Here is a 72,089-nt window from a genome sequence, read left to right on the forward strand (position 1 = left end):
GTGTGTTGATGAGTGTGCATGCTGGTCTGATGGTGTGCTTGGGATAGGCTGAGGTAGAGGGGATTGGGTCTGGGTAGTGGAAGATGGAGGGGGGAGGCTGGACACAGGGACAATGGCTGCCATCAGTGCTGAGGCCAGAGCCTGAAATGCTCTCTGTTGGGCTGCCACGCCAGAATGATTGCCCTCCAGGTATGCATTTGTTTGCTTCAAATGCCTCTCGACACCCTGGATGGCATTTAGAATGGTTGATTGCCCAACAGTGATGGATCTTAGGAGGTCAATAGCCTCCTCACTGAGGGCAGCAGGGCTGACTGGGGCAGAGCCTGAGGTGCCTGGGGCGAAGGAGATGCCCACCATCCTGGGTGAGCAGGCACGGGAAACACGCTGAGGGGCTGCTGGGAGGGCAGTGCTGGTAGGGGGGGTAGTGGCTGTACCCGTTGATGCGGTGGGCACAGAGGTTCCCGCCACCACAAGGGGACTCCCATCAGAGGAGGAGTCACTGTCGCTGGTGTCTCCTCCTGTCCCCATCGTGGAGCTGCCCTCACCCTCCGTCCCACTGGTGCCTTCAGACTCCATACATTTACCCTCCTGGGCCATGTGGGTTGCAGCTCCCTCCTGCTCCGGGGCCAATGTTCCTCCACCAGATGATGCTAAAGCACACAAGGACAGGGTGACAAAACAAGAAGGGAAGGAAAGACGGAAGAGACACATGGTCAATGAATGCCTGCAACAACACCACAGTTGGTGGACACAACACACAGGGAGCAGCCCTATGCACTAGCCCATGAACTAACAGTTCAGGGGAAAATCACATGCCCATGGGGGACTGTGCCTAGACCCATTTGATGCACACATGGAACCCACAGGAGCCTGACTAGGAGTAGAGGGCCACTAGCACTTTTGGGGTTGGAGTGCCACTGAGCCTGCCTCACAATGGATCTACCTTGGCACGTTTGCCCTGGCCTAGGGGAACCCACAGCCCACTTCCCCCACCCAGAAACCTCATAAAGCATGCAGAGTCAGCTGAATGAGACTGCACTCACCCCCTTGTGGCTGCTGTGATGCCCTCAAGCGCCCATCCAACTCAGGATATGCCACCACCAGCATCTGGTACATCAGGGGTGTCATGGTGCGACGGGCACCCCTTCCACGTTGGGAGGCCATCCCCAGCTGGGCCTCCGCCATCTTCTTGCTCCAGCGGCGTATGTCCTCCCATCTTTTGCAGCAGTGGGTGCTCTGTCTATGATAGACCCCCAGGGTCCACACTTCCTTGACGATGGCACGCCAGATACCCTTCTTCTGTTGGGCGCTGACCTAGAGGAAAACTGAAGTAAGAATGGATTTCACTCCACTATCTGGTTCTTCTTACTCATTGGCCACAACCTCCCACCCTAGCCCAGAAACACATACACTGACCATACTCACATGCTGGCCTCTGCCCCCTACCCTGTATCTTCCATCCACACCACTACATACATTCATGTCCCATCCATCAAGCTCACAGTGTACTCACCTGTTTGTCTGGAGGATCATAGAGTAGCATTTACTGGGGGAGGACCCCAGCCACCAGGTTGTCCAACTCCTCTGCTCTGAAGGCAGGGGCCCTTTCCCCAGACACTGTAGCCATTGTCACTTCCAGACTGAGGTCACAGCAGCACTTGCACTGTAGGTCCTCTCCTTTTGAAGGTCAGGTATCAAGTGAGTGAATGGTAGTCACGTCCACTGCGGTGCGTATCGTCACCGCCGGTGTACGTTGTCATTGGCCAATGCTGATTGGCTCTGCAGTCTTCGTCCACCTACCGCGACGCTGCACAACGCCAGTGCAGTTACCTCATTTCCCCTTGTCCCTCCTTACAGGTCAGGCAGCCGCCATTTCAGGGGGCCACATGGCAGGGCAACTAACTGTGTCACATCACTTTTGGGCAGGAATACAGACAGACAGCACAACACACCGATTACATCACGATTGTTCTAAACACCCTTGTGCAACCCATGTGGGGTTGTGGGTAATGTGGGTGTGTGTTTTATAGTGGTGTGAGTGTGTGGGTGTGGTGCGTGTATGTGTATCAGGTGTGTGTATTTTGAATTGTCCAATGTGATTGTGTTTTGTAAATTTGTGTGTATTTTGAGCACAGCGGTGTGTACCGCCAATGGATTACTGCGGTTGAATGACCGCCACGTTGATTCGTGGGTCGTGATAGTGTGGGCCTAGTTCTGTTGGTGTAACGGTGTAGGTTTTGCTATCGACAGTTTATCACTGACCTTTGGTGTGGCGGACTTGTGTGGGCGTCTGTATTGTGGTGGATTACGATATGTGGGTCGTAATACCTGTAGCGGATTTCTGCCGCGGCCACGGTATCTTGACAGACGTCAGCACGACGGTAAGCGGGATTTACCACCAGGGTTGTAATGAGGGCCATAGTGTCATGCTTCATCATTTGACCACCAGCCCTCACCCAGGTAGGATACTACCACCTGGGCGGCCTCAACCTCATCGTTAAATGAACTCTGAGGGATTGCTGAAATGATATCTTTCTGGATAATGTGGAGATCCAGTTGTGTGAGAAATAAAATAAAATTACCTAAGAGATCACCTGTGTGTCTTACACCTTTAATGATGGTGACTTTTGGTAAAATTAAAAACACAGTTGGGACACTATTGGGCATAATAACTCATAGTGTCACCTTAATCATACTGGCTAACATGTTTCTGCCTGCCCGTCTAGCCAAAACTGGTCTGGGGCATTTGTCAGGGCTTGGGATCCCTCCTAAATTTATTGAGAAGTGAGTGCCTCTCCTAAATGAAAGGTGAAATGTTCTTACATAATACATGCTGGGCCTACGTGAGAATTAGCTCAGATAAGGGTAGGCCCTGTAAGATAAGGGGAAGTAGCCCCTGGTCTGCGGGTGGGGGAGATGCCCCTTATAGTCACACATTCATCAAAGGGAGCACTCTGCGTATCACCTAATGGGGTCCCTACCCCAGCCGCTTATGATCATAAGTGCTACCTTTGATGAATGTGTGACTATAAAGTTGGGTTGTGCCATAATCAGTCTGCTAAATACTCTCATTGAGCGTCTCGGTACTGTTTGCCTAGCATTGGTGGTTTGTCTATTTTTCAGTGTCATCTTCCTGTTTCTTTCTGTCTTCCACCGATGTCCCACAATGGCCACTGGCCAATTGATTTGTCAGCCACAGTCGAGCACTACTTGTAACAGTAAGTTATAATAGCAACACTCAGCTCTTGGCCACAGGGGGTGAAGGGCTGAAACGGACCACACCTCCCATGCATACCGGCGAGAGGAGGCCGCCTATGACACTCTGCAGTGCACAAAGGCCCATAATTTTGACTCACGCTTTCTGCTGTATGCAGCACTCTGCTCCTGGTCACAGGGGACGAAGGGGTCAAACGGACCACACCTCCAAGGCATACTGGTGGGAGGAGGCCACCTGCGATACTCTGCAGCACCCGAAGGCACATAAACTTGACTCGCACTTTCCACTGCACGCAACACTCTGCTCTTGGCCACAGGGGGCGAAGGGCTCAAACAGACCACATCTCCCAGGCATACCGGCGGGAGGAAGCCGCCTACGATGCTCTGCAGCACCCGAAGGCGCATAAACTTGACTTGCGCTTTCCGCTGTGCGGCACGCACACAGGACACGCCTGGATGCATGCCTGGGCAAAGACCAAGCCAAGAGGGGGCCCGTCTGTGGCCAAACGAGGCTGGGCTGGGCCTACTTTCTTGGCTTTAGCATCCATTAATGTTTGATTAGGCTGTTTATAAAACAGTGTATGACCATAAGGTTTGCCAGGCAAGTATGTGAGACATTTAAGTGTGCTATTATTGTTTCCTTATATTGGATGCCCTCCCCTTTTCAGCTGCAAACTGATTTATTGAAGTGGGTGTTACTATGCATTTCAAAACTATCGGTAAACGGGACACTATAGCTCAGAAGGCAGATACTGAACCACGCTGTTCAACAATCGATTCCTTTTTGGTACGGATGTTGGGAGTCATTTTCAAGGAAATTGATCTTGCCGAAAGGTGTCTATCTCTGGACTGAGTGAAGGTACTGAGAGACCCCCCAGACCAATATAACTGGTAACTGATACTGATTACACGTTAGAATCGGAGGACATGCGGAATGGTGATTGTGAGAAAACAGGGCTGATTGCAGAGGCCCCATAACTTTTTGCCCCCATTTTCCTCTTTTTGCTGGTGTTTTCCTGACTTTGATGGTGCCCTGGGAACTGCTAACCAGTCCCAGGGCCTGTGCTCTGAGTAAAATGGATATGCAAATTAGGCTAATTATAATTGGCTAAGTTAACCTACCTATAAGTCCCTAGTATATGGTAGGGCATGTAGGTTTAGGGACCACAGCATAGGTGGTGCACACCTAGGTGCACTGCTGAGGTGCTCAGTGTCATTTTAAAGGCAGGCCTGCTTTGCTGGCTGCTTTTAAATTAAAGTTATATGCAAATTCGACTTTGGAATTAAAGGTACTTCCAAAGTCTTAAACTACCTTATTTTTACATATAAGTCACCCCTAAGGTATGCCCTATGTGCCCCTAGGGCTGGGTGCCATGTAACTATAAGCAGGGACTTTATAAAAATAGATTTATAAGCCCTGGTGAGGTAAAAACAGCCAAATTCGTTTTTCCCTCATTGAAGTAAATGGCCTTCATAGGCTAGAATGGGCAGACTTTATTTTAAATTTTAAAGTCTCCTTAAATGTTGCATACCAAGAATTTGGTATCAAATTAATTGTTGTAATAAATCCTACAACTTCCAGTTGTTGGATTTAATATAACTAGTTCAGGTAAAAAGTTTAGACTTTACCTAAAAAGTTGCCAATTTCAGCTCTGCATTGTTTTTGCTGCTGTGCTCTGATTGGCCAGCCTGCAGCAGCTTCTGCCAGGCTGCCTTGATGAGGTGTGAAGTGGCCAGGCTTCACACAAAGGAATGTGCTTGGGGGAGAGAATCTCCCCTCAGCAGATGGTGAGGCAGAAAGGGGGAGGGCTGCCAAACTGGTCTTCAAAGGCAGAGAAGGACATTTGCAGCACCCAGCAACACCCCCACATCCTGCAACCCCAGACAGCTAGGTGCCCCCTTGATTAGATTAGGAGAGGGCAGGAGAGGGGTGTGTTTATGATTTTTAGCCACACCAGTGGGTGGGCTCAGCCAGATGTAACCTCCAAAAATCAGATTCATCCATGTTGGATTTTTAGAGACTGTTGCCTTCTGGGATGGATTTTTGCCACACTTCCCAGGAAGTGGTCATCACAGGGGGACGACCCTGTCCCTGATTGGAGAACCAGGGCCCCCCTGCTTTTCACCCAGGAGCAAGGATAAAACTGGCAAACCTGCACCCACACCTCAGATCCCCTCCAGAATTCAACAAGAAAGGAACTAAAGAAGAAGAAGGACTGCCCTGCTGGACCCCTGGCCTGCACCTGGAACCTGCACTCAGAAGGACTGCACCAGCTGCACACTTGGGCTTCACCATAAGAAGGACTTTGCCTGGCTTCAACTGGTTCAAGGAGGGACTCCCTGTTTGCTACAGGTGAAAAATTGCTAACCAGAGTCCCCTGCACCAACTCCTGAAGAAAGCGACCAGCTGACCACTGTCCAGTGGCCAAAAAGGAGTTTGCGCCAGGTGCATTCTGGGAGTTGAAGTCCGCACCCCCCAAGGACCATCACAGAACTTCTGGACCCTTGGGGTGAGCTGTGGACCCCAAAAGAACCTTAAAAGAACATCTGGGTGAAGCCCCAGAAGTTTGGAAAAGATTTGAGAATTTTTGGAAAAAAGCTCCAGAGAGGGACCGACCCGCCGCGGAAATTCTAGCCGGCTTGCCTCAACCGCGACCCGGCCTGACTTCGTGGTTCGTCCCGGTAAAGAAAAACATCAGAAAAAGAGACTAAGTCCGAACGTAAAAAGTTGACCGGGACCTCCCAGCCATCGTATCCGAGAAGGGCTCCATGGACGTCGGATCAAGATCCAGGTTTACCCCGGTCGAAGGATTTTCATCTTGAAAAAACGACTAAGTCCGAAGGTAAAAGTCTCCACCGAGGAAACCCACATCGCGTATCCGGACAAGGGCTCCAGGAGGTCGGATTCAACTGGCAGGTTCGTCCCGGTGAAGAAAAAGTTCAAAATAAAGACTAAGGGGGTCATTCCAACCCTGGCGGTCAATGACCGCCGGGTTGGAGGATCGCGGGAGCACCGCCGACAGGCCGGCGGTGCTCCCAAGGGCATTCCGACCGCGGCAGTAAAGCCGCGGTCGGACCGGCAAAAGGCCGCCCGCCAGCCCAGGGGAAAACGACCTTCCCACCATGAAGCCGGCTCGTAATCGAGCCGGCGGTGTGGGAAGGTGCGACGGGTGCTACTGCACCCGTCGCGTATTTCACTGTCTGCTACGCAGACAGTGAAATACTAGCGGGGCCCTCTTACGGGGGCCCCTGCAGTGCCCATGCCATTGGCATGGGCACTGCAGGGGCCCCCGGGGGCCCCACGACAATCCTTACCGCCATCCTGTTCCTGGCGGGCGAGCCGCCAGGAACAAGATGGCGGTAAGGATTGTCAGAATCCACTCGGCGGCGCAGCGAGCTGCGCCGCCTTGGAGGATTCTTAGGGGCAGTGGAAAACCGGCGGGAGACCGCCGGTTTTCCCTTTCTGACCGCGGCCAAAGCACCGCGGTCAGAATGCCCAAGGGAGCACCGCCGGCCTGTCGGCGGTGCTCCCGCCCCCGTTGGCCCTGGCGGTTCTCTACCGCCAGGGTCATAATGAGGCCCTTTGTCTCCTAAGTTAAGCCTTAACGCTCGTTGCCAAGCTACCAAGGGTTGAGCTGGGATTAATTTACTGAGACCTAACTGTACCTATGTGGAGGTTAGTGGCTTGTTGCTAGGTGTAGGTACCTACCTGCCCTACCAATAACCCATTTTCCAACAGTGATGACCACACAGGGTGTATGGATACAGTTAGTGCTACCCCTATATCAGTTAATCACTCACCCGCCATTAAAAGGAGGAAATGATGCAGAAAGGGGGCTGATAGTGAACTGAGCCCTATATTGCCAGCTAATCCTGAACCCATTTACTGGAATAACCCTATATCTGCCTTTAATGAATTGCTTAAACCACTTAGAGACAAATTGGATAAAATCGAAGGGGAGGTGGGGAAAATAATGGCTATAGAAACTTTCTATGCCCTTAACGGCTCCCATTCCCCAAACAACTGTTGTACAGAATGTTGCACAAAACAAGCCAGGTCCAATAGTTATATTGCAGGGCATAGAGGGTATAGATGAAGTTGGTTTAGTCCCAAGCCCTAGGTGGAGGCATAATACTATCGAAGAGCGAAGGGTGGCCTATGGTGAAGGCCAACCTAGTGGACAGTGTACAATTATTGGTAAGAAGCCGTATGGCTTGCCACCGGACGGCTCAAGACCCACTACAAATTCGAAAGCATCTACTATGCTACAGCCAGGCAACATTTTGAACTCAACGTGTACTGTGCCAGCCCCGTTGCAAGTGAGGGAGGATCCTCCAACTATTAATCTATCACCAGAGTGCTCCCCCTATGTAATTATCATGGCCAATATTCCTCCTTCACGGTCAGGTCAGAGTGAACCCTAAGGGATTCTGAAGAACAAAGTATTGTATTGGTTGGTCCAAAATAGATAATGCCCACCAGATTATCCTAACTCAAAGAGTAACTTGGGTGGGTCCTTTAGAAAAAGAATGTGGTTAAGATTGTATAATTATTAACTTTAGGAGCCCTAAACTTGTGAGGGACATTCTATTTAGGGCTACCTTCCACCCATACCATGCTAATACTCCATCATTGCTCCTGTTGGGTGTATTCTATCAACATTTACAACCTTCACAATCAGGGCACCCCCTGGTACAGCACTATTCTGAGCTAATTAAATTTTTTAACCAGAACCACCTTGAGTACACTTTCAGATAACGATTGACAAGTATAGGGGACATGCAGATAGTTTAAAGAGGGAGCCCAATATGGGGGGGTTCATTGAATAGATAAGGTTTACCATAGCAGTGTCCCCAGAGAGACCCAGGGGACAGAAGGGTCGGACTCCGAGGTCTGTACTAATAACTCCCATAGGGAATTAATTGGAAATTTTGTAAGTATCAATAGCCAGATAGAAGCAAGGAATAGCCATAATGAGTTTATTAGAAATATTAAAGAGCGCCATAACATTGCTACATGGAATGTCCAAGATCTATAGTGTAAGACTGAAACAGAGGAGTGGGGTAATATCATCAGCAAACTTGACCTGGTATGTATTCAAGAAACATGGTGTGTTTCCCCGGTCCATATGTAAGGGTATGCTTCACACTTCTTGCCAGCTACTCGTTCCCAATCGGTGAGGGCTAAGGGTGGGCTTCAAGTGCTTATTTTAAATAAACTCCCTTTAGTGGTTAAAAAGACCGACTGGGAGACCTCAAATTTTCAACTTTTGTGGCTGAAGTATGCAAGAATGACTGATGTGGTAATAATCAACTATTATAATAATGTTTTTGATTCTACCCGCTGCAGAGTGGCTCATGCACTAGATCAGAACCTACACAAAGTTCTACGCTCTATTCAGTCTATTTTTTTTATTTTGAGGGTTGGTGATTCTAACATCCAACCATGTCCCCTACCAATATCCCGAACATGTGGGCTAACCAGTCATGAGGAGGTAGAGTATGACCATTTTTATCGTAATAATTATGGAGAGGCGCTCAATATGATTTTGTCAAAATATGATTTGATGTTAATGGAATGCAAATGAGGTGTTAATGGGGAGGTAATACCATCATTTAGAGGCACTAACTCTTCATCTTTAACTGATCATACTGTAGTGTTATCATTTGCCAATAATATATGCGATACCCCCTACATTGCCCAGTCATTACTGAGCGATCATGGGCCGATTATACTCCCAACAGTATTTTGGGGCCCCAAGTTCCATATTACTGCAAACCAGGTAGAGGTGCATAGAACAAATGGGGTGGGACCGAAATGGAAAGACGTAGATCCAGCAGATCTTATACACAATACTGTACAAGGATGTTCGTCTGAAATTAATTACTGCTTACAAAAGGAAATAGAACCCTCATAGTTGCTCAGTAGTTTTAGTGAAGTTATATTGCATACTGAGGGCCTTCTGATATATTACCCTCAATTTAGGCAGACTAAGAAGAATAAAGGGTGGTTTGACTATGCTTGTGCCAAAGCTAGGGGGGATCTTAAACTAGCCCTTCATATATCTCCCAGAGACCCAGTAGCAATCATGTAATTACGGGTAAAGTACAGGGAAGCCCTGGAGTGAAGAAAGAAAGAGCTGAAGGAAGAGGCATGGACAAATCTGGCATTGGCGATGGATACAAATAATACTAAATTATTCTGGGAAATAGTAAATGCCCCTGACCAAATGGGCACCTCCTGAACTGGGTTCTAGTGTATCCTGTGCATCATGGGTGGACCACTTCTCAGAGGTCTTTAAGAAAAGGAGTGGGACCACAGACATACCTAGGCAATTGAAGCTGGGGTATCCCAACTATTTACATATCACTGTAAATGAGGTTTTAGCAGCTATCTCAGTTAGTGATAAGGCTCCAGGCCCAGATGGGGTACTGGTGGATGTTTTTAAATAGCAAAGTGATTTTTGGGTAGCTATTCTGACAAGGCTGTTTAATATAGCCGTGACCGGGGAAATCCTGATGTCCTGGACTACGTCCATTATTATACCAATATACAAGAAAGGTGACAAATCTGATCCCAAAAACTATCGCCCATATCATTGCTGTATTTATCCGTGAAAACGTTTAGTAGGGTAATCCTGGCAAGACTTAATGACTGGGCATTGGATAATAATATTCTTTCACCTGCCCAGTTTGGAATTAGGACATGACTGGGCACTATAGAGCAATGTCTTAACTTAGATCTGATCATAGGGAAGTATACAAAGGCCAAAAAAGGGGCTCTTTACCTCTGCTTTGAAGATCTTAGTAGTGCCTTCAATTTAGTTGGGCATTCCCCTCTTTGGACCACACTACTGGATATGGGTGCCCCAAGGTACATCATTGACTTCATTGCCCACCTTTATGCAGATTTAACATGTAAAGCCTGCTTTGGCCAATTAGGAGAGTACACTACCCCTTTTAATATTGGAAGAGGTATTTGCCAAGGCTATGTTCTTGCCCAGTTACTGTTTTCTTTATATATTAATGGGGTGGATAAGTTCCTGCAGGAAATTCAGATAGCCCTCCCCTATGTGGCAGGGTATCCCGTACCCGCATTACTCTATGCTGATGATGTTGTCCTGATTTCTAGGACCCCAGTGGGGCTTCAAAAACTAATGGATGGTCTAGAACAGTTCATGGCCTCAAAGGGTATGGTGATTAACAAATCTAAAACTTTTGCTATGACCTGTGGCCAAAGGGTAAAGAAACTCAGGAGTTTTTATATCCATAATGCAGAGATTACTAATGTAAAGTCTTTTAGTTACTTGGGTGTATTGATCTCGAACAATGGGCAATTGGAACAACATATTCATTTGGGAAAGGATAAGTTAAGAAGGAATTTCGGTGCCATTTCTAGATTTGCCAACAATTTAGGGAGTCATACCCTTTCTACTATGATAAACATTTAGAGGGCTAGAGCATTATCTATGGTAGTGTATGGAGCCGGCGTATGGGGGTACACAAAAAGCACCCCTTTGCAATTAGAGGAAAAACATTTTTCAAAACGTTTGCTATGTTTACCTATTTCAGCATCTAATTGGATTGTACATCAAGAGGTGGGCCTCCAATTTTTGGAGGACACGCTGTGGGTAAGCCCTTTGCTCCTATGGCATAGTATTTGGTCCAAGGAGGAAACTATTTTCACTAAGAAAATAATTCTACATTGCTTAAAACTGGATAATGGTATGCGTATTCCATGACTCGCCTTTATTGATTCCTCTTTCAAATCTGTATTCAATATAAAAATAAAACCAGACCTAGAGAAAGTGTTGGTATTATCAAAGAAACATATAAAAGACACTTTTTTGCAACACAGGGCTGATGGAAGGAAAACAAACAAATCCATAAAATCCACTACTGGCAATATATATGTCCCTTTCGGTGGAGGCAAGTAGAGAAGGATACCAACTTGGTGTTATTAATATGCAGTATTGGTTCGTTCTGACAAGATTAAGACTGGGTATAGAGCATCATGTAGTAGTATTTCCTAGTATGAGGTGTTGTCCTCTTGAGACATTCAGTTGCCCTTTTTATGGGATCAGTAAACAAAGCACTTTGCATTCTATGTTATTTTATGAACATCTTAGAATGTTTTATCTTAAACCCCTTTTAAAACAAAATTGCATAATAACCAATCTGGCACTGGAATTTTTGTTAACACTTAACAATACACATGTATGTTATGGACTGGTATTATATATTTTAAACACCATACAAGTCAGGAAAAGTAGTTTTTATTTCTGGTGAAACTGGATAAGTGCAATACACTAGCTTTTTATTATTCCTTTTATGATAATTGTTACCGTGAATTTGGAGGGAATCAGTAATAATGTTAATATATATTATATATTTATATTTTATTTATTATGGTTAGTATCTGTGTTATGAATTAGGATATGAGTATGTTGAATATGTATTTACATTTATGTGCTTTTATGGCTATTTTGTATTGTCCGCATAAAGTTGCTAATGAATAGCGTGACTCAACAGTTTGCACCACTTAGTCCAGGTGCAGGTGGTGGAGGAGAACACATGGAGTGGAGTAAGCCACACCAGAACCTAGTCTGACTGCTTCCACACCTCACCCTCTCAACCCTAGGGCTTTGGCTCTAACGCCTCAGCCACACACACCGCACCACGCTGCAGCAGCCCTGACCTGCTGTTCTGTCCGTCTTCTATTTCAATGTCTTAGAGTCACAATGTCACAGTGTCTCTGTACATCCTTATTGTAAGGTCCTGATAAGGAAATCAACGTGGGGTTGTCCATTTGGCAAAGTAGGCAAGATACTCCCTTGTTGGTAACAAGGCTAAAGGCAGAATGGTCGTACAGGTCATGCAGGGGTTCAGTAGCCCCTTTTACAGTTGTCCTTATATCCTTGTGTTCCTTTTTCTCCTATCTTTATGTACCCCTTTATTTAGAACAAAAGGGTGCAGGGGAGCACAGGCAGATAAGTACAGGAGAGGAGACTAAGAAATGTGTTCAGAGTTATTAATAATACTATGCAAGTACTGTCAATGGCAAGAGATGGCAGATACTGTCAGGCTCAGGGTTTTAAGTAGTTCAAGCAAACAGTCCCCCCCCTTCTCCTGAACTTCTTCCACCTGGTAGCTGTTGGTGGGGGGGTGCTGAAATCCCTTAGCAGGTAGCCATAGATCACATACTTCCACTGGGTACTCTGAGCATTTCAAAACAGCTCTGGGCCTCCTCTGGCTTCCTTACACCTCGCAAATTAATCAAGACTGGGAGGCAAGTTTCTTAGCAAGGTTCTTAGCGTCACCCTGCTCCCCTGTTCCTGCCTGCCTGCCAGCCGTTTGCTCTCACTTGGCTCTTGCCGGTTCTTGCCTGGCTGACCTGCGGCCGATCCACGAGCCCTGCTGAGGTCCCTGTCACAGTCTCTCCTGTGGTCTGTGCCGCAGCTTTTACACGCCATGTCCGTGCGCTGCTGCGCTCTAAGCTCTTGCTCAAATGCACATCAGTGCACCCTCTCCTCCTCCTCTCACAGCTGCTTGCAGTCAGTCCTCACTCCCAACAATCCGTCCTCCCACAGCAGTCCTTACCTTATAAAACTTTTCTACAAACCAACACATACACACATACCCTTCTAATTTATTTTTATGCTCCGTTGGCGCACTTTTCCAGCCCATAATTACGAGGCCACCCAAAGTCACATGGTGTGGATTTTCATGGAATGTGAATATGGACCCCTCTCATGCATAAGACTGCATGAAAGAGGCATTCCATAAGTGTTGCTTGGGGTGTTCCCATGCAGCACCCATGGAACTGGAAGGAATCTGATACATTCCCTGATTTACAATTCGGGCAATGCATCACAATCCTATGCCAGCTCAAAGGTGGCATAAGAATGACACAATGGGGAGAAATATCTTTATTTCTCCCAGGTTTTTCCTTTTTCTATTTGTGATGCAGAATGCAGCACACATAGAAAGAGGAAAACACCGCTTGTAATTATTTTGTGCAGGAAGGTGTCTCTTTCTGTACAAAAACAATCATCCCTGCAAAGCATGCATCCTTGCACCCTTTTGCAGTGGAGCCTACTTGGCACTAGACAGCAATTTGTGGGTCAGCCCAGGTGGAGAAGACAGAAATGCCCTGTATCTTGTTGATACGGCACATTTCTACCCTTAACCAGTGGTGCAGGGTGGCACAGACAGGCGCTTGCTGCACCGCTCTGTACCACAGGCCTCATAAATGAGACCCATAGAGTAGCAGAAACTGGGTAGGGACTTAGGGCCAGATGTATCATGAAGACCTTTTGCGATTCGGAAATAAAAATTTTTAAGAAATCCCTATTTCCGACTCGCAAAATGCCATGTATCACATATGCGAATCAGGAATAGCGATTTCTTAAAAATCGCAAATGCTATTACCGAATCGCAGATTGCGATACCAGCCCCATTCGCACATATGGGCCTGTTGGCCCGTATCTGCAAAATTTTTGTATTTCCAAAATTGCGAGTTCTTAAACAGAAATCACAATTTTGGAAATGCAAAACCCCAGTGTGCTGGGGGACTATGGCCCCCCTCTGCTGCACCCCAAAATTATTTTTTTCACCATGTAAGGTGCATACATGCCAAAAGGGCATGTGTGCTTTACATGTAAATTCAAAAAATGCATTTTAAAAGCATTTTTAAAATTTGCACATGGTTACCACCAAGTTGAACTTGGTGGTAAATAGCGATTCCTGAATGCCCAAATCGCATTTAGGAATTGCTTCATACATGTGCTAAGGAATCGCAAATAAGGATTCCTTATTTGCAATTTCTTATTTAGAGAGTCACACCGTTTGCGAATGCAAAATGCTTTCATACATCTGGCCCCATATGTCCCTATTGTATGTCCAGTATCACATGAACCATATCGTACAATGTAGGGTAAAGCAGAAGCAAAATAACATTCACTGTAAAGTGACTGAGATCTAAAATCGCTGTTAATTTACATTATATTTTGGAGGATGGAATCAGAACATAAAAAGTGGTGCATTTCCAAAATACATCAGTGTTGGAAATTGTGTTACTGGTTGAATGGGAAACTCTACTCAACCATGCCTCACAATTTCTGTCAGGGTGAAGTCACCAGCAAACCCCAAGTTAATCTGTGCCTAATCCTCTGGTAACTTAGCACAAAGTAGTCAGGCCTAACTTAAAGGCTATTTGTAAAGTACTTATGCAGTGCTTCAAAAAGTAATAAAGCTAAGACCTAACACAAGAAGAATCATACACCAATTAAAAAAAAATAGTGAAATTCAATAAATTATTTGAGATCAAAACAACAAAAAGTCTATCATTAGACACACAGATATCTTTCAAATGTTTCAAATAAGCTTTGTTTCGGCACACAGCCATAAGAACACAGTAAAAGCATAAATAGACCATGAACCAATAAAAGAAAAACATACAAGGGGGATACTACTAGGGGGATACTTGTAAAATGTATTTTCCCAGTCAGCGAGGGCAGAGACAGCACTAGCACTGGACGCAGTCGGTACCAATCTAAGCTTCTGTGTCCAGCTGCTGCAGAGGAGGAAGGATCCTTTTCAGTCGGTCCTTTTATTTTATGATGTTTGGCAATGTCACCTCGGGCCCCAGCTCTTTATCTGCCCCATTAATGCCCGATGAGGAGAGAGAGTCTGGACATGTCTGCAGATTTCTGTTCAAGCTTTCCACGATCGCTTCTAGAGTGGTGCTATGTCTTTCTGGTTGTCCCGAATAATATTGCCTCTCGACAAAACACATAGAAGGGAACAATAACGAGGGGACTCTGATAGCGAGTGTGGGCCAGTGAAGGGACTACTGACGCCTGAACCTCTTGCAGTTGGCAGGGGAAGAGCTAATCACTGCACTACAAAGCACATGAAGGACCACCGCAGCGTGGGACGATTATATAGAGTGTGGGCTAGCGAAGGGACTACTAACCACTGGCAGTCGGTGGGGGAGGAGTTTATCACGATGTGCTACCAAGCGCACGAAGGACCACCACAGCGTGGGACGCTGATATCGAGCGTGGGCAAGCAAAGGGACTACTGACCCCAGAATCACTTGCAGTTGGCGGGGAAGGAGTTACAAAGCGCACGAAGGACCACCGCAGCACAGGCCCACCCCGGAAAAGCCCGGGCCAAGGGCAGACCCATCCATGCCCGTCAAAGCCCGGAGGAGGCTCGGCTGGGCCACCCCCTAAGATCGGCTGACATAATGAAAAGGTAACGTGGGGCTTATGAGCCTCTCCTAATACAAGGTTGCCCCAGCTCTCAGTTTTTTATATGTAGAAACATCTCTTGGTAGCTCTGACAGCACCCATATAGACATTGTGGATTTAAGGCTCTAGTGTGCACGGAGGGCATAGCTCATGCATATCCTATTGACAACCTAACAGGAATTCAACAGGAAAAATCCTCGGAGCCAGTAGACTCTCTAGGCTCCCCAGCCATAGTGCATGCACGGGTATGAGTGTGCACTGCCCCACAGACAATACTCCCTTTCTGAAAGAATCTATTGAGCTCCCCCTAAGGATGGGCAAGAGAAAGCACCCAAATTCGAATTCTACATTCCCCCAAAGGCCATACATCTATAGTACAATACATTTCAGGTGCCATGGGGGCTATAGACAAGCAAATTTCATCTGTGGAAGATAGGATGCTATCACGCTGGGACTCTCTATCGGCCCCTTTAACGCAAAACGGTCATATTAATCTCGACCCAGACCCTCCCCGGAAGTGGAAACCGAGAGATTGAGCAATTATAATGACAACAAAGGGTGTATTCAATTCACCACAGATGCAATAATTGCCTCTGATGACTCCCCTCCTCCACCGAAATGTCTTATGAAGCCCTCAGATACACTGGGTGGGTATTCATTCAAGTAAGGGGAAAGTTCAGCCAGAAATGAAGAAAGAACTACATAAACCTCCAGGCAGATGGCCCCTAAATGAAACGAGCCCAAATAAGACTTTAAAAAAAAAAGCGGAAAGCACCTTAAAACTTCTTGTAAGTATTCACAAAATGAATGAAGTCTTGGAAATTTCAGTCAAGTCATCACTGGACTCTCTATTGGTCCGTCTAAGTCAAGTTTAGAGTAACATTGCAACTGGCTTAGATTTTTTAAGAACCCTGCCGGCAGGGGGAATCAATACAGCTGTACAAACTAATGGCACACTCCAGACAAAGACAACTCCCATAGGTGACACACAACTCCCACTAACACCTGGCCCTGAAAGACAACCACAGGCAGTGGTGTCCATTAAAGAGGATTGTCCAGGCAGGGTGCATTGGCCTATCACTGTAAATACAAGATTGAGCAATTCGGGGAGGGAGATTACAACCCAACCAATACTAGACACATCAATCCTCCCAAGTGATTCCTTACATCTTCCTCCTGCCGTGACACCTTACGTAGTAAATTTGGCCAATGTCCCTGCTCTGGTCAATCAAAATCGGGAATCATGGACTGCACTGAGGAATAAGTCCCTGTATTGGATCGGAACTCGAATGGAACCTGGCATGGTTGGGCCCCTTTTTAAAGACATAAAGAGGGTGAGGAGAGTTAAATTGATAGGCAGCAGCCGTAAAACACTTTTCGGAGACTGTGTGGTTCTCTCTTTTAAATCCCCAGGCTTAGTAGAAAGAATCATCTGAAAGGTCGGCGCATGGCAAGTTTCCCCTCATGAAATCTCGTTACTCCGCTTAGGATACTTCTATCAAACAAATGACACACCATCTAGAGGAAACAATTAAGATCAACAGCATTACACCCACCCATAACAGATTTCAAGTCCTCTCATCTCTAGAAGATTTGGATTGACTGACTAGTGACAATTTAGGGACGTGCAAAAATAAGGTACCTCAGATAAATACACATGAGGGGTGTAACAGGGAACACATAAAGGGGGAAGAGGGCATACAGGAACATAATCCAGCAACAACAGAATTAGGTTTACTATTTTGGAGTGTCACAGGACTACGCAGCAAGACCAGCAATAGAGAGTGGGCAGACTTTATAAGAGACTTCTCCTTCCTGTTTCTACAGGAGACTTGGCTTCTGAAACCAATCCATATTAATGTATATAGGACATATCACACACCTGCTATTCCCTCAAGACAGGGGAGGTCAAAGAGAGGGGTGTCTATGCACATACATCTCAAACAAGCTCCCACTGACTAAGCTGAACATGTTATCTTGCAACCCTTGTTATCAAATGATTGTGTGTAATATAGGAAGGTCAGACCATCTAGTGATCATGAACTTTTATAACAATGTTTGTTTGTGTGTGGCCGTCAGCATGGGAGACGACTTAGAGAAAGCCTGTCCTAACACTAGGAGAGAGAGGCTCGACTGATTCCGGCTCTTCTGTATGCAGATGCCATTCTTATGGCACGGACTCCATTAGCCCTTTAGAGACTTTTAGCAACTTTTGTTAGCTACATGCTAAACCTGGGTCTTGGAGTTAATCACTCAAAAACGTATGTCATGAAATGCGGCAGCAAGGTAGCCAAGAGCTGTGATATCACAGTGAATGGCGGGAAAATAGACACCACAGCAACCTACTGATATCTGTGAATCTTGTTTGACAAAGGAGGCTCCTGGTCACGGTGCATAAATCCTAGAAAATTACAGTTTATAAAGACCAATATGCCCTTGAAGAATTTTTTTAAACGGTCCCCTGGGGACATGTTAAACATTTACAGAGTAAAATGCGTCCCCACTGTTATATACACTGTTTGTCATTTGTTTTTCCACGCAGAACTGGGGGTCACCTATTTAGCGAACTTAATAATGGTACAGCCAATTCTTTTATGGCAGAAAGACTGGACATCAGAACACACAGGTTTAAATTGTACTATACTATGGGACTGTCTGGCCTCTAGATTCTTTTTGAGAATCTCCTGGTTGAAGTATATTAAGAACTTTTTTTGTGATCTGGGACATGTAGATCATTACGAGAAGCCAGCATTACTGGCCACTTTAAGTAGAAAAGACTTGAGATCTATGTGTCCTAAGCACTAAACGGATCTTCGGTGGTCAGTGGAATTGCAAAAATATACCGTCTTGAGGGATCAGCTTATGTTGACTGGGAATGCTATGCAGCCATATTTAACACATGTAACGAAAACAAGGCACCGGTTTGTTCTCACTTGATTAAGACTTGCTTAAGGCTAGATACGTTTCACCGCCTGGTCAGTTTTCCCACCACGAATGACTAGAGCATGACTTTAAGGAACTGCCCCTGTGACTCTGTCTCATCACAAAGCAAAATGCATCATGTCCTATTTTGCAAACTCTATGTTAGACAGAGGAGGCAACATATAATGCCATTACTCAGTTCTTTTCACATACGCCAATGTCGCCCTCCCTATCTGTACCTCCAAACGCTTCTGACTATTGAAATATGCTGTGGCCTTGCAAATTATTCTGTAATTAATGTTATAAAGAGTTTAAATTAATGTAAGGTGGCCATAAAAGAGAAAGCGGCCAAGTAATAAGTCTGCAACCTGATGAATGAATATTTATTGTAAATTTTTAGGTCTATTGCACTCTCCTACTTATCTATTTAATTAGCTTGCTTTGATGTGATTTTAAATTATTGCGCTTTTTATGATTTTTATTTAAATGAACTAAAGACCTAAAGATAGCTTACTTGTGGGTTAAGGAAGCCTCTTGTGCCAAGGTTCAAGGAAAACGGGCTGAACGCTTTTCAACTGAAAGTGTCTATGCCCATCATGCTAAGGTGAAATCCTTGTGTTTAATAGAGTTGTATTTAAAGCCTGATATCCCTGTTTCCCCCTTGGCACGTATCCTCCGAGCCTCCAGCTCGCATATGTGAAATGGCGGTTGCACCGGTCGCTTTATGTATCATTTTATTTGGCCTATATGTATGAGCTCACATCATAAGTTTATACGTCCCCTGCTTGTGCTGATGAATTGCACTCAAGTAAGGCCTGCCTTATTGTAACCTCAATTTTTACCCAGTTACAATGTCTATTTTTATCGGGGTCTTCAGCAGGGAGTTCTTATTCTTCCTTATGATAAGTTATGTACTGGTTTCAGACGATTTTATTTAACTGTTTGTATCTATGTACTTTTATGATTTACTGTGTTAAATCGAATAGAGTGATTACTACTACTACCAGAAAAACAATCTTAAAAGAGGTTAGATAAATAATCTAAAAAGTGAGCCTCCAACACAAAGTGATAAACTACGGTGCAGAAAAACGCCACAGCTAGCAATCAGGGGCCAGATGTAGCAAAAATAAAAATTGCGACTCGCATTTTGCGAGTTGATGCGAGTCGCAAAATGCGAGTCGCAAATTGGAATGGCAGAAAAAAAAGCGATCCGATTTTGCGACTCGCAGCCGGACTCGCAACGCTGTGTGCGAGTCCGCAGTTTGCGAGGTCGCTGTTTGCGAGTGTGCAAAAAACGAACTCGCAATTAGCGAGTGGGTGTCGCAAATTGCGAATACCTTCAAAATTGCTTGCAGATGCAGCAGAACACTCCAGAAAGCATACCAGAACACCCTGGAAACACTTCCTGGCACATGATGATGACATCACAGCCAGGAAGTTAACAAATACACCTGGGAGGAGGGCTCAACAGTGAGCAGTGTCTCTGCCACTCACAGTAGGGTGCTGAGGAGTGGTAGGCACAGAACCATGGACGCAGCAGGGACCAGCCAGGCTGGCAGGAGGGGCAGGAGATCATAGATAACAGCCAGGACAGATTCATGTGGCACATGGCGTTAATGTGCCACATGACTGGTTGGCATTTTCCTGCCCATGGACAATTTCAACTTGTATATAGTTTCTTCATGACATTAATAAAACAGTTATTTTTGTTCCACTTAACAAATGGTTAATAGGTGAGTATGGTGGGAGTTGACACGTACCGTCCAAAATATTGCGTTGCAATGTGGTCCCGTCTCAGTCTGCCTTGATTAGCTAGACTCCTATCCCCATGATGGCTATGTGGTTGTTCTTACTCTTCATCATCAGGATCTGGGTCTGCAGGGGTGAGAGGTAGCCCACGTCGGGTGGCTATGTTGTGGAGGATGGCGCATGCAACCACAATTTTGAAAGCGGTAATGGGGGTGTATTGGAGGGCGCCTCCACTGCGGTGGAGGCATCTGAATCTTGCCTTCAGCAGTCCGAAGGTGCGCTCGATCAGGTTCCTGGTCCTCTTATGCGCACTGTTGTATTGCCTCTCTGATTCAGTTCTGGGTGTTAAAAACGGAGTCATGATCCAAGGCCTGAGAGCATATGCACTGTCACCTGTTGGGCACAAAAGTACACGGTTAGGAAGTCCAGATTGTCGTGCACAGTGACCTGTGTGTATGTCTGCAAGTGTCTGTGGCTCTACCTAGGAGGTAACCGTCTCCAAATTCCCCACGTTCCAGGCGTTGATGTATCCCACTATGCCTAAAAATGTATGAGTCATGGGTACTGCCAGGAAACTTATCTACAATGTCCGTGATGACATAATGGGCATCGCAAACAACCTGTATGTTGAGTGAGTGGGTACACTTCCTGTTGCGGAAAATGTGTTCCAGATTAGCAGGGGGACATATTTGAATGTGTGTCCCATCTACACACCCTATGACATGAGGAAAGTGGACAATGTGGTAAAAGTCCAGCTTGGTGCTGTTAATTTCTGCCTCATTCCTTGGTAAGTATATGAAGTGAGACATGTGCGTGACTAAGGCATCTAGGAATGCCCTGAGGAACCTTAACACTGCACTTTGGGATACCCCACCTGCCACGGCAATGACCCCCTGATAGCTCCCTGAGGCCAAGAGGTGCAGTGCGCATAGCACTTGCACATGCGTAGGGATGGCGCAGCCACGCAGAGTCTTGTGTTCTAGCTGTGGTTTCAGTAAATCTATTAATTCTAGAATGGCTGCGCTGCTAAGGCGGTATTTGTCATAGATCTCCTCTTCAGTTTGCTGAAAAAGAGTCTGCCTGGTGCTATATATCTTCTCCTGTCTGTGGCCCCTCCTCCTCCTCTGCTGGGCTGCGTAGACTCTCCTCCTCACTGCTATCAGGTATATCTCCGCCATCTTGAGTAACCCAGATGCCTTCTGGGTCCCCTTTTATACTTTGGTAACGGTTACCACCTGCTCTGAGTTAGTGGTAAATGGGACATGCAAATTGGGCTTTTTGCGACTAGTCGCAATTTGCGAGTTGCAATTGCATAAGGTTTGCGACTCGCAAATTGCGACTTGCAATTTGCGGGTCGCAAAATGGGGTCGCAACGGATGCGACTCGCAAACGGGTCCCATCGCTTTTTGCGAGTCGGAAATGGGCTTTTTGCATCCCATTTCCGATTTTGCACTGTCGCAAATTGCGAATCGGCCCGTTTGCGAGTCGCAAACGTTTGCTACATCTGGCCCCAAGGGTATTAACATCAAAAGTAACTCATGCAAGATCGATGCTACCATACAATCTTTCATGGAGAAACCCCTTAGGTGAAACAAGAACAATAAAGGTGAGCTTTCAATAGTTAAATATGGGGGACCGGAAGACTCAGTGGGAATCTTACAGCACTCTCACCATTCAATAGAATGTGTGGGCATGAACTATTATATTATACACCAATTGCCTTTATCTCCTCATTCCCGGCAGAAATCTACTAATGGAGAAACCAATTGTGCACCCACTTTGTACTCTCTGACTCCCAGATTGCAACACAGCGGGATAATCCATCTTGTCCTACAATTGATTTACAATGGGCAAAAAAACAACATATGTTTGACATTTTCATTAGCGTGACCACACATAAGGCACTGTGCTTCGTTATCTTTCCTATTGTGTACTGATTTTGCAGTGTGGTAGCCAAGTGGCAAGGTTCCAATCCGTAATTGCAGATAGAGCCGCTAGTTAGGGGCGGTTCAATCTCTTCCATAACATCCTCCTACCTGTATGTATCTTTGAGAGATAGGAAGGCTTCAGTCAGAGGACCATAGCTTGGCTATGTGGATTTAGACAGTCATTTAGATGCTGCTACAGGGGGGTTCCACCAACTCCCAAGCCCTAGATCTACCAAAGTGACCTTAATATACCTTATTAATGGGGTTTCGATTGAACCAGTGATGGAAGATTCCCCCCCAATAAAGTAGGGAGTGTAGCCTAACATTGGTCTTATTCCAAGTTCCAACCTAAGTGGAAGCAGGGAAGTGCTTACAAGGAGCCTGATTAACTGCTGCATAAAGCAGTTTTACACCACTGTAAGAGAGTTCATACTAAGATGGCCCTACAGTTCTGCCTCATAACATGCCGTCCCCAGTGCTTGTGAGATATAGATTTGTAGGGCTGTCTGGATTGAGCAGATTATCCAGATTTTAGAAGAATCTGGATAATTCCTCCTGCCACTGGTTCCAATTTAAGCCTACACTGCATGAAATGTGCGTTCCCCCCCAAATGCTGAGTTATTAATATGCCCAAATAATTGAAAGTGAGAATGCGCTAGAGGGGAATCCCTGCTAGCCTGGGGTGTGCCCAAGTTGAGCGCCCGTACTGGATTCAGAATTGTGTACTTTGTCTAACTCATGTTAATCTCTAAGTCCCTCTCTTAACAGAAACTTTCAAAGCGAATCAGCAGTTTAGGTAATCCCATTGGCAATTTGGAGAGGAGTAACATGTCATCCACGAACATGAGTTTGGGAACCCTCTGATTTGCTAACCTGGGTGTATCATTATCACACAAATCTAGGTAACCAAGAAGGCTAATGATATATAATGAAAATAGTTTTTGAACAAGGACACACCCCTGCCTGACCCCTCTATTCACAGGAAAGGGTTTGGTTAATGTCCCTGCACTACTGCATCCCACTAGCCCATAATTATCAGTATGCAATCTCACTAGGATGTCTAATAAATAAGCGCAAAACACCATCTCAGCAAGAACCCTCCACAAGGTCTCACTTGGGACTAAATCAGAAGCTGAGCGGAGGTCCCCCTAGCGCCACCAGAGAATCACCTTTTATGAGGCTCCGGTGGAGCAAAGCATGGCTCCATATTTACAAGGAGGTGTAACACCACTTTTTTGTGGTGTTACGCCTCCTTGTAAATATGGGCCCATTTCACACAGTTTTCTGCATCAGAGGGGTGTGCAATGGGTGTTGCTGTGGGCGTTCCACCACAACACTTATTGCTTTTGACACTGCCTCAGAGCTGTCGTAAACCTGAGGTAGTGCCAAAAACTAATGCCACTGCAGGGGTGGCGTGAGTATCAATCAATCAATCAAGGTATTTATACAGCGCGCTACTCACCCGTGAGGGTCTGAAGGAGCTAGGGAGGGGGGTCACTGCTGCTCGAAGAGCCAGGTCTTGAGACGCCTCAGGAAGGCGAGGTGGTCCTGGGTGGTTCTGAGGTGGGTGGGGAGGGAATTCCACATCTTGGCTGCCAGGTAGGAGAAGGATTTCCCCCCTGCGTTCGTTCGGCAGATGCGAGGGACGGCAGCAAGAGGGAGGTTGGTGGAGCAAAGTTGACGGGTGGGCGTGTAGAAGGTGATGCGACAGTTGAGGTATTCGGGGCCCTTGTTGTGGAGGGCTTAGTGTGCGTGGGTGAGGAGCCTGAAGGTGATCCTTTTGTTGACGGGTAGCCAGTGCAGGTGTCTCAGGTGGGTGGAGATGTGGCTGTGGCGGGGTACGTCGAGGATGAGGCGTGCAGAGGCGTTTTGTATGTGCTGAGGATGTTTCTGAAGTTTTGCGGTGGTTCCTGCGTATAGGGTGTTTCTGTAGTCCAGGCGGCTTGTGACGAGAGCGTGGGTCACAGTTCTTCTGGTGTTGGTGGTGATCCAGCGGAAGATCTTTCGGAGCATGCGAAGTGTGAGGAAGCAAGAAGACGAGACGGCGTTGACTTGCTTGGTCCTGGTGAGAAGGGGGTCCAGGATGAATCCGAGGTTGCGTGCGTGGTCTGAGGGGGTCGGTGCGGTGCCCTGGGCCACCAGGAATCGTCCCAGGCGGACGGGGAGTTTCCGAGGATGAGGACTTCCGTCTTGTCTGAGTTCAGCTTCAGGCGGCTGAGTTTCATCCATTCTGCGACGTTTTTCATTCCGTCCTGCAGGTTGGTTTTGGCGGTGGCTGGGTCTTTGGTGAGGGAGAGTATCAGCTGGGTGTCGTCGGCGTAGGAGATGATGTTGATGTTGTGTTTGCGTTCGATGTCGGCGAGGGGGCTCCTGGAGAGATTGAAGAGAGTAGGGCTGAGCGAGGAGCCTTGTGGGACGCCGCAGGTGATCTCGGTGGGTTCCGAGCAGAAAGGCGGGAGGTAGACTCTTTGGGAACGGTCCGAGAGGAAAGAGATGATCCAGTCCAGGGCCTGTCCTTGGATACCGGTGGAGCGGAGGCGGGTTATTAGGGTGTGGTGGCAGACGTGTCGAAAGCAGCCGAGAGGTCGAGGAGGATGAGGGCGTTTGTTTCTCCGTTGTCCAGTAGGGTTCGGATGTCGTCGGTGACTGCGATGAGGGAGGTTTCCGTGCTGTGGTTGGCCCGAAATCCAGACTGGAAGGGGTCGAGCAGGTTGTTGTCTTCGAGGAAGTTGGTCAGTTGCTTGTTGACGGCCTTCTTGATGACTTTGGCCGGGAAGAGGAGGAGCAAGATGGGACGGAAGTTCTTCAAGTCGTTGGGGTCCGCCGTAGGTTTCTTCAGGAGAGCGTTGACTTCCGCATGTTTCCAGCTCTCGGGGAAAGTGGCAGATGCAAACGAGCTGTTGATGATGGTCTGGAGATAGGGGGCGATGCTGGCGTCGCCTCTGTTGAAGATGTAATGTGGGCAGGGGTTCGAGGGGGCACTGGAGTGGATGGTGTTCATGGTAGTTTTGGTCTCTTCGGCGCTGATGGGTGTCCAGGCGTTGAGGGCTGTGAGTTCCGTGGTGGTCGGCGGGATCTGTGGACTGAAGCTGTCATGTAGGTCGGTGATCTTTCGATGGAAGAAGGTAGCGAGGGAGTTGCAGAGTTCTTGTGAGGGCGTGATGGAGTTGGAGCTGGCATTGGGATTGGAGAGCTCTTTGACGATGTTGAAGAGTTCTTTGCTGTTGTGGGTGTTTTTGTCCAGTCTCTCTTTGAAGGATGCTCTTTTGGTGGCGCGGATCAGTTAGTGGTGTTCGCGAGTGACAATTTTGAGGGCTTACAGTATGGCAAAACATGGAGGAATTGTTTTATTCCTCCTCATTGTTTGCTTTTTCCATGTGTGCTGCATTCTTCAACACACATAGAAGAAGCAAACTGCCATACCTTCCTGCACATAAACAATCATTCAAAATGACGCTTTGTTACCTCTATGGGTGCTGCATTGTGCAGCACACATACAAGTGCCAAATCGCCATTATCGATTGTTTATGTGCATGAAGTGACACCTTCCTGCACATAAACAATCTATCCCCTCAATGCAGACACCCTTGCACTATGGTGCAAGGATGCCTGTGTTGGCATTAGGCAGTTAATTCAGCACCAGCACAGAGAGAAACGCAAGGGTGCACCACATTTCTCTAAATACGGCGCACCCCTGTGTTTCAAATGTGGTGCAGTGTGGCACTGCTATTTTAAGAGCACCACGCTGCACCACTTTAGCTTAAATCTGGGTCTAGGTCTATAGAGCTGACAGACTCCCTAAGCCCTACCTGCAAGGGAGTTAGAAGGTGATTTAAGGAAATCCACTCTGGAAGCCTGTCCATGCCTTCCCTGCCCATGCCCATTACCTTGCTAAATAGCTTTTGCGCACTATCAATAAGGTTTATTGGCCTATAATTGTCGGGGGACACTTAATGACCTTTTTTTCTAAATAGGGATGATTTCAGCTCCGGCCCACATGGGAGGGGTTGGGGCCCCTTTCATAATGGCTGTGAATACTACTGAAAAGTAGGTACTCCAGATGCCTGGTTCATTCAAAAACAGGTCACCCGGGACCTTATGTAGGCCAGGAGTTTTCTTTGGGAAAATCCCTCCAATGGCTTTTAGCAGTTCCTGTTTTTAGATCTCAAGTGGATTGATGTCTTGTGTTTGTTCAGCAATCGTTTGAGGACTAGCTGCAAATCTTGTGACTTCTTTTCTATTAATGCTGCTTAATTTTCTAATAGCTCAGAGAACTACCATATCAGTTGTGAGGCCCTTCCAATCCCCAGTTTGTGAGTAAAGGTCGAAGAAATGATTTGTCCAGTCTCTGGCTGAAACATTACTTTCTAGAGAGCATGACACATCCCGACTTCCTGTTACCATTGGATTCCAGAATTAACATTGGTTTTTGGATCTTGCAGCCTGTAGAAGGTCCTCCTATTTTTCCCTCTCTTTTTTGCCATCTGAAAGTGCTTTTTTGTAGCAACATTTGGCAGCCAGGATCCAGTGCCTGTCTTGCTTCTTTACTGCCTTAACCAGTTTGGATCTGGCTTCTCTACATGAAGCGTTGTACCATGAGCATGGGCACCTCCCCCGTTGGCTCATCTGACCTCTTTATAAAGATAGCTGTCCCTTATGCTTAAAAAAATCTGACAGTTTGCTGAAGCTGCTGCCTCCAGGGCCTCCAGGGCCTCCCAGACACCCCATGACATATCCAGAATTGACAGACACCCCAAGCAGTCCGCAACCAAGCTATAAATCCCTCTAATAGAATTCTGCATGGGTTGCACCTTATACCATGTAACCCTGTGCCTATTGCTTGCAACTAACAGCCTCCTGTCGGAATTCACATACATTGAATTAGTGTTTACCTTTATGGCTAGGTGAAACTTTAGTATCAGGGCATTATGGTTGCTCCCAGTACATGGAACCACTTCCTTGTTGATAACGTTTGGCCAAAGTTTGACATCTAGCATTATGTCATCTATTAGGCTTGTGCGATTTACCCTGTTAAATGTGTGTGCGCCTAATCTATCTGAATTGGTTCTGTCATTTCATGCACTCAACCCCTGATTCAGAGTTGAGGAATTAATTTGTAGCACTACAGTTGTCCATTTCCTAACGGGTGCGATTCCTAGCTCAGGTATATGCCACACAGCATTTTCTTTGGCCAGGAGGGACCAACTGTCAGTGCTAAGGGGTTTATATTGGCAATTGAAATCTCCACCCCCTTAAGTTGCCTTAATTATAGTAATAAGTGTGCATTCAGAGTGTTTAAGACAATTTATTCCGATTTGGAGCCCACAAACCTTGAGTAAACATTATAGATGTAATATATCAGGTCAGCAGGGACAGTAAGGCTTACACACAGTATGTCAGGGGAGTCCACCTCAACCTCCCTCAGCTGGCCTTCAATGGAGGTTTTCACCTACCGCCCTGATTAAATAGCCACCGTAGAAAAGTTGACAAACCTTGGGTGATACAAGGGCAATACAGCCCTGGTCTCTTGGATGAGACTAACATCATAATGGCTTATGAATTCACACCACTCATAGTTTGGCAGTTTGGAAACCAGACCAGCTACGTTCCAGGAGATTAACTTGGTTTGTGCAGTCTTTGTAGGTGTGGACACTGTTCCTACTGCTCCAGAGGTTTGCAAATCGGGAACAGCATTAGTAGGGATAGATGGGCTATGCTGTGTTGCACTCTGCAGATTACACAAAAGGGAAACTGGAGGGAGTAAAACTGGGAGGGATGATTGCGCCCTGCACTATAGGCTCCTGAAGTTTGGGAGATATAGACTAGTGGTTATCTTTAATGAGTCAGTTCACTCCTTCTAGTGATTCAAACCAGTTGTGGTCTGAGATTGCATAAAAAACCATCACCAACAGGTTTGGAGGGGCTAAGGTGGCCGCGGGTGGGGGTGGGCAGCTCTGGCTGCTCAAGGATGATCTTAAAGTGTAGAATGGGCAGCCTATAAAAGTACGCCAAAGGAAGAGGCTCTTAATGACCATTCACCTCAAAATTGCACCGGAACTCTACCAGAGAGTACTAGTTGGGTCAGAGTGGGAAACCTAATTTAACAATAATACAGTCCCCTTCATGATCCACCCTACCAGGCCCTATTCATGCAACCTATCAGATGAGTAGTACGTTGCAGGCATGTGTCAAGGGAAAATCTCTATGTTTTACAAGCCAGCCCAATGTTTTGTTGAATAACTCATCATAGGTTTCTCTTTGGTCATCATGCAGCTTCAGTACTCTACTTAGTATTGCAACATGTAGGTATGAGCTGCAGGTAGGTTTACTCTTGGGTGACTTATTCCCCTTACAGAACTGCTCAGTCTGCAATCTCTCATAGTATCAGCACACTTACAGCTCACTCCTACCTTACTATGTCAGGATGAGTCTTGTTGGTGGGGAAGAGTGGGAGATGGATGGGCAGTGTTCTGGGGAGTCAGGGATCTGGGTTGGAATAGCTGCTTATATTTCCCTTTCTTGCTGTTGTGAACTAGATCAGGCCTCAGCACAGCTGATGGTTGATGGTTCCTTTGCTGAGCCTCCATGGACAGCCAAGCTATCCCCATGCTCTCTGCAGCAGCCTGGGTCCAGGTATGCCCCAGCTTGCCTTCAGTGGGACAGTCAATTTTCAAAGGATTTGAGTCGAGCGAGTAGAGGGTTAAATTTGACCTGAAGAAGATCTTTATTATTGTTCATACAATCTGCAACAAATTGCTCAATCCACGCTAGTTCATGCACATGGGCCTCACAAATGGGATCCTCAATGGAAACCCCTAGTAGGACCTCCAGAGCACACAACTGCCTGCTAAGAGCAAGAGTGACCTCATAGCGGATTGATGTGGTGGATGTCTAGCACGCAAAGTTCTCCCTGACTGCTTTATGGCAGGGCTAGTAAAAAGGGACTCAGGGTCAGGTGGCAGGTTTGCTGGAGGTTCTGTCATGGTGGGTCTATGCAGGAAGATCAGTTGCTCTTGGAGATTGCAAGTTGCAGAAACTGGGCTCTTTTCTTGCGATTGCACTGCCTGGAGGGATAGGCGGAGTTCTGTAAGTTCAGCCTCCCTGCTGGCAACCCCCAGCCCCTATGGAGCATCCTATCTAATGATGTGTTTTTAACTGGGGAGTAGGTGTGGCTCAACTGTCAAGAGCTTTCCTTTTACCCATCCTATCCACAAATCGAACTGGAAATTTCACAACTGTTGAAGCCCAATCCCACTTAGTCAACCAGGATACCCAAGCACCTAAGGTCCAGAATCAATCAGAGAAGGTGGCTTAAAACAAAGTCACGGTGTCCAAAACAAACCAAACATGCAAAAGAAAAGGAGGAGCTTTTACTTATGGGAGCTCAGCGTGGTCAGTCCTGAGGCACCTAGAGCACTGTCCCCATGCACAGCAGTAAGTGTATCAGCCAAACTTGTTGTCGCAGTGAGGAGGTATACCAACAACAGAGCTAGGCTCAAGGTGGGCATGACGAAAGCTTAGCAGCCAAAACAAGAAAACTTGTTCACAAGGAGTCACTCGCCCCAATTGGGAGAGGGAGGTTAGAGGAAAGGTTCAGCCTCATCTGGCCACCAACAGGCCCAGACGGGCCCAGTCTTTGCCCAGGCACGCATTTGGGCATGTCACACACCATAGGCAGTGAAAAGCGCTTTTAAGTGCGACCCGCGGGATAGCAGGCTATGGTGCCCCTCCTAGGACACCAGGCAACTTCAGTTTGGGACAGGGAGTACCAAAAGGACAAAGCTCCTTCCACAAATGTCCCACACCCTGGGAAGTAAAAAGTGCTTATAAGCATGTGGCATAGCAGGCTACGGTGGCCCCTCCTACTCGTGGCGTGTGAGACAACTGTAGTCTGTAGCAGGGAGTCCCGAAAGTGCCAAGCTCTTTTTACAGATGTCTCAACAGATATGCAGTTTTAAAGATTTATGTGAAAATAGGGCCACAAAGTGCAAACCGTGGTTATCTGGGCACACAAGACCAGGACAAATTATCAAGTTCAGGCCTACAGCAATAGAGCTCAGGATGAATAAAAGGACCACCCTAAGCCTGCTAAACAGAGTACCTTAAATCTTGTTTTGCAAAACATTGCAAAGTCTTGCGTTGAGGATGAGTCACTCGATTAGGGGCTTGCGATGTGAAGGCCCGCACTGATGATGCATTATGCAGTGACGGTTCTGATGAGACTGCAGTTTGAGATGTGAAGTCCAGCATCAGGGATGCGTCACGCTACAGTTGTTCCAAAGCAGCTGAAAAGAGATGGTTTGTGCTGCACTGGTTCTGCTTACACAACCACAGCTGGGCTGGCAGAACATGTTCAGGTCCAGGCGTTGTACCACCTGGGGTTAAGACTCACAGCAAGTAGAGCCCAGGGGTTGGGTTGAAGATGGTTGGGGCCTTTTCTGCTCCTGGGGCTCTAATCAGGAGGCCAGATAACTAGCCATTGGAGTCACTCTGGTGATCCTAGGATCAAAATGCAGGTCCAGTCCTTTTATTCAGGCAGCAGGCAGCAGGGCGATAAGGTAATAGTGTAGTAGTCCTTCTAGCAGAGCAGCACAGATGTCATCTGAGTTTTCCAGAGGTGTACTGGAAAGTTGGGTCTTAGGGTCCGTAATTTGTACCTGGTAGAAACTTTGAAGTAGGAGAAGATTCTGGAGGTTTCCTCCCCCAGAGGTGTTTGGATTTTCTTGCCTCCTTGCCCTGGCCCTCGCAAAAGGTTTATTGTGCCAGCTCGAAATGGCAGTTAAAGACAGCTAATACAGGCTGCAACAGAAGGCCTGAAACATGATTAAAGTCTACCTAAATGCGTGGCACAATCAGTGCTGAAGGCCCACTGGTAACATTTAAATTACAGGCCCTGAGTGCAAGTAGTACCACTTCAATAGAAACTGACAAATAAATGTAATATGCCAATTTGCTGTAAGCAAATTTCACCATGTTAAGAGAAGAGAGGACACATATTTTAGCATAGGTTTGCAGTGGTGAAGTTCTCAGAGTCCTAAGGCTAACAAAAATGATAACAACAAAATGGAGGATTAAGGGAAAAACTTTAGATGAAGGCTACCTTAAGGCTGACAGGTCCAATAAACAGTAATGTATTTCCATGCAGTATAGTATTACTGGCAGGCTAACAATGATAACTATTTTGAAAGGCTACCATTTTGTTTTGTGTAACAAAATTACTCAATGCTCACTGAGATAAAAATCCATTGCTGTTTGTGGCCTTTCCATTCCCTCCTCATTCGTCTTACTCTGCCAGTCCATATAATGAGCAGTTCCCTATAGGACAGAAGTCTTTAACCTAGCCCAAAATAAAAAAAGTACCCCCATGATGACTACCAAACTCCCACCACGAAAAAAAGGAGAAACCATGTATGACAGCTCCCTGTTCATTCTTTTTGCTGAGAGAGACCTGTTACCATCCCTTGTCCTTACATATAAGTGTTAGTGATTTTCGATATCTCATGTCTTTATATATCCAATGTACATTTTTCTTCTATGAGACTTGCTGTAGCAGTGTCCTTATTAAGGTGGCCTTTAATTGTGGAGCTCTTAAGAAAGATATTTATTCTCCCCTCAGGTCTGTGTCTTTTACCTACAACTGCCTGACCTCGAGATGGAGGCTCCTGCAAGAATTTGGGAGCTGTGTGGTTTTGTTGGTTATAAACAGCAAAAAAACTGAAAATTAATTTGACGGCATAGACGGCACGAAAGAAATCGAGTTTTGTAAGCCAACAATGGATGAGCAGCTAGTCCAATCTATTGACGTTCCTACCATACAGCAATTGATAATGCCGCACCACCTCCAGTTAAACTGCCAAGAACTCAGCCTGTTGGTGGTCTCTCTGACAACCCAGAGGAAGAAGACAACATAGGGTGTTTTGTTCCGGGTACTGAACTCTCAGAAAGTTTTCTGCACCTCAGAGACACTCCGAGTTTTCAACACCTTGAGAGGATAAGTAACAATTTTTCACCTGGTACCATCAGGTGGATCCAGAGTCTTTACCCCTTCACAGTGCAGTTTTATCAGTAGTTACACTTGAATGGAGAATCTTGATACGTTCTCTTTTCCAAGATTCCTTTCCAAACAATATTCTTTGGGGGGTTTCTCTGATGAGTTTCCTTCCACAGTTAAGGAGGATAACCTTATTGCTGGACTCTCTTTGCAAGGCACTGTCTTTTCAGGGGAACAACTTACTTCAGAACAAAAAGACAGGAAGGTGGAAGGAGCAGTAAAAAGAGCCTATTCTGTAGCCAACATTTTGGTATGGGATAATACCTATGTGACTTCCATGGTCCAATCACTTTTGAAGTATTTCTAAGCATGCCCTGACAGACTTAATGAATGAAGGAACAGATAGTTCTGATTTGGTATTTATTATGGCACAGCACGTTTGCTTTATAGCCAGTGTGACCTTTGACAATCTATGTGCCTTGTTGTCAGGGTAGCTATTGTTGCATAGTTTCATATATCATTACATTAGTGGACGCTAACCAGCTATCTGGTTTAATGAGGTTTCCTCTAAGGAGTCAAAGATTTTTTGCCAATAACTAGAAGAAATGGTCAAGAAATCTGTAGTAAAAAACATAAATTACCCCTATTTTTAAGAGGCAGCGCTTTTGGCTATTGAAAACTGTTTGGTTCAGCCCATCTAAATGGAATCATCATCAATTTTGTGGCATGGGTCAAGGCCAGGAGATCTCTGCTATTAACACGGCCATGTTTCAGCCTCATCACCCCTACCCCTCCAAAAGCATGACTAATTTAGCATGTCTGCTGGAGATTGTCATTTCTTCTTCCAACATGAAAGGCAGCTGTTGGTAACATGCCTGGGCCAGTCATACAGTTTCAGAGGAATAATAAATAGGCTTTATCACCCTGCTGCATAACTGCTTCTCCCAAACTACTCTTCCAGAGGACCCCGTCAGTAGTCAAACACTCCTCAATTGGATTTGAATTCTATTGGACAAGTCATTAATATCACTAGTTCCTCCAGGAAGAGTTTAGTAAGCTTCTATTCCATGCTTTTGCTAGTGTAGCAAGCACAAGGAGAATTGAGCACAGATTTAGATCTCAAGGGAGTGAACCAGCACATTCCTCATGTGTCCTTCAAGATGGTGATGATTCAGAGCATCTTGCCCTTGATCAAGGTAGGAGATTTTCTGGCTTCATTAGACATGATAGATGCTTACCTTAGCATCCCCATACCTGTTAACCAACAAAATACCCTCACATTTTGATGAAAGATCAATACCGGCTCTGAGTGTTCCAATTTGGTCTCCCCTCAGCACCAAAGGTCTCTATCAAGCAGTTCATCAAGTCCGTGCCCAGCGTCTAAGCTATGGACTGCTCCTGAATTACAAAACAAATGAGTATTCAGCCTTCACAACTGTTCCAATTCATCAGAGCCTTGTTTTAGACAGCCGTGGGGGAAGTATGTATTTTAGAAGAAAGAAAATCCAAGCTCATCTCCCATCTCTCCAAGCTCCTTTAAACCCCCCACGCTTCTGAGAGATTCTGGCTTGGGAGTCAAGAGATATAGGCTCAACTCTGGCAATTTTTCCTTGGGGTCACCTGCACCTTTATCCGTGTTTACACCATCTTCTTCGTTAATGAGGCCTAAGCTCTCAGAATTACAAATATTTGACCTGTGCACTAGGCATCCATCATTATCTTCAGTGGTGGATAAGCCTGGAGAATATGTCCAGGGATCATTGTCCAACTGCTCTTTCTGTCATGGTTCTGACAACAGATGTCAGTAGTATTGGGTGGGAAGCTGTGTGGAAAATCTCAAAAGCCCAGGACAAATGGTCAAGACTGAAAAATGCTAATTTCTCCAACTAGAGACAGCTGGCTGTAGTGCAGAAAGCTCTTTGGTGGTTTCCCCCCTTCATGCAGAAACACTCTGTGTTCAAACAGAAAACATGGTAGTCCTAGAAGAGTTCAACTGCCAGGGATGGATGTAGTCTCCCCTCTTTATGCTTACCCAAGACATTTGTCTATGAGCCGAGATCGGTCTCTGCTCTCTGATGGCAGTTTATCTTTTAGGGAAGGAAAATGGACCTACTGACTCTATGAGCAGGAAAGTCCCATTTTTAAGGAATCAATGTCTGGCTCATCGTCTCTTTCAAGAGAATGAATATCTTACTTTTTGGTCAATCTTGGTTGGATCTGTTTACCATGAAGGAGAATTCTCTCCTACTGTAATTCTGAGGCCTGGTTCCATCACTGTAAGTCTGCATGTTATAAATTGGATCTCCAGTTGGAAGAGGTATGCACCCTGTCCAAGTAGGGACCACAATTCTAATCAGTGTAAGTCATATACACACTTTAAATTAACTTGTGCTCACCCTCTGGTAGCTTGGCACAGAGCAGACAGGCTTAATGTGTAAAGTATTTGTGAAACCCACACACACAGTGACACAATAAAAACACCACAAAAAGACTTCACACAGGTATAGACAAATTGAGACTATTTATCTGAGTAACACCAGACCAATACAATGAAAATTCAATCTTTAGAAGTCCTGATATGATTTTTGTAAAAATGAAACTAAAAAACTGCTTAAACGTCACTAGCAGTCAAAAGGTTACTTAAGGGGGTTTGAGGGACCGGTGCAAATCCAAAGTTCAGGACAACCGCGGTGAAGGGTAGGGAGACTACTGAACCCATGCAGGGTCTGCTAAAGAAGTACTGTGTATGGAGCAAACGCTAAAGTCGAAGAGCAAATGTGAAGGCAATGCAGTGATATTTTCCATGCAGTCAGGTCCCGCTTCGGCATCGATCTCTGTCGAGATGAAAGGAATGCATCATAATTGAGCCATGCAGAGCACCAACATCAGGCCGCACAGGCTGTGAATTTGCTGCCATCGCACAGCCTCTTCATTGGCATTGAAGGGGCGATGCGTTGGTTCCGACCAGTGAGTGGTGATGCACGATGCAACTGTTTTTAGCAGAAAGCAGCTGAAAAACCCATTTCTGAGGCCCAACACTGGAGGAGGCCATTCAAGCCAGGGACTCACTCACAAATGGCAGAGTCCAGCAGCACAAGTAGAGTTGCAGGCAGCCTTTTATGTCCCTGAGACTGCAGAGGAACAGGCGACAAGCCAGCAAGAACTTGGAGTCACTCTGGGTTCAAGCGAGATGGGTCCAGTCCTTGTCCGCAGCAGGGTAAAGATCAGCAGGGCAGCTCAGCAAAGCAAAGAAACAGTTCCTCAGAACAGTCAGTCCAGCAGAGTGGCAATCCTTATAGCACAGCGGTCTTTACTCCAGTAGAGCTCTTCCCAGATCCAATATTGTAATGATTTGGTAGGGTCAGAGACAAATGTGCTGTTGGAGTGGGGGTGACTTCAAAGAAGGGTCTTTGAAGTGCACAGAGATCTTTTGCTCCAGACAACAAATGGGGGTAATCTGCCCTTTGTGTGGTAACAGGCATTTCCCTATTGAAGTGTGTCAGATCACCTCCACCCTCCCTGCCAAGGAAGGCCATCAAAATGCAAATTAATGCAGATGAGTACTTTGTCACTCTCACACCAACCTTTCATGTGTTTGCGGCTATCCAGAGGGAATGCACAAAGTGTATCTGTCACCTACCTCAAATGTGTATTAGAGACAGGCTCCACTCAGTTCCTCCCCTTATCTGCAGTACACTTTAGCGGGGGTGGAGTTATTGGCCCTAAACAGGTGGTAGTCTCACCTAACATACCTGTTGAGTGTTAAGTAATGGCCTGGAGACCTCAGATTGGGCTGAGGTAGAGTTCCTTGCCCATGCAGCCATGCTGGGCATCCACAAACTTTTGCCCCCTTCACTCTCTAAGCAGTCTAAAGAGCAAAGTAGGGAAGGAGCCCAGGAGCCTGGAATAATGGCCCACGACACTCCTAAAAACACAGGCAAGCAGGATACAAAACTATCCCCTGCCTACCCTCCCACTAAGGAATCCACTCCTCTGAGGGAGGATCCCACCCATAGGGTGGAGCCTGTACCACAGGAGCCAAAAGCATTCACAGCTGAGTACCCAGGGGTAAAATACCCCTCTGGAAGGAACCTAAGACAGAAAAGCAAACCTGCCCTGTCTTACAAAACCTGGAGCATCCCTTCTGCCCTCCCAGAGAAACTTTGGTGCAGCAACCCTGCACCACCCCTAGCACCTCTCCTAACATAGAGCCCCAGGGACAGTCATCCTGCTCTGCTCTACCACTTTTACCACACCTTAAAAATAGGGTATCACAAGGTCCACAGTTTAAATGTACTTCAGGCAGAAGTAACCAAACAGGGAGGTTCACCTCCCCACAGGAAATGAACCACATGGTGGATGATAAAGGGAGTAACCACTCTACTGCTGAGCTACTCTCCACTTATCACCACTTAGACAATGAAGTCTCAACTGGCAAAGGTTAGCTTTATTGTCCTTCGTTGGGGAAGGGGTAGGAAAGTAGCCTCTTTCTAGCTTGGTTACCCCCTCTTTTTGCCTGGTCATCAGTGTGTTTGACTTTGTTCACTGGGATCCTGCTAACCAGGACCCCAGTGACTGTGCTCTTTCCTCTAAATTTGATTCTTGGTAAATTTTTCTTTCCACAATTGGAATACTGGTCCCCCATGTAAGTCCCTAGTACATGGAACCTAGGTACCCAGGGCATTGGGGTTCGGGGGAATCCCTATGGGCTGCAGCAGTTATTCTGCCACCCATAAGGAGCTCATGCAAAGGGTTGTGCAGGCCTGCCATTGCAGTCTGCGTGAAACGGGTGCATGCACCTGTTTCACGACAGATCACTACACCAGGTCAATGTAAATCACCCATATGGTAGGTCCTCTCAGCCTAGAGGGCAGGGTGCAGGTACCTGTGTGTGAGGGAACCCCTGCACTAGCAGAGGTGCCCCCAAAAACCTCAGATCCATTTAACTGGAATTTGTGAGTGCGGAGACGCCATTTTACACAAACTTGATATCAAATATGTTGGAATCATACCCCAATACTGTTGTAAGTACTGGAAGTATGATTCCATGCACTCTGGGGGCTACTTAGAGGACCCCCAGCTTTGCTACCACCAGTCTTACAGGGTTTTCCGGGCAGTCCAGCTGCTGCAATCCCTCAGACAGGTTTCTTCCCTCCTGCTGCTTGATCTGATCAAGCCCAGGAAGGCAGAACAAAGGATTTCCTTTGAAAGAGGGAGGTAACACCCTCCCCCTTTGGAAATAGGTGTGACTGGCTTGGGAGGGGTAGCCTCCCCAAGCCACTGGTTTGCTTTGAAGGGCACATCTGGTGCCCTCCATGCATAAACCAGTCCTCACCAGTTCAGGGACCCCCAGTCCCTGCTCTGGCATGAAACTGGATAATGGAAAGGGGAGTGACCACTCCTCTGTCTATCACCACCCAAGGGGTGGTGTTCCAAGCTCCTCCTGAGGGTCCCTGGGTTCTGCCATCTTGAATCCAAGGTTGGCAGGGAACTCTGGGAGCATCTGAGTGGCCAGACTAGGCAGGTGAAGCCAGAGCCCTCTTCTGATAGGTGCTAACCTTGTTAGGTGACCAATCACCCTTTCAGGGCTATTTAGGGTCTCTCTCTTTCATGGGTCCTCAGAGTCGACTAGCAAGACTCCAGCAGGATTCCTCTGCAACCTCCACTTTGACTTTGGACAAAAGAAACTGCATCTGGATGCTCCAGGACCCAACAAGCTGCAACAAAGAAGCAAGACGCTGCCTGCAACATTGTACCCACGGCTCCTTCCAGCAACTGCAAGATTTCCTCAGTTGTGCATCCTCTGAGGACAGACGGTCTTCAGCCTGCACAGGAAAGAAAAAGGAATCTCCCTTGGAGTGAAGGAGTTACTCCACTGCATCTGCAGGCACCAACTGCAACAACAACTGGCTGTGTGGATCTCTTCTCCTGCTGAGCTGCATGGATCCTGCAACACGTGTGGTAGACTGAAGTGGTCCCTGCAGTCCTCTCTTCCAACTATCCACTTTGGGTGGAGGTGAGCCCTTGCTTTCCCACGCAGGATGGTACCCATGTGCTCCTCATCATTTGCAGCTGCCAAGGCTTGTTGGCATCCTTTCCAAGGGATTTTCTTGCATCTTGAAGCTCCAGCCCCCAGCACTCAATCCTGCAATGCCCAGCTTCCTGAGTGGTTCCACTGGGACCTGGGACTCCTTTCCGTAGTGCTGGAAGGGCTCTTTGACTTCTGTGTCTACATCCTGTGGGTGCTGTCTGTGCTTTTGTGGGCTCTCTGCATCGCTGGGGGCCCCCACTAAGTCCACCTCCTGGGTAGAGTCCACCTGCTCCTTCCTGGTCCCCATCAGCACCACTTTCCACCAACCTCAGGTTTTGTATGTGCCAAGGCTTATTGGTAGAATCCGAAGACGCAGACCTGACTGCAAACTTCCTTCCGGCGTGGGACATCATCTGCATCCTCCAGGAACTTGACTCTGTCTTCTAGGGTGCAGTGCTGACTGTCCTTCCTCATCATCAACTATTCTCTTGCACCTTCAGTCTGGTGGGTAGGGGGTCCTGCCCTTCTTGGACTCTGCTGTGCTTGTTGGACTTGGTCCCCTTCTTCCACTGTTGTCTTACAGTCTCTTCTGGACTTTGCATTATCCTTCTCCTCTTCTAAGTGGGTGTTCTGGGGAATTTACAGTGATTTACTCCTGCTTTCTTGGTCGCTGGAGGGGGTTGTGGTACTTACCTTTGGGCTTTCCTAGTACTCCCAGCTCCCCTCTACACACTCCATTTACCTAGGTGGGGGACCAACTCTTGCATTCCATTTTTTTAGTATATTGTTTGTGCTGTGCTCCCCCTAGGGCCAGTATTCTCTATTGTGATTTTGACTAATTTGCACTGTTTTCTAACAGTTTTTATGCCTATTTCTGCATTCTGTCATCAAAATAAAGTACCTTTATTTTTGTAACATTGATGGGGTCATTATGATCCCAGGGGTGAGTGTTAATGTGGCGGTGTGATTGCCAACAGGCTGGCGGTACATACAGCCACATTGAGATTGAGTTGGCTCCGGTCAACCTGCCACTTCTCCACTCATACCGCCATGGCGGTATGGGCCGCTGGGCTGGAGATGTGTATCTCTTGCTCGGTGGCCTGCATAGTAAGGCCGGAGGCATTATGAGCCTGCCTAAAAACCATGGTTTTCGTGGAGTTAGCAATGCCACAAAAACCATGGCGGTAGGCCCTACTGGTGACAGGAAATTCCTTTCTTCTCACCGGTAGGCGACTCCCCCACCACCCAACACACACCTGACACCCCCCTCTATCCAAACACCCCCTCCGATCATTACAGACAAACCCCACACACCCTCTGATCCTCAAACACACACCACCCATCCCCTCCGATCCTCATAGACACACACCCCCATCCCATCCACCTGATCCTCAGACACACACCCCCCATACACGCACACGACTGCAGACACACATGATGCCTACACCCATTCACTCACTCTGGCATACATGCATTCATACACACACTGGCATACACGCACGCATACATCCAGACATGCTCACACACATTCTTACAACGATCACACTGACATGCAGACACACACTCACTTCACCATTCTTATACGCATTCACTCACACACATACAACCACACAAACAGCACAACAAACACAAACTCATTCATACACTCACTCACACATTCATGCACACACTCAGGCACACACACCCAACACCCTACTACCCATCTCCCCCGTCGGAAGCCCAGCTTACCTTGAACAAGGAGGTCTACTGGCAGGGAACGGGAAGGGGCGCTGCCACCGCCAGCAGCACCCCGCCAACAGAGCACCGCCAGGCCGTATGAATTGTCATAATACGGCTGGCGGCGTTCTACTGTTGTGGAGGTGCTGGTCCACCTTACCACCACCATGAACACTGCTGGATTTCCGCCCTTCTTGTAACGGAAGTCCAGCAGTGCTCATAATATGTGGACGGATGGTAGCCACGGTGGTGGTATTTTGGCAGCTGTCACCGCGGCGGTAGGCGGTTTTTACTGCCAATGTCATAATGACCACCTGAGTGTTTGCTTTCATGTGTGTAAGTACTGAGTGTGACTACAGTGGTACTGCATGAGCTTTGCATGTTTCCTAGATAAGCCTTAGCTGCTCATTCACAGCTACCTCTAGAGAGCGTGGCTTCTAGACACTAACTACACTACATTAATAAGGGATACCTGGACCTGGTATAAGGTGCAAATACCATGGGTACCCACAAAAAACCAGGCCAGCCTCCTACACATGGTGAGCAAAAGAATTTATGGATTAAACCCAGATCTGTGACTGGGGTTGAATGTTTCCATGGTTCCCCATTACATCCATCATTTGTGTGTGTTTGCTTTCTAAAAGTGGCCTTTCTAAAGTAGCAATGTTAAATCAGACTTTAAAGAGGATTTATCATTACCATTCCAATGGTATGAAACATGGTAGCTACTCATTTCTGATCAGGAATTACAGCTTAAAAGTATGCTATGTAATTCTCAATGCTGGCCTAGGAGAGAGGAGGGCTCAAGGTAGGGAAAAACAGTGTTGGGATTTCTTCACTGTCAGGACATGTAAGTACATGTCCTGCCTTTTACTTACATAGCACTCTGCCCTTTGGTCTACCTAAGGACCAATGTAATAAGAGGGGAGCTCAAGGTTTGGCATGAGGGTTTAAATGGCAAGTTAAAATGTCAGTGACCTGCATACGCAGGCCAAGCAATGGCAGGCTTGAGGCAGGTTTGAAAGGCTACTGCTGTGAGTGGCACAATCAGTGCTGCAGTCCCCCTAGTAGCACTTAATTTTCTGGCCGAAAGTAAATGGTATACCACTTTACAAGGGACTTACATATAAATTAAATATGCCAATTGTGTATACACCAATGATACCATGTTTTAGGTGAGATTCACATGCTCTTTAGCACTGGTCAGCGGTGACAAAGTGCACAGAGTCCTAAGGCCAACAAAAAGATACAGCAACAATACGAGGCAAAGAGACAAAAAGATTGGGCAAAGCCTGTCAGGTCCAACACTGAGTGATAGACACCTTAGTGGTTCCTTACCCACAAGGTCTCCTCTATGCCAGCCCTCACTTTTGCCTCATTCCCATAATTTTAAGGAAGATTCATGAGGGGAAATCCTCCAAATGCTACCAGAATAGCCAAGGAGACCATGGATTTCCTTTCTGATGAGGATGGTAGTTTCCCTTCATTGGCAATTTCAAATCCTGCGACTACTACTGAGATTTCCACTCCTCAAGTCAGACTCCCTCAGACATCTGGGTCAAAGGCACTTGGAAGGTTGAGTCTGTTGACTTAGGGATGTCCAAGGGAAGTTTCTAAAAGTATCCAACTATCAAGAAAGCCTGCCACCCTGGAAGATTACATGTGTCACTGATAGAACATTTAATCCAGGTCCAGAGATAATGGGGTTTCTCCTCACTCTTGTGAGCCCATAAAAGCTTTGGATTTCCTGAGTGATGGTTTCAGTTTGCACTTACCAGTATCCAGTTTCAGAGTCCAGTGGGTAGCAATTTAAGCATTCATGGGTTCTAGGAAGGCCTTGGTAGCTCCACTAGCATCCCTCTAGTGAGGAGTTTTTTCCTATGGCATCCTACAGTTCATTGCCTTGTTCTCTCTTGGACCCCCCCCCCCTCCTTTGGCGTTTCAAGCTTTGTTGGATCCCCTTTTTGAGCCATTACTGTCAGAAGATCTGAAAATGTATTTTGCCGAAGGTCCTATGGTCATCTTTTCAGGGTGTAAGATTGGGGAATTCTGGGCCTTGCTTGATTCTCCTCCCTCTCTAAGGTTCTGCCATGATAAGGTTATTCTTAAACCACATACCCCTTTTCTTCCTAAAGTTCCCTCAAAATCTAATTGTGGCGAAAATATTATTCCACGGTTTTGTTATTCTAACACATCCACCTCAGAGGAGCAAATTTGCATATAGGGGATGTGCATAGGGCTATTTCTCTCCGTCTCAATAGAACATAATTCTTCAAAAACCTGGATTTCCTTTTTGTCACCTATGGGCTTTCAGAGAAGAACCTTCCCTGCATCTCATGTCACCCATTCTCTCAAGGTGGATAAAGCTAGCAATTGGGAACCCATATGAATTATCTAATGTGGATCTACCTCCCTCCTTTCAGGGTGGATCAATGATCAGCATGGCTTTCTCATAGGCAATGTTTAAGGGAGCCTTTCTAAAAGACATCTGCTGCACAGCCACCTGAGCTTCTCCACATAGCTTTATGCCTCATTTTCAACTTCAGTTAAGTGGGGGAGATTCAACTGAGTTTGGAGCTCATATTTTGTTCTCTGTTTACAATCATTTGGTTTAATTTTTGTTCTCATTAAAATTCCCAATTGATGCATCACATTGTTGTGTTCTCTGGTTTATTAGCTTAAATTAAGTCAATCAAATTAATCATTCACAATATGCTTGCATATTCTCTCACTATGTAAGCCCAGGCTAGGAAGATAGATGAAGAGGGAAAGATCCGGATATTTACCAGTGAAATTCATTACGGGATCAGTCCAGGTCTCCCTGTGACAATCCTGAGGCCTTCTGTTCCAACCTATAAAAAGAGTGATTGATCTGTTATTTTTAAACTAGTGAAACCAGGAAGCTGTCATGCTATAGTTTTGCCTGATGGGCGTTTAACAGCTGTTTTGGGTACATTCTTTTATTCTGAGCTAGGTAATACAATTTTGACCCACAGAACTGCTCACTATGTAAGGCCTGTGACAGGAAGATCTGCGTATTGTGATTATCCAAACTATGACCTTTACCCCTATTGCCACTAATACAAGCCACTCTGTGCTTCCATAACTCCTGAAAATGGATATTGCTGGTTTTAGAGGTGTGTTATGTAGCTGTTCAAAATTACATGGAAATGTCACCAGCATTGACACAAAATGGCACCCACACAATGAACAGTCATTCTGTGTGGACATTCCAGGGAAGGAAAACAGCACATAATGGCTTTGCCCTTAGAAATAAGTGCTGCTGGCTACACAGATATGTTCTCAACCAATTTTGACCTTTTTCATCATTATGTGGTAAGAGAGCATGGGCTTCATATACACTTGCAGCAGTCACCTTTGAGGCAGAAGGTACCTTTGGTGTAATTTATCTCCACATAGAGAGATCAAACCAAATTCTAAATCAAATGTGCAAAATTAAATACATGTTGCCTGCAATACATTTCCCCCCCTAGTAAACATAAAGGAGACAAAAGGCAGGAGTTACATTAGGAACATACAATGGTGTGCGTCACTGGGTGGTGATCATTGAGGTGAAGGTACGGCTATCAAATTGAAAATTGTTAAAACTTGGTATGTCACACTAGCAAAAGTTAAGTAGGAAATATACAAGGAATTTACTACCTACCGTTAACAGTTCATGCTCATAAATATCAACAAGTTTATCGGTAGCTGGTGTACATGAGAAGGGATGATATATTTTTGAGGCTGTAGTGAAAATACTAAAATCATTACAAAATAATTCTTTAATAACTGAAAGATACTTCCATTGTGCACTACACATAGTACCATCTAATCTTACAACATGTCGCAGTGAACTGTTCACTTCCATGGTCCAATTTTACATCAAACATGTTTATGTGTGATGCTGTAGGAAGTGTGTATGTGCAATCCTAATTGCATGAAGATGAAGATTTAGGTTGTGTCGAAGTAGAGTTTATGAACATTTCTCTTGAGCATTCCAATTCTCCTATAGTTACGCATTTTGATGTGTTAAGAATAGAAAGGAGTGGGTGCCGCCCGCCATTAGTTGCATCATGGGCAGAAGCCCTGCCCTGTCACTGGAGGAGCAGGAAGCACAATGTTTGGCCGGTGTTGGCGACGTCATAAGAAGGCAACGGGAAGGCATCAGGGTGCCATTTATAATTTAAACCAGTGCTCTCCTGGACCAGCACTCTTCGTCCCTTCATGCACACCCAGGACAGATAGACTGGATTATGGTCTCTTCGTCGTGTCTTTTAGAGACTCATCCAGCTTCTTTGCCTTCAACCACGTCTGCATCTGCAGGGTATCAGGTATGTTGCAGGTTTGTTGGAGGTTGGGCGTTGAGAGGGGGTCGCTAAGCCATTAGCTGGCATGGTGTTTATCTTTGTGTGGTTTGCTGCCCGAAGTTGGTGAGTCTCCAGGTTGGGGGATGGGTCACAGTTGTTTGGGTATATCTTGCATAGTATTTATCTTTGCATGGTGTTTATCTTGCAGGGTGTTTATCTTTGTTCGGTGGGCCGCCCGAATTTGGTGAGTCTCGGTGGGGGCAGGGTGCCCTGGGATTGGAAGTACCCTCTGGAATAGAGGGATGGAAAGGTTGGTTACAATGTTAGCTTGACAAATACCTTCTACTGGTTTGTGCATTTGATGCACGGGCCGGAACTTGGGGGAATGCTGCAAGTTGGGGCCTTGTGGCCCAATGTGCATTGTAGGCTTCACGACAATGAGTTCTCGATGACCTTTTACGTTTGGTTTGTTTTACCTGGTATTAATACTTAAGCAAATATTTGTTAAGACTTCTTCTTTTCATGTTGAATTTTGAACACATGTATATTAAATGAAGTCTAATCTATGAATTGTGAATAAAGGGCTACCCGTGGGTAAACCACAATCCTCTTGTGATTCTTGCGGGGGCGAGTTGCACGTTGTGCGCACACTTAAGCAGTATCCTCTAAAAATGTGTAATCATTTTTCAGTCTTCGAATATTTTGAGGGCATAGAAACATAATCATTAAATAACAATATCTATGAAAATCAGTTTTACTGGACTTTATTTATATTTTATCTATTCGTAAACATCAAAAAATGGATGTAACTTTACTGTTATGTCCATATCGAAAAAAAACGTTACGGCTGCATGCACCCTTCCTTTTACCATGAAAGCCTCATACAGCCATGCGCGTCTCCAGTCCTCCTGATAGAAGCTAGGGTAAAGAGTTGCAGATATGGATTTACTAAAAAAAAAAAAAAAAAAAAAAAAAAAGAAAGAATATCTTTAAATGTCTCACATTAACCCATTTATCATTAGCTATGTGAAATGTTAAATAAGCTCATTACCGGATGAGCAATGTATCTTTATCATCCCTGGATGCTTAGAGGGATAGCAACCAGATTGGAGCCCGTCAGCAACAAAGTGATTGTCTCTCTATGCTCCACTTTTGTGTCACAGGTTCCTTTTAATTCAGTGTTGCAATGGAGGCTAGTTTACTTCAATCAAGATGCATGATAAGTGAGATACAGAGATCCATGAATACCATAAACGTCAAAGGGAAGCTGAATTCCTGAAGGCTACTTCTTATGGGATTACATTTCTCGTAATGTTGTTGGTTGCCAAAATTGATGTTTTTTCACAGTATTCCTCTTGAAGCTGAACTGTAGATCACAAATTGAACTGCCACTTATCCAGGTTCAGCTCACGATGCTTACATCACACAGAACATTTATGCACATTGTTTGAGAACTACGTTACTACATAAACACAATTTGCAGTATTTAAATTCCCTTCCTCTTTTAATGGAGGTACTTGCAGAGGTTAGTCCAGCTGTGCAGGAGACAGTGCTAAGTACCTAAAACTGTGGCAGTCTTAATTACAACACCGCATCCTCAGACTAATAGGGACAATGATATAATGATGCGTTTGAAAGGACATGCAATGCTACTGAGAGTACACTTTGTTAAAAAGTAGATGATTTCAGTGCTTGTCCCTTATCTTTAGGAAATTCCAGATAATTGTACTACATCATATTCTTCTTGTGACACAGCGTTATAACCAAATGAAACAGACCACTGACTTCATATGAGAAAGGTATTGGGAATGAAATACAAGAGAACTCACAAAGATTGACCAAACAGTAACAAGGCCAATAAAGTTTGCCTTCAACTTTAATACTTTGACAGGTTCGTAAGTTGGGCCTGATTTAGATGGCAAAGGATGTGCTTTACTCCATCAAGGCAACAGAGTAAAATACCCCTTTGCCTTGATGGTGTACCAATCTTCCACATTTGAATTTGTCCGCAAGCCCACTGGCCATCCCTTACCAGTGGTAGGAGCTGCCATCTCCATGCTTTGTATCAGTGTTATAAATGTTTGGTGGATGACTCCATCAAATAAGCCGGCTGGCTGTGAAACTTTTAACATGATTTTTTTTTTAAAGCCCCAAAGCTGTCCCGAAGCAAAGTTTTAAGATAGACAAAAACGAATGGCTCCCATACCATAGAAGCTGTCCACAATGGTGTTGGGGTAACTTAAATGCTTTCACTTTCCCTTACTGCCAAGTTTATATCATTGTATAAGTGGGAGGGTAATCCTGCGTTTGACCAACCACCTTAATTGGGTGGGCAGTCAAATGACCAAAGCTCTCATGGTCCATATTCCATCGGAGGTTTATGTCCATAAGAAAGCCAGAATAGGATCCATTGGTGACTTACTTAAGGTCTGCTCACTTGTAAATCAGGCTGACGGACCAAGGGTTTGGAAACACCAAACACAAAACAGGTGCTTCATTTTTAGTTTCTAATAATGCAACATCATCTACACTTACTTCTGAAGTAACCCATTGAAAGGCAATAAATCCTCCAAAATCAAGCTGCCAGACTGTGCTTGAACTATTGAGGGATCTAATTGCTCCTGGCAAAAGTTAGAATGAGATTCAAGTTTGATGTGCTGTACTCAAAGAGTACTTGTTCACAGGTCCATTCTATACAAATTCAAGACCTAACAATCTATATCCGTGCACCAAAGAGTTTTCAAATGGCTTAAGCTTGGAGACAAAACGTATGGGCTTCAGAAACTTAAACTGTGGAAAGCCATGGGTCCAGGTTTTGGGATGAACCTAACCATGAGTGTTTTAGTAAAAAAACAAAAACTGAACTTTTCGAGATCTTCTCCAATTGAGTTAAAAGTCATTGTGTTCCTACGAAGAGTATCAGGTTGAGGCCTCCCATACATTCTAAATTCCCCACCACCAATGGTACCATTTCTGATCTTTGCGTTCTGAAGCAGCCATTAGGTAGGAACAATAGTTATACGTAGGACCATGCTTCCATAGAAAAAGTGTTTTTTGACTTGCCTATATCTTTGGCACCGGTTGATGAACCTTCACAACATTTTCCCGAAACAGTGTGCTGGGGATTCTTGTTGCAAACTGAAAGTTACTGGGTGATCCATCAAGCAGGGGGTGAGAAAAAGAAAGGGGGGGCTAAAAAAACATGCATTTCGTATGCTAATTCTCATAGGAGTTGTAAACACATCTACAGCCTGAGCCCTTGGATGAAATTATACCAATTTTGCCAGAAAAGTAGCTTTCCGTATGCAGATTACTCTTTTTGCTGTTTGGTGTAAATCTGTTCAGGAGTTTTTGAGAAATTTAAGAAATCCAAATTTGTATCTCTGTGGCAGTGATGACTTCACAAATAATAATGAGCTTGTACAGAGATCAAATTGGCTGCCAACACTTCAACAGAGAAGTGTTAGCAGCCATTTAGGGACTCAGCTTCAGCCAAGTACCAGAAAAAGTGTGAAAAAAAAGAAAAGAGGCCAGGGTAGGGACACCCTGACCCCTTAGCTCTGGTGCTGGGAACTCAAAGGGATTCCACCAGGGCAAAAAAGCACTTAAAAAATAAATAATTGCTGCATATTTGTAGCAACATTTTTTTAAAAACAAGTGCGGTCTCCCTCGCTTGTTTCAGTGAAGCCCCCGGGTAGACCAGGTCCTGAGGACATGTAAAAATTAAAGGAGGGGGTGCACGGGGCCCCCCTCCTGGGCTTACTTATGCCCTGGACACTGTCACATCCACAGGGCTTCTTGAATTCTATGTGGGTGGACTTCCCTGGGACAATTGTTTAAAAATAAAGGGTGGTCAAGGAATATGTGACAGAACAACTAGGTCTTAAACAACTATAGCCTAAACCACTACTGCTAAACAACTAAAAAGTCTCTACAACTAAGTACTGAATAACTACCGCCTAAACAACAATTGTGTCTGAATAAAAAAACCACCTCCCCGGGGCTTTAATTCAATAGTATGCAGGGGGGGGTGCACAGCCCCGTACCCTGGGGACCAACACCTCCCTGGGGCAAAGTGCCTTACTTACAGTAGGGAGCGTCCTGCGGACCCCACCATGCACAGGGGATTGCCACCTCCCTGGAGCTGTTTGGATTATATGCAGCTGAGCCATGTGGCTACCTGCTAGCCTCATTGGCTGCAATTGTTTAAAAATAAGGGGTGGTGGTAAGGCCCCCCTGCAGGCCCAGGGGCCACCACCTCTCTGCTCTGGAGCAAATTCAGATCTTGGAGTGGAGCCACACAGCCCTCCTTGAGGAGCCAAATATGGCCCTTAGGACCGTCACACCCTACAGCCAACTCCTGTTATGTCCCAAGGTGCCCACCCCTAGGACACAGCTGTGTGCTGAGACTTGGCAGTAGCTTTGCCATCTCTCGCCAAGTCAAAGTAAACAGGCTGGACCTGTTAAAGTGCTCATTCCTCTCGAAGCATACGTTTCCTCTATTTCCCTGATGGCAGACAGGGGGGCCAGGAAACAAAATAAACAATTGCTTTCACAGACAGGGAATTGCATGTTTAGCAGTAATAGCAATGCCATCTCCGCAGGAGGTGAGGAGCTGGCTAGGACTGCAGGGGCCTTGAGGATCTCTCTGCAGTCCCATTGCACACTGAGTGCCCTGGGGACCACCCAGGAGAGATGGCTGGGCACTGGAGTCGGCCAGCTCGGGCCCCTCACCCAAAAAAATGTATGTTAAGGCCTGGCCCCAGGGATGAAGACCCGGGCCGAAATTGGCCTGGGGAGGAAGGCCGTATTGGGTAAAACTACCTCCCCTGGGCAAAATGCCTTGGTTATATTAGAGGGGGTCCTGCAGACCACCCGCACCCCAGGGACCACCACGGAAGCAGGGATGAAGTGAGATAATCAAGGGGGTCTGTTGTGGCCACACGGGCCCTGGGTCCACGTCCTCACTGGGGCAAAATGCCCTACTTCTAGTAGAGGGGTCCTATGGACCCACGCCCCCTGGACCACCACCGCCCTGGGGCAAAGCATAAAGCAATATTTAATTACCATAAGTTAATCCAGCTGCTACTGTGCACAGCCTTTGGCCATTTGGCCATATGCGCCAGGGGGTTGTCAGCAGGGCCTGGCTGCAGGGACTGGCTTCAGCCAAGACCAGCAGTCAATCTCTTGCTTGCAGCCCGCACCACCCTGTGGGTCTGTGAGTTGCTCCATTTGTGTGTGGCTGGGTGTGTGTGATTGTGTGGGTGTGTAATTGGATGTGTGAGTGTAGGAGTGGATATGTGAGCATGTGTTTGAGTTGCTATGTGGGTCTGTAAGTAGGTGGGTGAGTAGCTGTATTTGTGTGTGAGTCAGGGGTGTGGAATTTATTAAAATATCTACTTGTCCATGGGGCAGGTTACTTCTTAAATCTACTTGTCCTGTAAAAAAATCTACTTTTCCCTTTGGTGCGATGTAGTGCGGCGACAACTTATGGCTCTCATTATGTAAGAGCTCTGATAATAGCTTCTCTGATTATGTCAGGGCTACTACTATAGTAGGGCTTGAATACTTGCAATTTCAATCCCTACTATAACAATTTCCTTATTTTGCCACCTTCCCGCAGAGCTACATATTGGGGCTGGAGGAAGCAGCAAGCAATAGTTCCAGGGCTGGAATGCCTTTGAGTCTGCAAACCAACTAACTTGCATGTTTAAGGATTTCACCAGCTCTTCTCTAATCTTTTCCCATAAAGAGAAAGGTTGGAAATTTACTCCTGACAAGAGCAGAAGTAGAGGTTCTTCCAAGTTTGGAGAAAAAAAAAAAAAAAGAGGTCGGAGGGAATGTGAACTTGTAAAAGCTCAGTAGATTTTCACATGAACAAATCTACACATGCATATTTGCTCGTTCTAAAATACAATTCACAAATATTTTCTAGGAGTACGATTTCCTGGTGTACTTCTGAAAGTTCTTGTGAATTCATGAAAGCCACTGATTCAAAGACATAGCCCATGGGTGTACTTTAGTGACATTCTTTAAGAATTGGGTCCCTAATTAGGAATCTGGAATTAACAAAGACATTTTGTCCGGGATTCAAGAAAAGTGGTGCTTCACATCGTAATGCACCACTTTTCTTGCACCCCCCTAATGCTACTATTTAAGATACAGTGCACCATGGTGGAATTAGGTACAATAGTGTCAAACCTTTTATGCTATTGTGGTGCTTTGCTCCACTAGCCTCAAAACCTCTGACGCTACTGGAGCAAATTGCAAGGAGGCCTATTGATTTCAAAGCGTGCGTCCTTTTAATGTCTGCTTTAAGCAGGTGTTAAAAATGATACCAAAAATGGCATAATGCAATCTTGTAGACTTCATTGCGCCATTTTTGCGGGCCTCCATGTGCCAGAACACCCCTTTTCATACATTATGCATGGCACATGCATAATGTGGCACAAATGGTCACAAAGAGGCGAAGTGCAGTGATACAGTGCAACGTTTTTAGCAAACTAATGCCACATTAACTTCAGAAAAATTACGCTAAAGTGGCGTTAAATGGTGTTATCCTTAAATTTGGGCCTTTGTTTTTGATAAACATCTGTTTCTCCATCTATTGGTTGGCTTTACTGTGAGTGATTGCATTCTGCTCTTCCACAAGGGGCATATTGGCACACAAAGTAGTTTTGTGCAGTGCCAGGAACCACTGTGGCAATCAGTGTCGTAATGAAACTGGAGGGGACCCCCCTGCAAAGAATATGGAGGGCCCCTCCCTCCAGACTAACTCAGGGCAGGTGCTGTGCTGAGGGGGCTGCAGGGCCCCCCCCTAGAAGGGGGCTGCAGGGCCTTTGTTATGCCACTAGTGGCAATGTGTGCTTTTTGAGACCAAAATCATTTTTTTCTTATTAGCCAGTGTTTGTTACAATTGTATGGGCCTGGCAGCTCCCACAACAATAGAGTGTTACAAAAACCATGTCAAAACAAGACACACATTGACAAAACCAAAAGACTCACATAAAAAAATGACAGATCGGTTGGCTTTGCCAGTGCTTGTTTATTTTTATGCTTCTTATTATCTTGTTGAAAATGGTTACACTGACTTTCAATTAGGAATAATTTTTGGAAATACTAGCATGCACTAACACATTTTACTACATGACGCTTCAAAGAAATAGCGTCTTTCATAGAAGCGAAACATTTTTTTTCCTACTTGCATTTTTTTCAGAACATTGAACTTTGAAAGCAAAAAAATCACTCTTGCTTACAAGCTGCTGCAAACATTTGCATCTAATCAGAGAGCATTCTGGGAGCATTCTACTTAGTCTCATACTGTTCTTTTCAAACAAGTGTGCACACTTTTCTTTTTTACTGTAGCCAATGCCAGTAGTGCAGTGTGACCTAAAAACGTTTATTTACAGCGCTCACCCTAATAATGAACGCTTTTAATTGAGGAACCATAAATAAAAGTTCAAACTACATCACATTTTGGACACCTTCTCTGTAAACGGGCAGCCAAAGGGCTTGTGTCACAGGGTGTTGGGCTTACCTGTTCCAAGGACAAAATAAGCATAAAAACTGGTTGCTCTTGACCCCAAATAATATGTCCTGGGCATCAAGCAATAGGAATTCCACATCCCTATTGAGTGGTTGCATGAATGGCTGTGTGGGTCTGTGAATAGATGTGGTAGTGACCCTGTGAGTGTGTGAATGGGTCTGAGAGTGAATGTATTATTTTTTAATTGGCCTCTGGATCTGTGGATCCATCATAGATTTACAAAGGGGGCATGCAGAGCACCTTAGAGGATCCATAGATCCCTGTGTATCTAGGAAAACATTTTTTGGGCAATATCTTGTCCATGAGGAGTACCTCAGAGACCCTTCCATCAGTCCCATAGTGAGAGGGTACCTCTACCCTGACCACTTCTATTTGCTTTCACTTTTTTCTGCCAGGAACCATGTCCTGATTGATAAAATGGTGGCCATAGCTTTCCTGTCAGGTTGTGGCCAGCCAATGATAGCATTGATATTGGCACGTGGATCCGCAGATCCACCAAGGTGGATTCACAGTGGATTTGTGTTTCTTAAGATACATAAGTCTATTTTTATTTAATAACTCCAAAACTACTGAACAGATGTACACCACATTACAAAAAAAGATCTTTCTGGACTAAGATCTAGCTTTCTGCGAAATTTGGTGTAATTTCATCCAGCCTTTCAGGCTGTAGTTGTGTCTAAAACCCCTAAGGGAAATTGCATGGGGAAAACATATTTTTGGGACCCCCCTTTCTCTCAGCCCCTGCTTGACGAATGCACTGCTTATGACAGCACATATCACATCACTCATGCCATGTTCTATTAAATCATTTATGACCTCTGATGCCATCTCCAATGCCATCATTGATGACACCAATGATGAAATCACTGATTACATCATCCAATGAACATGCTAGATTTTTTAATAGTTTACATGGTGGCAGGTAACTACCTTATTACTTTTCTACCTAATTGTGTATAGCCTGTGTCTACACAGTTGTAAGTGTTTACAAAACCCATATGCATCCTAGGTGTGTAGAGGTGTTGAACATGTTATAAATCTTTGCATTGAAGGGGAGTCCTGGTGTGGATTCAATCAAAGGTTCTTTTCCAACACACTGCGTCCCTAATAGACCCCATGGGCATATATCTGGTGGTCACAGGGCATTTAGATGGATTAGATATCACCATGGGGAATACATATGGCCCTAATACTGGCTAGCCTTTTTCTCTGCCTTATACAGAATATTGGGTCCTCATCCAGTAGGTACAATTATATTAGGAGGTGACTACAATTGTCTTGTAGATGCTAATCTAGATAGATCTCATCCCCATTATGTGACTCCACAGTACATCGAGGAGCCCTGGGCTGCTCTGCTTGGTAAATGGAATGGGACCTAATTGACTCTTGCCAAGCCCACCACCCAGGAGAACTGGATTATTTGTTGTTTTCCCCCTCTATGACCTCCATGAGCTCCTCAATGCTATCTTGTGTTCGCCAGACATCCATGGATTGGTTCACTTGTTAGAGTAGTTGACTAAGACCATCTCAGATCACAATCCGGTCTTGATGGGATTGCAGTGCGGTGGTCCTAGGCCCTCCATCCCCACATGGATATTGTGACCTAAATCCTTAGAGGACCCGGTTTTCAGAGATACAATTGGGGCTACAATAACAACTTACTTGGAAGGTAATCTGGGACCTGCATCTTCTCTGCTAATAGAATGAGATGCGTTCAAGGCAGTGATCAGAGAACATTGTATCCTTGAGGTTGCTGGTGTTCATCGATAACTGTTGCAGGACATTATAGCTGCGGACAGGGAGCTGAGAGCTCTTGAGAAGCAAAGACTGGACCGCTCAGAGGTACAGACCAAGCTCTTGGAGGCCAAGGAGAGACTGGTAGAGGGAGTGGAGCCACTCAGATGTTTTGATTATAAAAACTATATGTTCTGGGCCCAGCAAAAAAGGACTGCACCGGATGTCTCCTAGCATGGCTTGCTAACCCAGCAAAACAGGGATTGGTGATCATAGAATTCAAATCTAGCTAGGGCATTAGGGTATACAAGCAGGAAGAGAATAATATGCAACTTTTCCCCTATCATCCTAATTTTAATTGCTGCTCTACCATGCCTACAAAGGTGGATATTGGAACATTTCTGTAGTAAGTGGCAATCACAGTTGTTTTGCCCCAGGAGGCAGAAGATCTGGGACAAGAAATCACGATCCCTGAAATTTGAGCTCACATCAAGAATGTGTCCTGAAATAAGACACCAGGCACAGATGGCCTCCCAGTCGAGCTTTATTTGACCTGTATCGAGGACCGAGCCCCCAGGCCTAGTCAAACTCCATAGAATGGCTAAAGAAAGGAGATAATTTCCACCGTCCACCCGAGAAGCTCTCATTATACCCCTGTTAAAACCAGGGTAACTGGCTACCAATGTAAGAGCTTATCGCCTGCTATCGTTGCTGAACACCGATTATAAAATACAAAGCATGGTGTTAGCCACTCAACTCCTCGATCAGATGCCTACCCTTGTTCATCAGGCAACGTTTTTTCCAGGTCACAGTGCTGCACTTAACATCTGAAGACTCCTCACAATACTAGAGGCAAATATCTATGACCAAGAACGGGTGGTGATATTTGCCATCAACATTGAAAAGACTTAGAATGGGATAACCTCTATGATGTGTTGAGGCAATTCGGACTTGGAGAGAACTTTGTGACCAAGACCCATTTCAGAGAGTTACAGGGTGGAATGAGGTACACAACAGAGTTGCCTGCTTTCACCCATCCTTTTCACTCTCTCCATGGAGCCCCTGGCAAGCCAAACCCAAACCGGCGATGCCAATGAATGTGTAAGGGTAGGGGCACAAATGCAATATATCACACTCTATGCTGATGAACTCCTGCTCTTCTTAAGAGATACAGGAGGGGCTCTGACGGGGGCTATGACTTATTATAGTGATTTGGCTCCCTTTCCAGACTTCGGGTAAATTGGCAGAAGACTTCCGTATTCCATGCAATGGCCTCAGGAGATATTCCTAAGAATATAGAGAACCTGTATTGGTAACCACGTTGTTTACCATGCCTGGAAGTGCAGATCTACCATGAGCCAGCAGATCTATTTTAAGAGAATGTGGGAAGGGATTTTTAATTCCAATTTTTTGGTGGGCGAGCTCCAGTGGTTGGACCAGTCGATAGCAGGTCAGAAGACACCTGGTAAAGAAATAGGCCCATTCATCCCGGACATATATAGCCTGGCTAAGGTACTTCTTCAGCTGCATTGCCCCAATGTTGACAACACCACAGAGTTTAAAGTGGTGTATCGTTGCTGGCTTAGGAGTCTAAGCAAGACCAAATGGAAAACACCCTATTACTTGGACATTCCAATGCAACTCTTGTTAGAGATTGGTGAGGGGTGTTGAATTGGGTGGCGGAAGGAGCAACGACGATAGGTGCCCTTTATGAAATGGAGACCTTCTTGCCCTTTGAGGACTTCCAATCGTAGTATGTGTTACCTCAGGGCCGCTTTCTCCTTCATGGGGTGGTAACAATTCGCAGGCACTGTAAACATGGCCTAGTAGAACCACCTCAATATAGAGTCTGCCAGTACTTGGCTACCTCGTGGGGGAGCATATAGGGCAGTTACCTTTTTATATAGCAGGCTGCGGGAGGATCTAATGCCACCCGTAGCTACTCTTAAAACTGAGAAGAGAATCGGGGGACCCCCATTTTGGAGGAGGACTGGGAGCACATCCTAGAGTGTACATCCAGGATGTCGAGGTATGCAAGATTTAAGCGTATTAATTTTTACATACTACATAGAGCATACCTCACCCTGCAGAGACTTAACTGTCATTTTGGAATGGAGAATGGCAGGTGCCGGAGATGTGGGTGGAGGCTGCTGAGTTTCTCCACAAGCTCTGGAGCTGTAGGCTTTTAATAGAATACTGGGGAGACTTTATCAGAACACTGACCAAAGTTAATGAGAGGGAGATACCATGGACTCCTGGACACTGCCTGTTAAGTTGGTTCCCACACACAGCCAAAACGAAAATCATGAGCCAGTTCCAAGATCTGGCATTCATCGTAGCTAAAAGAGAAGCTAGTAGAAACTGGAAAGATCTGAGGGGACCCAGATTTACAAAATGGAGTTGAGAGGTAGTGAGATGAGAGGGCTATGAGAGAGAGGTAAAACTTTGAGAAGACAAATAGGGCCAGGGTCCCCTGGATGGAGCAAGGGTATTGGGAGGTGCTAGTGCACACAGTGGAGTACTTGGACCCCCAAACTCCAGTAGACAGGCAGCCATCCTATTACCTACGAAGTCCATTGTACCACCTGGACACATTTTGTAGGAAACACCCATGTACTTGACACAAAGGGGAAGATACACTGATAGATATCACAGAGATGTTTAGCCACCTGGGACACCCTCTCCACACTACTTGAGACCTTACTCGGGATGATCAGATGGCATAAGTCGTGGGAATGGTTGTGGGGAGGTACTGTTGGGGCTTATGTTGTTTTGTTATTATATTGCATTGATAAGGATGAATTACTTGACCACCCTGCAAATGGATGGATTAATCAGCTGATGTCCCTGGATATCTTTGAGCCGTGCTTACATGTTTAACTAAGCTATCCTGTGTTTTAATATATTACTCTGACTGTATAGCCATGCTCCATGACGGCTTCAGGATGAGGCCCTTAATGTATTGTTATATGTCATCAGAAAACCTAATAAAATCTGTTGAAAAAAAAAATATATATTTGTATTGAAGACTAACTCTGTGTGCAGGTGAAAGTTGACAACTTTTGTCCCACATGTTCTACACACGGTTTTGGCTGTGCAGAAAACGTTTTCAATGAGACAAAGACTACATAAAACATATTAAGTATTGTAAGCAGGTTTGCGTTTTTAGACAGAATCATCTCCACATGACAATTTCAACATAACATAGAAAACTGTGTGCACACGGTACTAATCTATGTACATGCGTTTGTTTTGCTTCAGAAAATGGGTTATATGTAAAGTTTTCAGCACAGTATTAAGCCTGCTGGTAATATGACATTTAGCACTTTCAGACCTTGGGTATTTTAACCCCCTAGCTGCTGGACCTCCCACCCCAAACCCCCCCCATCCACTTCCAGTGCAGAGCACTTTTTTGGCTATTTAGGGTAGTTCGCGCTTAGGCCTACATAAAGTTTTGTCCACATAAGCTATTCAAGCCAAATTTGTGTCCTTTTTTTCCAACATTCTAAGGATTCTAAAGGCACCCAGAGTTTGTGGGTTCCCCTGGAGGAGACCAAGCAATTAGCCAAAATAACTAAAAGTTTGTTTTTTTCAAAAGAATGGGAAAAAAGGGCTGCAGAAGAAAGAATGTATTTTTTTCCTTGAAAAGGGCATCAGCAAAGGGTTTGCGGTGCTAAAATCACTATCTTCCAGCTTGCAGGAACAGGCAGACTTTAATCAGAAAACCACATTTTTCAACACAATTTTGGCGTTTTACTGGGACATACGGCATTTTTACAATTTTGTGTGCTTTTAGCCTCCTTCCAGTTAGTGACAGAAATGGGTGTGAAACCAATGCTGGATCCAGGACAGCTAAACATTTCTGAAAAGTAGAAAAAAATCTGAATTCAGTAAGGAGTCATTTGTGTAGATCCTTCAAGGTTTTCCTACAGAAAATTACAGCTGAAATAAAATAAATATTGAAATTGAGGTGAAAAAAACAGTCATTTTTTTCCACATATTACTCTCTTACTTTTTCCTGCAATGTCATATTTTCAAAAGTAATATACTGTTACGTCTGCTAGACTCTCCTGGTTGCGGGGATATATATAGGGCTTATAAGTTCATCAAGAACCCTAGGTATCCAGAGCCAATAAAGAAGCTGCACCTTGCAATGGGTTTTCATTGTATGCTGGGTGTACAGCAATTTATTTGGTGAAATATAAAGAGTGACAAACAGGTATCAAGGAAACCTTTGTATTTCCAAAAATGAGCACAAGATAAGGTGTTGAGAAGCAGTGGTTATTTGCACATCTCTGAATTCTGGGTTGCCCATACTAGCATGTGAATTACAGAGTATTTCTCAATTAGGCATCTTTTTTACACACTGTCTTACATTTGGAAGAAAAAAATGTAGAGAAAGACAAGGGGTAGTAAGACTTGTTCTGCTATTCTGTGTTCCTCAAGTGTTCCGATAAAAATGGTTACCTCACTTGCGTGGGTAGGCCTAATGCCCGCGACAGGAAACGCAACATGGACACATCACATTTTTACACTGAAATTTGACGTGTTTTTTGGATAGTGCCTGGCTGTGGATTTTAGCCTCTAGCTCAGCCGGCACGTAGGAAAACCTATCAAACTTGTGCATGTTTGAAAACTAGACACCGGCCGGAATCCAGGATGGTGTGACTTGTGGGGCTCTCACCAGGGGCCAGATGTAGGAAAATGCCAATTTACGACTTGCAAATTTCGAGTCCCTGCGACTCGCAATTTGCAACTCGCAAATTGGTATGCAGAACGGTGTCTCAGACACCGTCTGTGAGTCGCTATGGGGTCGCAATAACCCACCTCATTAATATTAATGAGGTGGGTCGCAAATTGCGGCTCCATAGCGAGTCTAGGCACTCGCAAACATGGAGGCCTGCTGTCGTCAGTAGACCTCCATGTTCGTGACTGCTTTATCAATAAAGCAGTTTTTTTTTTTTTAAGTGTAGCCCGTTTTCCTTAAAGGAAAACGAGCTGCACTTAAAACAAAACCGAAACCTTTAGTTTCGGTATTTTTTCAGGACAGGTAGTGGTCCCTTGGACCACTACCTGCCCTGAAAAAAATGTTTTGGGTCCATTCGCAAAGGGGAAGGGGTCCCCTGGGGACCCCTTCCAATTTGCGAGTGGGTTACCATCCACTTGAAGTGGATGGTAACTGCGATACCATTTGCGACTGCATATGCGGTCGCAAATGGTATTGCATGCCACTCCGAATCGCAAATAGGAAGGGAACACCCCTTCCTATTTGCGATTCTGAAATGCATATTGCGAGTCGGTCCCGACTCGCAATATGCATTTCTGCATAGGGAAATGCGATTAGCGAGTCGCAAACGGCAATTTTTGCCGTTTGCGACTCGCTAATCGTTTCCTGCATCTGGCCCCAGGTTCTGTTACCCAGAATCCTTTGCTAACCTCTGAGAATTGTTGCAAACTTCCTTACACCTAGCATTCCCCTAAGTGTCAAATAAAAAAATGGTACCTCACTTGTGTGGGTAAACCTAGTGCCTGCAACAGGGAATGCCCAAAAACACAACGTGGACACATCCCATTTTTCCGTAGAAAAAAGACGTGTTTTTTACAAAGTGCCTAGTTGTGGATTTTGGCCTCTAGCTCAGCCGGCACCTAGGGAAACCTAGCAAACCTCTATATTTTTAGAAATAAGACAGCTAGCGGAATTCAGAATGGGGTGACTTGTGGAGCTCTCGCCAGGTTCTGTTACCCAGAATCCTTTGCAAACCTCAAACTTTGGCAAAACAAACACTGCTGCACAGTTCTGGAATTTGAGAGGAGCTGCAAACTTCCTTCCTCCCAGGACTCCCCCAAGTCTCCCAATAAAAACTCTCTTGTGTGGGTAGACCTAGTGCCTGCGACAGGAATAGATCACACAACCGTCGATGTTGGTCCCTACATGAGGGCAACTGTTGACTCTGGGGTGATCCATTCCTGATGCAGGCAGTAGGGTACAGGCACTCAAGTGGGGTAGTGTTTTTATCAGGACAGGTGGGGAAACACTGGGTGGTAGGAAGTTTGTGGATCCCAGCATATTCCTATAGTTTGTGTGACAGAAATACAAGAAAAAATGTAGCTTTTATTCAACATTTCACCTTTGCAGGGTATTCTGGGTAAGAAAACTTTGGGGACTCCACACAAGTCACACCACTGTGGACTCCCCAGATGTCTAGTTTCCAGAAATGTCTGGGTTTGGTAGGTTTCCCTTTAAGGCCGCCGACCCCAGGACCAAAAACGCAGGTGCATGCCTTACAAAACCAGGTTGTTTTGTGATAGATAATTTTGATGTCTCCACAATACGATTTAGGCGGTGGAATTTGGGGCTGAACTAAATTGGGGAGCTCCCAAGAGAGCACTCTCTCTGTGCTTGCTGCTGCATGCACCTGCTCTCTGGGTTGGGCTAACCCACTATTGTCCCGCTGCACAGACTGTGCATGCGAAGGGTCAGCAGGACTGTCCTCATCACCACCCTCATAATCAATGGAAGAGGAGTTATCGAATGGGACTCCTCCGACTGAAAAATCACCATAGTCTGCATAAAAAAACAAAACAGAGTCTGCGCCATTGTCCTATCCCTCAGATGCTGTCTCAGTATCTGCTGTCTCAGTCTCTGATCCTGCATCAGAGCTGTCCTCTATAACCCTACGTAGACAGTCACAAAATTGCTGGTGGGTATATGTGTGTGATACGTGCCACAGTGGGGGTCACCTTACCTTCGTTTCTTCCCTCAATCAACACGTTCTTTCAAGCTACTCAAAAATAGACACCCTATTACTTCACCTTGTCACATACCAATCGTCACTGTCTTTAGTGTCCAGTCCAACAATTATCATTGGTGCTCCCACTCCCATGACCTCCTCCTCGGATTCCCTAACTACCACCCAGCAAAAGTGCCCTACATCTCTCCATAGCTATCCCCGCACATACATTTCATTTGTATTATAGTGCAGGAAACGGCTAACTTCACTAATGTATTCAGATATTTACATATAATACAGATTTGATCTATGCAGTAGGCATATAAACCTTCTGTGCTATTTTATGGCATCAAAACTGCCTCTCGACAAAAGTCTGATCCTTATAAAGCACAAACATAATCATAAGACTTACCTGACTTTTTTATTGCTGCCTAAAAGAAGCTACAGTTGAAACGCATAAGTTGAAGTATGTGCATTGCTTTGAAGACGCACGCTGCAACTGCAAGACAACTGGTGGCGAATATATATATATATATATATATATATATATATATATATATATATATATATATATATATATATGGATATATGATCACTTTTATATGTGGATGTGGTTTTCGTAGGGGCCAATCGCAGCCCACAGAGAAACCACACATGCGTTGACAAAAGTGATATATATATATATATATATATATATATATAGAGAGAGAGAGAGAGAGAGAGAGAGATTGATAGATAGATAGATAGATAGATAGATCTATATATATGTATATAGGTATATATATATAATATACATATATATATATATATGTATATATATAAATATATATATATATGTATATATATATATATATATATATATATATGTATATATATATATATATATATATATATATACTTTTATTTTTTTAATAGCTGTATGATTTCATTGGGGGCCATAGTGGCCCCCAGGGAAACCATACAACTATTTAAAAAAAATGATGGCCCCCCTGCTCACGGTCGACCCCCTGTCAATTTCTTTTTTTATTTTTAATTGCCTTTTTAAAAATATTTTTAAAACCTTGGGGGGCGCGATCAGGTGCGATCGGGCCCACCAAGGGTAAACCTATCTTTTTAAATAAAAAATGTGCTCCCAGGGGGGCCGGCCCGTTTGCCGAGGAGGTTGACCCCCCCCAAGTGAAATTCCTGGTGTCAAGTGGGGTTTTCTGACCCTCGATCCAATGTCGGGAAGGCCGTTTGAAGTTCTTTTCCCCACCTATGTTTCTTGCAGCCGCTTCGTGTTCCGATGGAGAAAATAGATAGTGACGTCAGCGCACCGCTGGTCGTGACCCGCACCACAGAGGTAGTGTGGGCGTCGACCAGTGGCCGATGCCTGTTCTAAAGCGGTTAAGTGAATAGTAACTAATTTGTCTAATTTTGTATAGAATGTACACTGCTCTTAGTAGAAATTTGTTACTACTCTGTGTATATTTTTTCATGAGAGTTACACTGTCTGCAAACAGTGTAGCACTGAGTAAACTCTCTCCATAGAGAAAACAGTGTTAATAATACCAACTCTTCTAATCATGTCCACTTCATTTATCAGTGTATGTTCAGTGATTGTCAGGGGTTTGACACTGTACGTAAAATAGCATTAGGTATGTAACAGGGCTTGAGTATCTGGAGACACTTAGGTGCATATATATGAGAGGATAGAATCACGTCTGCACCATGTAACGTGGTACATGCGTGACACAATCCTCTAAGTCAGATTTTTGAAGCAATACAAGCCACTTTGCATGGCTTTGAGTGGCTCCGAAAATCAGGACTGTGTTGCCTGACTCTGCCCTGGGAAGATGCTCCATGGGCATTGCATTGGTGTTCCCATACAACTCCCATGGTTTTTGACACATTCGCAGATTTACAAGAACGTATAAACCTGGGAATTCGCCAATAACATGCACCTCCCCAGGAGAGGCGTTGATAGGAGAAATATCTTTATTTTTCCTCTTTACCTCCTCTTTCAATGTGTGCCGCATTCTGCAACATATTCACCTAACTATGTTACTTTAACATTTGTTTTTTAGTGAATTTCTAAGGTTTTTCCTTTAAACAAAAGCAGATCTTTATACCTCGCCTGACTATAATATGACTTTAACCTTTGTTTTTTTCAGTGAATCTCTAGGTCTTTTTAATATAAAGTAATATTTTATTACCCTATGTAAAGGGTGTTGCATGGGAACATCAACAGCAACACCCATGGAATGCCCCTCTCACACAGGTTTGTGTGTGAAAGAGTCCCATATTTACAGAGCCATGAAAATCCATGTATGGTGGCTTTGCGTGGCCTTGTACATACGGGACTGCACACTGTGTCACCGGAGCGTCAAAAAAAATAAAAAGACATATCGGTGAAGCAGTGTACTGATAGGACCTCGTAAATGACGGTGTGCTGGACTCTGTTTTTGCTGTTTTTGTTACTCTGGCACTTTACCACTGCTCACCAGTGCTAAAGTGCAAGTGCTCCCTGTGTAAATTGTATGTGTGATTGGCTTTTCCATGATTGGCATATTTGATTTACTAGTAAGTCCCTTGTAAAGTGCACTAGAGGTGCCCAGGGCCTGTAAATCAAATGCTAATAGTGGGCCTGCAGCACTGGTTGTGCCACCCACATGAGTAGCCTTGTAAACATGGCTCAGACCTGCCACTACAGAGTCTGTGTGTGCAGTGTTAACCTGCAAATTCAACCTGGCAAGTGTACCCACTTGCCAGGCCAAACCTTCCCTTTTGATACATGCAAGGCACCCCTAAGGTAGGCTATAAGTAGCCCCATGGGCAGGGTGCAGTGTATGCTAAATGTGGGGCATATACTGATGTGTTGTACATGTACTGACAGTGAAATACTGCCAGATTTGGTTTTCACTGTTGCAAGGCCTATCTTTCTCATAGGTGAACACACAGGCTGCCTTTAAATAACTTTGAAGTGCGGTTTCCCTTTGGGAGCAGATAGAGATATGGAGTTTGGTAAAGTTGTTTTTTAAATTGTCAGTTTGAAAGTTCCACGTTTAGAAAGTGGACATTTTCTTGCTTAAATCATTCTGTCATTCTGCCTGCTTATTTATTCTCAGTCTGGGTCAGACTGACAGTTGGGCTGTTTGTGAATCTCAACTAGACAGTGAAACAAAGGGAGCTGGGGTGTAGCCTGCATATTCTGATGGGCCATATGTGCTAGAGTGGAGGGAGGAGTGGTCACTTACACCTGAATGGGCTGTGCCGACCCTCACACAATGGAATCTCCAACCCTCTGGTGTGAGTCTGGGGTGCCAGGCTTGGGCAAGGCAGGATCTTGTGAACAACAGAGATTTTGAAGTTTGTCTACTTGAAAGACAGAAAGGGGTATAAATAGTGGACCCACAACCCCAGATTTTTAGATTACTTCTGGAACCAAGAGGAACCTCTACCAAGGAGAAGAGCTGAAGAGCTGGAGGGGGAGTACTGGCTCTTTGCCTGTGACTGTGCTTTGCTGGGTTGGCCTACAGTTGCTGCTTCTGCCTGAAAGAGGACAAAGACTGAACTTTGTGGTATATACCTGCTCGAGAAGTGTCTCCAAGGGCTTGGACTAGGCTTGCCTCCATTTTGAAGTCTCAAGGCCATCAAAGACTTCCCCAGCCAGTATTTGGACTCTCTGATGAGACTCCTACCCTGTAAAGGGGTGCCCTGTCTGATTCCCTGGGCCCTTGAAAGGTAAAGCTGGTAGAACAATGACTGAAATCCACACACAGGGAGCCCTGCGGGGAAAATTTTGATGCACCTCCTGCAATGTGGCTGTAAAAAATATGCCCTACCTGCTTTGCGGCTGATTTCAACACACAACCTGCATCATGGCTGGGAACCTGCATCACAGCTGGAGAAATTACGCAAACCCCACACAGCGCGGTTCTCCATCACCGTGAGGCCAGATTTCTCACACATCATCGCTGAGTGCCAAAATCAACGTAAACCTAGGCAGACCTGAGGTGCCCAATCCACAAAATAGTGCTCGGCCTCACTTCCAAGTGAGAAAACAATGCATCAATGACTTTTTTGACTCTCACCTGTCGGCTTTATTTTTGATGCAAACCAGGTACTTTGTGTAACAACAACGTTTCCATTGTTTACCTTGGAGTAAGACTCTTTTTATTTTTAAAATTATTAACTTTACTTTTGTATGTTGGATTTTTGTCATTTTGGTCTTGTTTAGTTTAGATAAATATTGCCTATTTTTCTAAACTGGTATGGTATCAATTTTGTAGTGTTTTCACTGAAATACTGTGTGTTTTGGTACAAATTCTTTACACATTGCCTTTGAGATAAGCATGACTGCTTGTGCCACGCTACCAAAGGGGTGAGCAGGGGTTATCTAAGTGTGTATATCCATTGCCCTGACTGAGAGGGTCCCTGCTTGGATATAGTACAAACTGACTACCACCAGTGACCCCATTTCTAACAGGCTCAATACTTGTTTCAAGAGTGGGCCAGGACCTGGGGTGACATATGTTGCATGGCCCCTGGAGCCTCTGAGAGGCTCTGGTGACCCCATCACCGAAGTTGAGCTAAAAACAGAAGGGAGTAGTTATGTACCTCACCTCTCAGAGCCCAATTAGACCCCAGGGGCCCCATCCCCCATTGTCAAAATGATTTACAATGGGGAGAGGGCTGGTCAGTCTCCCTCTCCAAGCCTAAAAAGCCCTCTGGGACCCCAGCCCTTGCAGACCCCCATCTGGAGCCTGATTAGGCCACTGGGACCCAATCCCCCATTGCCAAAATTTAAACAAATGGGAAAGGAATGGTGCTGTCCCAATCCTGAGCCTTAAAAGGCCCCAGGGAAAGCCATCCAAAGGGTCATCATACTCATTAAAATGGAGGAGGCTTATTGACCCCCTCTCTAAGCCTTTAAAGGCCCTGGGACCCCACACTATGGGACCGGCACAATGACAGTCTCGGGGTACTGCCCCTGGGACACAGTAGTTGCCCTGCCAGTGAAACATAAGTTTGCTTCTGTCTGGTGGGATAATTTTAAAATTTTCTGCCAAATGGGAGCAGACGTGCAAGCCTACTCCCCAGCGTCGGGAAATTTAAAAATGCTCCTGATGGGTGGCAGCAGGCTTCCATTCTGCTTCCCTGCCTGAACTCCTGTGGGCAGGGAAACAGACCACATATTGCCCTTCTCAGAGTGAGCAAACATTAATAGTTCCTCTGTCCAAACGGGACCAATGCTGGCTCCCGCATTATGCGTTGAGCCGACTGTGACCTAGATGGCCCTGGGGCTCCCCCTACAGCCCCCAACATGTTGTTTGTGGGTGGCCCATGTGGGCACTGGGACACCCACCTATTTTAAAGAGCGGCATGGGAATGGTGTTCCCAGGTCCCAGAGGAGGCATGGGGATGGTGTTCCCAGGGCCTGCAAAGGCTTTATGGTAGGGCCCACCCCTCCTCTATAAAATAAGGTACATTCCAGGGAGACACACCTTCACCATGCACTGCTAATTACCACCAAAAGAAAAACTGTGCATGGCAGGGCTTGAGTTATAGTCACCTTAGGGTACAAGTTATAGTTACTTGAGATAAGTCCAACTATAGCAGGAGAATTTTTTTTTTTTGTACGTTTAAAATGTGAGCATAGCTTTAATGTCCCTGTAACCTTTGTTTTTTTAGTGCATATATATATATAAACACCTGTATGTGTATCTATCTATCTATCTATCTATCTATCTATCTATCTATCTATCTATCTATCTATCTATCTATCTATCTATCTATCTATATACATTTTTCAAACACAAGGTTCCCTGTATGTGCCGTGTTTGACCTTGTGTCATTTGGTGGAAAAAGTATTCACAGGGCTGGCCCGTCCATGACACGATCACCGACTTAATGGAGCGCACTCTGATAGGGGCCATTTTGAGAAAAAAAAAAGTATATATATATATATATATATATATATATATATATATATATATATATATATATATATATAAACACCCACATATATGGGAGAAGACGACATTCACAATTGCCATGATCACCAGGCTGCCACTGCATGAGTAGCACGTTTTGCTGGGTGCTGGACCCGTCTGCAGAAATATTCAAAATTCTCTACAAGAAGACGCTGCACGTGTGGGTATCCTGGGACATAGCAAGAGTCGGCCCTAGGGGTTAGCGGTCATCAAGTGTAAAATAGCCCTTGGGAGGTGGTGGTCCCCAGGGCTGATGGGGGGCTGGGCAGCCCCCATATTTACTTTGATGAAGGCTCTGGTGTTGGTCCCCAGGGCTGCAGGGGGGTCAGTGGCCCACTGCCTTTTCTTTGAAGAAAGCTCTGGGGAGGTGGCAGTCCCTGGGGCTGTGGGGTGGGATGGGCACCTCCCACCTCCATTACCTTTGAAGCCCTGGTGAAGGTGGTGTTCCCAGAGTTGTAGGTGGGATGGGAGTTCCCTCAGCATCTATTTACTTTGAAGCCCCAGGGAGGTGGTGTCTCCGGGGCTGCGCAGGGCTTGGCAGCCCCGCATTGATTTAATGTAAAGTCCTCGGGGATGGTAGTCCCTGGGGCTGCGGTGGGGCTGGATAGCCCCCCCATTCAAAATTTAAATGACACTAGGAACTTGCCTACCCAGGAGCTTCACTGAAAGAAGCATAGGAGCCTGCACTTCTTTTTTTTATTTTTTTTATTTTTGGTCGATCTGCTGATCCACCGTGTCTCCTAAAAAATGCTCTTTTGCTCTAGAAGGGGTCCATTTGGGACCCCAGTACCAGACCTTTTCTTTGTTTGAATCTTTTTTTCTGGGACTTGACTGAAGCAACGTCCTAACATGTATGTCAAAACTTCCTTGAAGAAGTGTTGGAAGTTAATCAGATCTCAGCATGAGATCAGGAGGGTTCACAAAGTCTTCTCATCCCTATATGAATAAATTGTTTTTTTTTCTTTAATTTCTCAAGAACAACTGAACGGATTCACACCAAATAACAAAAAGGGCACTTTCTGCACCAAGTGCTTTCTGCTTAATTTGGTGTATTTTTGAACAGTGGTTCGGGCGCTATTCTTGTTCAAAATCCCTATGGAAAAATGCATGGGGAAAAAGCAATTTGTGTCCTCCTGTTTTTTTCTCGGCCCCCCGCTTGACAGATCACCACAAAACTTTCCAGACAGACGTTGAAGTGAGTGTTGTATTTTCTTGGAACATTTTGTGAAGATTCGTCAAAAGGTGCCTCTGGGAAAACTTGGCTGTTTGCAGAAGCCCCCTCACTTTTTGCCCCCATTTTTCACTCATACTGGTGTTTTCCTGACTTTGATTGTGCCCTGGGCATTGCTGACCTGTCCAAGGGCCTGAGCTGTAATTAAAATAGTGTATGCAAATTATGCTAATTATAATTGGCAACAGCAACCTACCTATAAGTCCCTAGTGTATGGTAGGGCATGTAGGTTTAGGGGCCCCAGTATAATTAGTACACCCATAGGTGCACTGCTGTGGTGTTCAGTTTCATTTTAGAAGCAGCCTTACCTTGCTAGCTGCTTTTAAGTTCAAGTTAACCCCAAATTCGACTTTGGAATTAAAAGTACTTCCGAAGTCCTAAGCTACTTTATTTTTACATGTACGTCACCCCTAAGTTATGCCCTAAGTGCACTCAGGATTGGGTGCAGTGTAACTATAAACATGGACTAAATTTGTTTTTCCCATTGTATTGAATGGGGTCCATAGGCTAACAAGGGAAGACATTTGTTTAAAAAAATAAAGTCCTATTTTCCATAGGAAGGAGACAAATATAGAAAATCTGGTACCAAATTAAAAGTGATAATAAATCCAACAACTTGCCGCTGTTTAATTTAATATAACTTGGACATCAAGAGTTTTAGAACTTTTGCTAAAAGTTACCAACTTCACCCCGTAGTGCCCTTCTCCGATTGGTCAGCCTCTGGCAGCATGAGCCAGGCTGCCTTGATGAGGTGTGAAGGGGCCTGGGCTGAAAAAACAGAAGTGTCTGGTGGGGGGGGGGGGGACTGCCTCAGCAGTTGGTAGAACAGGATTGGGGGAGAGCAGCCAAACTGGACTTCAAAGAAGGGAAGGACATTTGGGACAGTAACTGGACCTCCTTAATTTCCTGCAGGCCCAGACAGCCAGGTGCCCTCTGATTAGATTAAGGGATGGGCTTGAAAGGTTTGTGTTAAGAGAAACCTAGCTACACCAGTGAGTGGACTCAGCCAGATCTAAACTGTAAGATTCAATTCTTTCCATCTTGGAATTTGGAGGAATGTTGCTCCATGGGATTGATTTTTGCCACACATTCCAGAAAGTGGTCAATCAAAAGGGTGGTGGCCTGCACTTGATTGGACAGTAGCACCCCTCTGCTTTGCACCCCAGGAGCAAGGATAAATATGCCAGAGCTCCTCTGCACTTCAAATCCCTGCTGGAAGATGAGACAAGAAGAAGGACCGCCCTGCCGGACCCCTGGCCTTCACTTGCATCCTGCACTTAGAAGGACTGCACCTTCTGCACACTTTGGGCTTCACCAAGAAAAGGACTTTGCCTTACTTATACAACCCCAGGAAGGGACTCCCTGTAAGCAACAGGTACAAAGAAGCTGACCAGGGTCCCCTGCATCAAGTCCTTCAAGAATAGCCCAGCTGGCCAGTGTCATTTGAGAAGTGTAACACTGTGCATTCTGGGAATTGCAGTCCTTACCCCCAAAATGCAAATCAGAGCTACTGGAACCTTTGAGTAAGTTTGTGGACAGTTTGAGGACCCAAAAGGTACGTCTGTAAGAAGATCAAGAAGTTTGAAGATGTTTGGAGCAACTTTGGAAAAAAGCTCCGTAAGTGGAACGACTTGATGTCGAGAGTCAAGCCGACTTCCAGGATTTGACTGGGGGTTCGCAGAAAGACAATCCTACAATGTTGCATCAAAATTGGCTTGCAGAGGAGGATCGCCCAGCATTCTGAATGAAAAGCTGTGACAAAGTTTCTAAGTCCGAAGGTAAAAGTTTGACCAAGGCCTCCTACGCAGTGTATCCGAGGAGGGCTCAAGCATGGTTGGCCTCCACTTGTGACTTTGTCCCGGTCAAAAGTTAATATTCAAGAAATGTTCTAAGTGTGAAGGTGAAACTTTTACAAAGGCCTCCTGCTCAGTGCAGCCAAGCAGGGTTCCATTGTGGTCCGCCTCCAATTTTGACTTTGCCCCAGTCGAGTGCGACCAGATGTCTCAGAGTGGCTCTTTTGTTTTTGTTTTTGAAGAGCTAGAAAACATATAGGGTCCTATGTTGAGTTTGGTGGATGGGAAAGGCTGTCCACCAAACTCCAGACACGGGGGCCACCTCCTACGCAGTGACCTCCCCACTGGAGTTTTTAAGAGTTTCCTGCTTGGTCACCAGGCACCAAAGCAGACAGTGAACATTGTGACAGTGCTGGCCAGGGGGGCCCCACATTGTCCATGCCTCTGCACCCATTCTCCACCAGATTTTTCATGCTGATGCTACTGCCATGAAAATGCTGGTGGAAAAAAGGGGTTGTAATCCCCTAGGTAGCGCTGCTTGCAGTGCGGCCCTTGCGGATTAAGACCCCCACCATCCTCCAAACTGGCAGTCCAACCGCCAGGGTTGTATTGTGGTGGTCGGACCCCTGCATTGGCAGCGTTCCAAACCGACACCGCTAGTGTGGCGGTCCATAGACCACAACACTCACAATCAGTCCCTTAATCTTTAAAAATTCATATCTCCTGTTACCTACGTTGGATGTTTTGTCACTTTCGAGATAAAAAATTATTTTCTGTTTAGATAAATTGTTGTTGGATTTTGATTGTTTGTTGTGTTTTAGCTATTCACTTTTGGTTGATATTAATGCTTTACTCATCTGTCGCCTAAGTTAATCTTAACTGCTCTTCGGCCAAGCTACCAAGGGTTGAACAAGGATTAATTAATTGAGACCTTAACTGGACCTAGTGGGGGTTTGTGGCCTATTGCTAAATGTAGGTACGTAACTGCCCTTACCAATAATCCACTTTCCAACAGTGCCAAAGCTATTAGCAAAACAAAAAAAACTCTACCAAGTGGTGAATGTCACTAGGTAATATATATATATATATATATATATATATATATATATATATAGAAACACTTAACTTTGGCAATTCCCTTGCCGCTCCTAATCGCCAATGGTGCCTGGATAAGACGCGCGCCACCACGTCTGACATACAAACACAACCTTATTTTTTAATAAGGCAACCGGCACTCCGTGAATGTGCAGATCTAAGGTTTAATACAAACAAACAGGAACGCGTTTCGGCGTCTCCGCCTTTCTCAACCTGTGTGGGCCGCCATTTTTGCCCCATTTAAATACAAGTGCATTTCTTAAAGCAACAAAGTAACAAAAATACTGATAGTTAAACATATAATATTCACAACATCAATCATTACGCCTAATTGCAAAAACATGTATAAATGCATATATAAATAAATGCCTATGAATTTTACCTCCTATTTTACATGTTATGTCTATGAAAACCTTGTTCTTATCCAAAAACGAATCTAATCTAAGTAGTAAATAGAAGCAAATATGTAGGCAAAGATAACAAAAAGAAATTGAATTGAAACTCTCATACTAGTTATTAACTAAGCATAATTCAAAGATTAATTGCATACCTTAATCAACGATTTACCAACAACAAAAACAAAGTTATACTATACTATGTGACCATGGAAAAATCTTAGAAGAATCGTTAAACATGTTGGAAACACATATAAATACTGCAACGACCATGATATAACACAATAGCAATAACTATGTACTTAAACCTGTGGAATATTATGGTACCATTGTTTTCACGACAGTAAAGAAAATATTATTAATTGTTAATTTTTAATTTTTATGAATGGTACCATATGTCTCATGCAGAAAAAATTTTGTGTGTATCAACAGACAGAACATGTGACTAAAAAGGCCTAAATGAAAGAATATACTGAATAAGGAACCCACTTAGTTCAAATGAATATATAATTCTTCACTAGAGTTTAATCCTACTGGCTCTCTAGAATCAAGTGTCAAAATATATCTGGATTCCAACTTTCTCAGGTTTTTCTCCCTGTCCCCTCCACGTACATCTTTTTTAATTCCGTCAATTACACTATATTTGATACTTTCCATTCGTCCTGCATGGACCTCATGTACATGTCTAGCAACAGGGTATGAATCGTCTTTGTTGGTTATCGCCCTCAAATGTTGGAGTATTCTTTTGTGCACTTGGAGTTTAGTACTACCAACATATATCTTGGGACAACTGCATTTTAAAATGTAAATTACATATTCACTCCTGCAGTCGTATCTGCCTTTTATGGTGTGAATAGTTCTGTCTCCTTGCTGGATACTCTTAATGTTTTCACCATTTTTACATGCTTTACATTTGGCACATTTAAAAAATCCATTTTGCGATTGAAGCCAGCTACTTTGCATAATCTTCCCCTGTCTCACATCGCTTTTCACAAGGACATTTCTCATTGACGTCCCTTTTCTATATGTTATTGTAGGCCTATTTTTCAAATTAGTGCCTATCACAGGATCACTTTTTAGCATGTGCCAATGTTTCTGTAAAATCTTTCTGATGGATTCATGAGCCCTATTAAACGTGGTTATGTATCTAACATTAGCAGTATCATCATGTGTATTGCTATTTTTCTTTCCACCTTTACTGCTTTGTTCTGAAGCAAATAGCAACTGATCTCTGGACCTGGATTTGACTCTAACTGCACTGTGTTGTAATAACTCACTGGAGTATCCTCTCTGTTTTAATCTGTCAATCATGTTGTCTTGTACTTTTAAATAATCACTTTCTTTACTGCAAATTCTCTTGGCTCTCAAAAATTCTCCAAAAGGAATGTTATTCTTCAGAGGTTGAGGATGGTGACTTTTAGCATGCAGGATGCTGTTCCCTGCTGTGGCTTTCCTAAACAATGTTGTCT

The sequence above is a fragment of the Pleurodeles waltl genome, chromosome 11 (assembly GCF_031143425.1).
Source record: "Pleurodeles waltl isolate 20211129_DDA chromosome 11, aPleWal1.hap1.20221129, whole genome shotgun sequence".
NCBI classification, from domain to species: domain Eukaryota; kingdom Metazoa; phylum Chordata; class Amphibia; order Caudata; family Salamandridae; genus Pleurodeles; species Pleurodeles waltl.